Source organism: Trichosurus vulpecula, chromosome 3 (assembly GCF_011100635.1).
Source record: "Trichosurus vulpecula isolate mTriVul1 chromosome 3, mTriVul1.pri, whole genome shotgun sequence".
In the NCBI taxonomy this organism is placed as follows: domain Eukaryota; kingdom Metazoa; phylum Chordata; class Mammalia; order Diprotodontia; family Phalangeridae; genus Trichosurus; species Trichosurus vulpecula.
The window spans coordinates 296855153-296927241 of NC_050575.1; positions in this window are offsets into that span (position 1 = coordinate 296855153).

Sequence of the window (72089 nt, forward strand, 5' to 3'; positions counted from 1 at the left end):
TGAGTTCTAATCGAGCCTTAGACACCAGGTCTGTGACCCTGGGCAAGTCACTCAATCCTATTTGCCTCAGTTTCCTCATCTGTAAAATGACCTGGAGAAGGAAATGGCAAAGTACAGTGCCTTTGTCAAAGGAAGAGTGTCTTTGTCACTCCAGTGTCTTTGTCAAAAAAACCCTAAATGGGCTCAGGAAGAGTTAGACACAACTGAAACAACTGAACAATAACGTGGAATATTACTTAGGCAACCAACATCTTTCTAAGCAGGAGTTCCTTGGGTAGGCCCAATAGTTACCCTCAGTTAAGTCCACACTTGAACCAGGAATGAAAATGATCAGATGGACTGTGAGGTGCCCTCCAACTTTAGGGCTATGATAAATTAACCATACCTGTATTAGCCATGATATATTCACCAAGAAGATCCATTATCATTTCATTAATTAAATGCTAGTATATTACAGGTGCATTAGCTAACTGAACGGGCAAAAGTGGGGATACACAATGTCTCAACTCTGACTCTATGCCTTCTACTCAACTTGTGCCCTAATTCAAAGGAGTCTTTGGGCTAGACCTCTCTGTAAGTATAGCATGGGTTCAAGAACTTAGGTGAAAATGTCCGAAATCAACAGAAGGAGATAGTTGTTGAAGATAACGATTTTATGCAGAAGCATCTAGGTGGTGCAGTAGAAAGAGAATTAGATTTGGAGTCAGGAAGACCTGAGTTCAAATCTAGCCTGAAACATTTACTAGCTGTGTGACCCAGGCAAGCCATGTAACCTCTGACTGCCTTATTTTCCTAATCTGTAAAGTGGGGATAATAAGAACATCTACCTTCCAGGGTTGTTGTGGGCTCAAATGAGATAATATTTATACAACAACCAAGCAGAGTGCCTGGCACATAATATGTTCTTAATAAATGCTTTTTTCCTTCCTTTGAACCTCTGTGACCAGCATAGGGGGTGCAACTTAACATCTCTCTTGGAAACAAACATATAATAAATGATCTGTCCATGCTCATGGCCCAGAGAATGGTATGAATCTCTTCTTGGTATCACTTGAATTTTCTTCAATTAGGTCTGTGTCTTCTGCTCATTTAATAAATAAATTTGCCAATATGGCACCAATTTCTCTGTAGGAGGTCAACCAGAAAATTCTAATGTCCATGTAGATACAGCTGGTCTACCTGCTCCTCGGTAAAGATGCCCAGGAAATTCTGATACTCAGTGGGAACTCTTTCCATCTGTTACTTAAAAGGGACTACACTAACTGGGGGTACCTATTGTGCCTATCCAAGGAACTCCTGCTTAGGAAGATGTTGGTTTGCCTAAGTAACATTCCATGTTGTTGTTGTTCAGTTGTTTCAGTTGTGGTTAACTCTTTTTGACCCCATTTAGGGCTTTCTTGGTAAAGACACTAGAGTGGTTTGTCACTTCCTTCTCCAGCTCATTTTACAGATGAGGAAACTGAGGCAAACAGGATTGAGTGACTTGTCCAGGGTCACACACCTAGTATCTGAGACTGGATTTGGACTCATGAAGATGAGTCTTCCTGACTCCAGGCCTGGAACTCTATCCACTGTGCCACCTAGCTGTCCAAAGTAGCATTGCATACCTGGTTTTTATTGCATGAACCATAAGACCCCAAATACTGCCTCTATTACATTCATGTCTGCAACCTCCAGTATCACTTACTCTTTATAACTCTCTGCCAACTATGTCATGTCAGGGACGTAATCTTATGTATCTCTAGTCCTCCTTACTGAGGGTGATTGTTATGGGATAAGATTATGCATACAGAATTGAGAAGGGGCTTTGGAGACCACATAGTCCAATCTCATTTTACAGACAAGGAAGCCCAAAGGTGGTCCAAAGACCTTAAATGATCCATCTGAGGTTATACCAATAGGAAGCCCCAGAGCCAGGATTCAGACCAAGATCCTATGACTCTAAATCTATCACTCTTTCTACTCTACAAGCCTAGTACATTAGAGAGGCACTTCTCACTGCCAAACGTGGATCCAGAACATATGGCTACTTACCAGATGCTACCAAGTCAATCGTCTCTCGAGCCCTCCCCTCTTCTAGACAGCGTCCACAATTCAACTCAACCTCAGCTGTTACCACAGTAGAAGAGCTACTCTTTTTATGGGTTTCTCTTAGGCAAGAAATTCTCAGATCATCTTGGTTAATTTCATTCCCTTTGCTTTAGTAAAAGCCTTCCATAGAGGGATGCTTATTTACATTGTAGATCTCAACGGGAAGGAGCTTTAGTTTGTGTCTGTCTTCACTAAAGAAACAAAGACCATGGTGGCCTCAGAACTTTCACAGTTTGGACAACTGTGGACTCTTAACTATCTCTCATTACATGCCCTTCAACTGCATCATTATTAGATTCCTGAACTCGAACCTGCCCCCTTCCTCCATCATACAAAGGATTGGCAACCTAGATTTGGAATTCAGATAACTGAGCTGAATGGCAAAACCACAGAATTCCAGAATTTAAAAGTCAGAAAAGACCTCAGGGACCATTTAGTCCAGCCCGTATATAAAAGAAAGCCCCACTCTGTTAATCTGACTAGTGATAGCCTCTGCCTGTGACTTCCAAGGAATGCAATCCCTCCACTTGTCGAGGTAGTAGATTCCCTTTTCCAATAGATCCAATCATTGGGAAGTTTTTCCTAACAACGAACCTAAAAATTGACTTCATTTCAACTTCTGCCCATGGCCCCTGGTTCTGTCCTCTGGGACAAAACAGAACAAGCATAATCCTTCCACTACATGCAATCTATTACTCCACAGTAAACTATTACTCTGGCTGAGTCTGCAGGACTGAAATAGCTTTTTGGTTAATTGATCCTTTAACTCTTCCTTTTATCTCTTCCCAAATATTTACATGGCTATTGCTTCTTTCCAAGCTAGAATTGCCCATAACTACCAAAACTTATTGATAAGAGCATTTTGTAGCTGCACCCCTCATTCTAATCCCAATATTTTGGCCAAGGTAATACACTTTTGGCAGGAGCACCTGAACACTGCTAACCACTTGACCTTAAAGTACCTATGGCTACCGCCAAAGGAGCCTTCCCTTTTCATTTAGGGGAACTGTCCAATCAAGAGTAGATCCTCCCAATTTCTATTCCAGAAGGCTACTTCATGAAGGGATGAAGATGTGTCAGAAAATTAATTAATGCTGGCCCAGAAAGGTTAGTGTCTGTCCTTGCTACTGGGTGATACAGTGAAAAGAATGTTAATTAGAGCCAGAGCACCTGGGTTTGAATCTTGGCAGTCCTTTGCTAACTGTATGACCTTAGGCAAGTCACCTCACTTCATAGGGATCAGTTTCCTCAATGAAGGTTTTAGATTAGATGGACTATGAGATCCCTTCCCATTCTAATCTAAATCTATTATTCAACATGTGTGAAGTTGGTTGGTATTATAATAGAATGATTAGTTGGAAATGGGGCTGCAATCATTTGTAATTCTGGGATGGGATGGTCATAGTTCCACAAATGGACTGATTCTGTTGCTATTAAAGCTATCTGAGCTTTGAAACACATGTAGCTGTTCCCTGAGATTATACACAATTTATGATGTCCCAGAAGTCATCAGGCAAAGTCTGAAAGAGGGGCACTAGGGGCAGTTAGGTGGTTCAGTGAGTAGAGCACTGGCCCTGGAGTCAGGAGGACCTGAGTTCAAATCTGGCCTCAGACACTTGACACATGTACTAGCTGTGTGACCTTGGGCAAGTCACTTAACCCCAATTGCCCTGCCAAAAAAGCAAAAAAGAGGGGCACTATTAGACATGCCACCCTATGCTGTGTCTGGAAGGGCTCATCATCATAAAATCTCCTCATTATATAAGACTGACTCTTAGCCAGTAGGAAGATACCAAGTATACACAGTATACAACATGTCCAAGGAGAAGAAAAGGAAAAACACACATGCACAAAGTTGTTCTCTAGATTCAGCATCCTAGGAGGGAAGCACAATGAAAAAGTTATATTGGGAAAATCTCCTGAGGGTCCTACAAATGTCTCCAAACTCATTTAAAACTAGCACCCAAATGTAAGAGAAATTACTAGAAAGGTCACCAATAGTAATTCATATAACTACCAAAGGGGCAATCCCTTGTATTCCCTACAGAAACCCCCCACTTCATGCTTCCCTTCTGTCCTATTACTACAACATAACACAATTCAGCTGTTTGGTATCTTGTCTTTATCCCTTGACTTGGCTCAGCTCTCATCCTTCCTGTCACTGCTGGCCAGGGTACTGCAGTAATGACACATAGGAGACCTTGTCTAGCTCCCATCTAAAAAAAAGCTAAGTAAGTCTTTGTCCCCATGTAGGTGCACTACTATATTGAAGCCTCACTTGAAAATAGCTGCCAGATGGCAGAAGAGACCTGAGATCAGTATATTCCCCACTGGTCCCTATTATTTTTTCTTAAATATTAATATAGCTAATTAAATGTAGAGGTGTGTTCCAGCACTAATCTACTGGTTCTCATTTTTCTTCTCCTCCCTCTTTCTTCCCCGCTTTGCCCTAGTGTGCATTGTCAAAGTGTCAAGTGAGGAACTCAGGAGAAAATGGTGAGATAACACCAAATTGGTATGCTGTACTAAGGCCCTGGACACAAGGGACTTCTTTTAATCCAGTCCATTAATCAATTTCTCTGTTGAAATTGAATTAACTGTCTTTCATCAGCATCACATCCCGGGACTTGAAAACACTAAGCAAAGACAGGAATGTAAATGAAGCAAGATGTCTATCTCCTCCTCCACGTGTGTGAGCCCACATTTCTCACTTTCCCTTTGTCCTATGTAAATAAAAAGTCAAAATAATGGCCTTACTCCCAGGTTTTATTTTATTTTATTTCATATGAGAAACCAGTAGATTTCTTCCACCATGGGCTAGAATAGTCATGGGCCAATGTTTAATATTTCCATGGTTTTTCACAGCTTGAGAAAGGCCCAGCTTTTCCTTAGACCCTCCTTTTAATGAAATATCTGAGATTAAACATCAGTCTTATAATTTTCTTCTTTTGTATTGACTTGACTAGCAAACCTTACCACCAGTAGATATCTCCTCCTCCCCCCTTCTATGCTGGCAGGGACTTTATTCAGTCTAACTTAAGAAATCTGAATTTTCTTCTTTTTTATCACTTTCTGATAGTCATGGGAGGTAGCAAGGTACTATGGCCTGTGTTTTAATTTTTAGCCCAGCTCTGTGACTTTGGGTGAATCTTAACCTCTCTGAGCTTCTGTTTCCCCATCTGCAACATGAATTCAGGTAATCCTTGCCTTTGGATCCACACATCTCTTTGGTTTTGGCAGCTTGTGAAACAAATAAAAATAAAAAATGACCCTTGGTCCTCAAACAACATCACTCAAATGGACTCTAGCTTAATGGAAAGGAAGCACCTGATTTCCGAAGTGGGAGTCCCAACAGAGTCAGTTGTCTGTGTGCCATCAGAGGAAAGATGAAAAAAAAACAAGTCCCTCTAATAATCTATTATCATGGTCATTGTCAATAACAGAGGAATCTTCAAATGGAGCCCTAACACTTCAGTCCTGGTATGGGGAAGTTTGAAATGTCACCTAGGAAGGTGAAGCCTGAAAGAGCTGCTGATCCACACTGCATCCACATAGTGGGCATCTAGACTGGATGGGACACAGTTCGAAAAGCATGAAGGAAACCCCTCCCTCCAGATAAAATAGAACATCAAATTATCATTTCACATGCCTATTTATGTATCTTTATCTAATTTTATTAGTATGGCCTACATGTATTGCATGTCATGCAATACACATATGTGCTTATGTACAGATTACCTCCTTATTCAATAAGTATTCACACCTACTATGTGCTAGGGAGTAAAAATACAAAGAGATAAAACAATCCTTGCCTTCAAGGAATTTACATCTGTGTGGAAGAACTTCAAGAAATACACTAAGTAAATTCAAAAATATACATTAAATAAACACAAAATAAATAGATAATAATAACTTGGGGAATCAAGAAAAGCTTCTTGTAGGAGGTGACACTTGAATTGAGCCTTAGATGGAGAGGGAGAGGATTCCAAGGATGGGGACAACCTGTCCAAAGGCACAAAGGAGCGGGACATGTTATCATACATGAAGAATTGTAAGTGGTCCAATTTGAATGCAATATCCAGCGAGCGAGGGAGAAGTAACACACAGTTAGCCTGTAAACTAGGCTAGAGGAGATCAAAGTTATCCCTGATGAAAATTCAAGAAGGAAACAGGTCTTTAACAGACCACATTTTTATAGGCACTCAAATGGCTAAAAGATAACTTTAAGAGATACTGTATTTATGGTTTGTTGATCTTAAAAAAATAAAGCATTTTATTCAGTAGACCAAAGTGCAGCCTTAAAAGATCCTTTCCAAAAAGAAGTCCCATATGTATACATTAAGATCATGTATGGTTCCTTGATAAATACAATCTCAGAGATAACTATTTGAAGACCCTCTAAGTATAAATGTTATGTGAGCCCTAAAACAGGGAAGTGTATGCTCATGAAAGGTGTTTGCCATGTCATTAGTGGAATGGTGCGTTGGTGTAGTGGATAGGGCACTGGACTTGGAGTCAGGACAGACTTGGGTTCAAATCCCACTTCAGAAATTTGGTAGCTATGTGACCTTGAGTGAGTCATTGTGCTTTGGTTGCCTCACCTATAAAATGTGTGCTTTGGATTTGATGGCTTATAAATTTCCTTCCAGTTCTAAATCTATGGTACTATGAAACATTGAAGGAAGTCCAAATGGAAGAGACTTTCCCATTGGTTGGTGAGGTCCTTCAGAAGTTCTTATTTGTATGGATGATAATATGTTTATTACGTATAGCTCCAGAATGCTACAGGACTTAGTGAGATTTCTTGTATCTCAAAAGAGATTAGCCAATAATCCATAAGAAAAAAAGAGGGATGAAGAATGACAGTTGTTAAGATTATGACATGCAGTTCATTGCATAAGAATACATATCTGGGACAGGCGATATAGATGAACAACATGTTGAGCCTGCTACTGACTGGTACAAAGTTGCTTCTCTCAAGTGCAAATGTTCTTCCAGTGATGCTGTTCATTTTCAAATCTCTGAATACCAAAATCTTTGAAGAATCAAAGTTGTGAGTGAGCCAGTGGATAAAGGTGAGATGCTTAGTAGGTACTCTAAGGCTAGAGTTGACCCCTGGGCAAGAAGTAGCCTAAGAGATGTTATCCAAGAAATGTATGATCAGACAAAAGGATAGATTGGTCATACACAAGGCATGGCTGAAGGATGGGCAGCCAGGGCCCTCCTCTGGCATTTACCAAATGCAAAAAAATAAAAATAAAACAACAGCAACAATAACAATGAAACTAGAGAAAAGCTTCAAGTAGATGAAGTGAATTCTTGATGGAGGATTTACAAAAGAATATAGGCAAGAATCATGCAGAATAAGAAAGCATGGAGGGGTGGAAGTATTCTCAATGGTGAAATTGTAGATTCATTGGAGTAGGTACTGCAATGGTTCTCCAGGAATATACTATAAAATTTTGGATGTCATGTAATTGAAGATTAACATTTATCAATCAACCAACCATTACTTATTTAGTTCTCACTATCTGCCAGGCACTGTGGAAAGACACAAAGAAAGGAAAAGACAGTCCCTGCCCTCAAGTGGCTCACAGTCTAAAGTGGGAGACAACATGTAAGACTGCAAGAGCAAGAGATATATAGTGTAAATGGGAAATAACCACAGAGGAAAGACGAGTAGTGGTAGGGAGTAGGAAAAGCCTTTTGCAAAAGTTGGGATTTAAGGGGGAGTTTTGATGGAAGCTGGAAAAGCCAAGAGGTGGAAGTGAGAAAGGATAGCATCCTAGGCATGGAAGACAGCCAGTGAAAAGGTACAGAGTGAAGAGATGGAGCAACATGTGCCAGGAATAGCAAGGAGGCCAGTGTTATGAGATAGCAGCATTTATTGAGAAGAATAAGGTGTGTTAAAATTGAACCAGTAAGGATGGGCCATGTTGTGAAGAATTTTAATTTTGTCAAAAGTATAAATTTTATTTAGCCAGCATTTGTAGTATGGTAAGCAGAGAATTCATAAAATAAAAAAAAATGTTGCTTGTTACTTGTGCACACTAATCTCAGAACTTGTCAGACCTTGGACTCACAACAAACTCAACAAAAACATCTATTCTTAAGAAGAAGGAAATTGTACATACATTAGCTTCTTGACTCTTCCATGATATTATCAATGTCAATGTTCCACGTGCAATGATTTCTCATGACAAAGAATATTATATCCATGGTTAAAAAATTATTAACCACTGACATACTGTCCTGTATTATTAATTTGGACTAGGAAAATCTTGAGAAGAACTTTGGAGGAAATTCTCAAAAAGGGACCGGCATATCATTGAGCAGAGCAGGGCAGAGCACCATACCATGGCTTTGACCTACACTTGTGAGCATGAGGGGAGTAGGTGAGGAGAAGTATTTCCTGTATTTCCAAAGGGGGAAGGTAAGAGAGGGACAGGATTGGTTCTGCCTAGGGGCTTAGTATATTGTGTTGAAGTTGGAGGACCTGTCATGATTGTGTGTCACAGAACGTGGTACCTCCCTGAGATGCACCAATGGAACTCTCCTGACTTTATTTCTTTTTTCTTTTTTTGGTGAGGCAATCAGGGTTGTGACTTGCTGAGGATCACACAGCTAGTAAGTGTCAAAGGTCTGAGGTTTGATTTGAACTCAGGTCCTCCTGACTCCAGGGCTGGTGCTCTAGTCACTGTACCACCTAGCTGCTGTGACTTTATTTCCTGAAGGCTGGAATGCTCATATTTTGGAGGGACATAGAATGAATGGGATGGGCCATTATGGGAGGGATGAAGGAAGAGAGAATGGAAAACAGAAATGGCTTAAATCTGATGGTATCTCAGGGGGATTTCATCTGGTTTTAATTTTAACTTTTTTTGGTTAGGGACAAAGACAACAGGGATAAAAAATGTCACTGTGGCTGGATTCTGGATTGCTCTCCCTCCTCTCCTCCCCCAATCTTCTATGTGCAAAGTCCTTGTTTAAAAATTGTAGGTAGCTGGCAGAGTTTCTTTCTTTTGAACTCAATTGAGACAGATCTTTTTCAAAGCAGCTTGTAATACTTAGGTTCTTGGCGTTAGTGGGTCAGAGTAACTCTCCTGGCTGCTTGAAATAAAAAAGAAGGAGTAAGGCTGATTAAAGCCATCTTTATAAGCTGACATGGTGCCAACAGCTCCTTCAGGATGGTCTCTTCAGCCTTTTCTCTGAGCCCTAAGGATTTATATCATGGAGGCTGGCAGAAAAAAAATCTTGCAAAGAAATGTTTAGTATTTGGCTTTCAACTCAAAGATTTCTGGGAAAAATAAATAAACAACACAGTGCTTATATCTGGCTGAACTCTCTTTTAAACAATTATCCTCCTTCCACTGTGGAGAGGGATTTCTAACTTTGGCTCTGGTTCTACTTTCTATATGAACCCAGGCAAATAATTTTCCTTCTTTGGGCCTCAGTTTCCACTGTAGAACAATGAAAACGTTGTTATAGATGCTTTCTAAAATTCTTTACAGTGATATGCATGGCTTTGGAGGAGAGAAGGAGGCTGGTGACTTTGCATGGCCCTGCCTCACTTAAATCCAATTCATTTGCAAGTCAAGACATCACCTTCTTCATGTCATTGGTCCTCTTCGAGAACCAAGGACAAACAACAACAACCATCATGACCACAGTGATATGATGCTCTGACATTTGGGTCTAAGGGTTAAATGATAAGAATCTTCAAACACAGAAGTTCCCTGTGTCTTCCCCACAAACAGAATTACTTTGCCCCTTTATACGTTGTGCTTTCTTTAAAGCCACACTGATCTAATGCATAGAGTTAGTGGTCATATCCTTGGTGCAGTTTGAGAGGTGCCAAGAGGGTTTACCTTCCTCTAAATATTTTATCAGCTAGGTTGTCCCATTCCTAAAAAATTTTCCAAGATCAATTTATTCCTTTGGGTTAAGGCATTGCTATCTCTAGGAGTGCTGTGTGAAAATGTCAGTACCCCTATGGATGTAACAAAGGGAATTCTTTCAGCCTATTGCATAATATTTTAGTTCCGGCTCTCTAATGCACTTGTGTGAAATATTGTACATTAAAGTTATCTGTGCTTATGTCTTATCCCCTTTAATTATTAGATAGTAAGCTTCCAGAAGATAAGAAATCTGGGTAAACATTATATCTCTCACTCATTGTCAACACTGTGCACTGAACAGAGTGGGCATTTATAAAATGTTTACTGAATGTACTTTAAGTAATTGGAAGATTGGCCAATGAGGACCCAGGCATGCTTATTCTTGCTCTTCCACATGGCTTATCTACAGCAGGTACAACTGTTCCTCTGCCTGATTCCAATCCAACAATGGGAATCTTGCCTGTCTCCAGCCATGATGGAGTGGCTCATACTATGTGATGACCAAAAAAAATATCCTAATTGCTTAGGGAACTTGAAAGTCTGAAGACTCTGGAGGTGCTAGGCAATTACTGAGTTTGACTACAAAAGGGACAATCAGAGAGGTTTTTCTTTTTTCCTTTGTTGCAGTGAGTGAGTTGGAACTGCTGGGAAGCTAGTTTTTACAAAGTCCCACATTCTTTTATCAGCTCATAATATCTTATCCTTGCATCTTTCTCTGTACCTTACAAACTGTAACCCACTTTTTTGTCCTCACTGTGACCTTTTGGGCCTAGGCTTATGGAGAAGCTTCCCTACTATGACCGAACTGGACAAATCCACTTGTCCATTTTCTATTCTGACTTCTAGAACAACTCTCCCAACAGGCAAGCTAGACTGAAACTAGGTTCTCTACAGCTTCCGCATTAGATTTGATTCCATAGATTGGTTGTCCTAAAAAGATGAAATTACAGTGTTTATATTGCAATAAAAGTCCTTATATCCAGTCTGTTATTTGTTAAAATGTGTAATAGCCATCTCTAAGAACCATGCATTAGGGGAAAGAGGGAGCACACCTGGGTTATGAGTCCTCAAATGCAACAGAAACACTCAAGCTTGAGGTACTGAATCCCAGGAAATGGAGTGCAGATAAAAATACTTTAGGAGAGGCTGTTTGTTAGAAATTGACACAGGAAGGTCAGCTTTGCTTTGGAATGCATATGATTCCTTCTGTGGTGTCATGTCCACCTCCCTCCAAACAGCACAGTGTTTTTGTTTGAGGGTTACTGGATCTGACAGGTGACCAGTGCTCTCATGCTTCTCTCATCCCTGGTGTCCCTGAGCTGTTTCCAAGAGCTGCTTCCTTGGTCCCACTTATAAACCAGGCATTTACCTTCTCCTTCCCTACCCTCCTGGAACTTTTCCATAGTATTTCTTTCATTTAGCTTCTCTTTGGAAAAGTGAACTAAGAAATTGCTCTAAGAAGTCAAGATGATTTGTGAACAGCCTTTTGGAGGTAAAATAATGAGGAGTTGTTAGTGGAAGAGTGCTAAAAATGAGTCAAGGAGAACTATTCGGATGCTAGGAGTATTAAGGGCTTCATGTCCCATTGCATTGGCTGTTTTATTTTGAAGAGGTGTTCACATTTGTGTTTCCCCTTCTAAGGGTAGAAGTCATTCTGAGGCCACTTCTCCCACTTGCAGACATACTCAGAGGTTGACCTCCCCAGAGGATCACTTACTACTTTATATCCTAGAAAGGTTATGTTTTTTCTAGTAGTATCTTTAATGAGCCCCCATATGGTGTGCTCCCCATTATTAATTAGCCAATAGAACTCTATTAGCTTTTAGAGAGGATATTTACTAAGTTGATAGAGCAAGGATAGATAAATGAAGCATTTTAAGCACTTAGTATGTGCCAGTCACTGTGATAAATGATAGGAATAAAAATACAAGTAAGCAAAACAGTTCCTTCCTTACATTCTAGTGGAGCTAAATAACACATAAAGGGACACTGGAAAGCTGGAAGGGGGAGAAAATGTCCGCAAAAGTGGCGAAAGCTCTGAAGGCAAGGAGGAGGATGCGAGAGAGAATCTGGATGTGAGTGAGGAGAAGTATGGCAAGTATCTTTCCTAAAATGGTGGTCTCTGAGGAGGGAGCCAACAATGAAGAAGGGAGGGCCTTAAGGTGGAGATTTCAGAGGTGTCAATGAGGCAGGTGAGAAGCAGGAAAATTCCAGAAAGAATCCAGGTATGAATGAGGTGAGGCATGGCTAAGGTTCTTAAAATAGTGTTCTCAGGGAGGGAGGTTTCTCAGGGTGCCAAGCCATGCTGTCATTGATTCATTCATTGATTCATTCATTCATTTATCTACCCATTCATTTTTTACTAACATCTCTTATGTCTTCTTTTTCAATTTCTTTCTGTTTGTCCAGCTAACAACTTAGTTAAGGCCCTCATCAGCTATCACCCAGATTATTTCCACAGCCTCCTAATCAATTCCTTCTTCACTCAGGCCATTTTAAACATTTCTATCAACGGATTTTCCTTAAGCACAGATATGACCATGTCAATCCTCTACTCAACAGACTCCAATGACTTCATATAGCCTATAGAATAAAACATATACTTTTGCATTTAGTGTGTTTTATATATGTATATATAACATGTATCTTGTAAAATTTTATAATATATAATTATATATTACAAAACTTTACAAGCTTTATTTATGCGAAAACTCATTTGCATTTACAAGTGTTAACAAGAAAGAGAAAAAAGCATGGAGCAGAAGAAAGGTATCATGGTAGTGTTTGGTGGGGAGGTAGGTTTTTAGTTCTGTTGGATTCAAGTATTTAGTGTTTTACAGTGACACAAAAATTTTTAAAAGGCCATCAGAGCTCATGTTTGTATTGATAGTCACAACCCCACTGAGAAAAAAAGAAGCACCAGAAGAAAAAAGAGACAAAGGTGGAGGAGGGAGAGAAAATCAAAAGGAGAGGCAACTGGTGGCACAGGGACCTGGAGTCAGGAAGACTTGAGTTCAAATCTGGCCTCAGATACTTACTATGTGACTCTGGGCAAGTCACTTCACAACACCTACTTCATAGAACTCTTGTGAGGATCGAATAAGATAGTATTTGTAAAGTGCTTAGCACAGTACATGGCACATAGTAGGAATTATTTTTATTTATTCTCTTCTTCCCTATCTCCTTTGCCCCTAGGTTGTGGCCCATACCTTCTGTACAACAAGCTTACTCCTAGGGACACCAATAGAGCAAAAGAATCTGCTCTACCATCAAAAGGTAGGTGGAAACATGTAGCCCCCTAAATTTTGGGACAAGAGAGATGCGTGCTTCTCCCATAGCCCAATAATCAACACTTGGGGACATCTTCCAGTTTCTTTGAATCTGGAGAAATAGGGTTAAAAAAAAACAATACATAGGAGCTGACTTTTCTCACTGCTCAAGTGTTCAAATGCACTGGGGTTTGGAGACGTGGGATGGAATTGATTCCAGACTTTCCAAAAACCCTTCAGAAATGATCCTGAAATTTGGAAACCTGGGAATCATGTTTTTCACTCTCCCTTCCTGTATTGATTTATCCAAGTAGGATTGTTACTGGAAATCCCAACTTTCACTGCTGGGCATAAAAGTATGTTAAGTATGAAAGGATCTTCCTCCCCCAGAACAAAAGGATAATTTGGATTCCCCTAGGCCCTAACACCCACCCATTTGACCTTTCTTTACTCCCCTTAGTTTAGTGGGGAAGCAACACAATCTAACTTTGCAAAACTATGGGAAATATAGCTGCTTCAGCAAAAAAAGAAAGAAAAGAAATAAAAGGAAAGAAAAGAAAAGAAAAAGACATGTAGGGGGAGGAGACTAGACCAGGCTATAGGTACATAGGGAGAGACAGAGGTTGGGCAACATCTCAGCACAGAGTGAGGAAAGGCAAGAACTATATACACAAAAGATCCTTCCCTTGGCCAACCAACCATAAGGAAAAGCAAAAGGGGAGGGGAAATAGAAAAGGTTACCAAAAAAAAAAAAAGCTTCAACAAATTCAGGCCAAACACCTTATGGACATTCTTCCCTGTTGGAAAGATGAAAGAGTTGATTATCTTTTCACTTGACCTCATTTCCCTTCTGCACTCTCCCAACTCACCCTGCCCCAACTTTTCCCTAACAGCATAGCTCAACTCTGTTGAGCAGCTTCCGAAGCAGATGAGGCCAATATGTCTGTGATAGGATGATGAGAGGAAGGTAGAGACATTGAACAAGGGGTGTCAGCTACTTACTAATGATGAGTTAGAATCAAAAGTCCTTAGATGGTCTCTGCCCTGGAGATGTGAAGAGAAAGGTATCCTAGTCTGAGGGACCCAGAAGAATCTATAACTATAGCTATATATAACATGTATACATACATATACACACACACATCTATGTATCTATATCTGTATCTCTCTATCTACCACATTGAGCTCTGGTACTTTTGGAAAAATCTACTGTGTTGGTAGTTGGATCAATTATGAGTTTTTCTCCTTTGCCCTTCTTAGCTCCCAAACGACTGGCAGCATGAGGTCCTGTGTTGCTGATAATGTTAGGAGAGGCCTCCTAGGATCATTGTGCCGATGGAATCTCCCAATGGACTTGAAATGATAGGTTCCACTTAAGGCAGGCATAGTTCTCCCTGTTTAGTTTTTAAAACCCTTCACAGCCTTATCCCAGCCTACTTTCCAGTTTCAAAAGATATCACTTCTTTTTTTCCTAATCTACAATTGAGCCAACCCGGCTTTTTGCTCTGTTCCTAACACATTATATTTGTTGTCCTGTCTCCAAGTCTTTGTAATAGTGGTCCCCTATACCATGAATGCATCCTTCCTTGCCTCTGCCTCATAAAATCCTTCCCTTCCTTCAAGACACAGATGTGAAGCCTTCCTTATCCCTTTAATTACTAGCGCCCTTCCTCTCAAACTAACCTATATTCAACTACTTTGCATTTATTTGAATTTATTATCTTTAAATTTATTCTGTTTATGCTTATAAGTTCTTGTTGTCTTCATGATAGAATGTAAACCCCTTTTGAGTAGGGATTGCTTTTTTCTTTGTGTTTTTTGTATCACCAGCATCTAGCAAAGTATCTGGCATATAGTAAGTGCTTAATAAATGCTTCTTGGGTGGTTGATTGCTGTACTTCCACATGGACCAAATCAAGTCAGAGTCCAAAACATCAGTAAATTATATGTAATTTAGACAAGGCAATTTGTAAAAATTAACTATTGTAGTCTTCACTAAAGTTCTCTCATGATTCCTCATTGGACTTGGAAATGACCCTGAGTTCTTAAAAACTATAATAGTGGAGTGTAAATTCTGACAGGTTCTACTACACTAGAATAACTTCAAGGATGTTAGAGAATAAAAATTGCAATGGCTCCCTGGTGACACATTGACTCTGAGAACTAAACTAGCTAAGTATGGACACATTCATCAACAATAGATTGGCCATAATGTGATGGAATTTTTTGGTTAACAACAGTTCCAGAAGGGTGTCTACTAAGATCCAACAACTCAATTCAAAGTTCTTACTATATTCAGAGCAGGGGGCTTGGTTGGAAAGAGAATGAATTCTAAATAGGACATGTTGAGTTTGTGATGCCTAGAGGATATCCAGTTGCAATTTACAGTAGGCAGTTGGTGATCAGGAGAGAGATTAGGGCTGGAGATAAAAAAATTGGAAGTCATTCATGTAGAGATGATAATTAAACGTATAAGACCAAATGAAGTCACTAAGAGTCACTGGGAGGGCTCAGGACAGAGTCCTAGGGTACATTTTTTACATTCAGGGTGGCACAGCACTGATTACACTGGGAGGAGTTCCCAGAAATATTGGAGGAGAACCACGAGAGAACAGTTTCACAAAAACGCAAGGAGGAGAAAGAAGCCAACTGAGTAAAGGCCATTAGATTTGACAATTAATAGGTTATTGGTAACCCTAGAGATAACAGATTGAGTTGAGTGATAGGTTTAGAAAGCAGATTGCATGGAAGTGAGGGGTAAGAAAATGGAAGGACTTCTTTGTGTGAATGCCTATTATGGGGGTAGGGTGGGGAAGAATGTGGGGAAGAGGCAACAAACTGTCACCTCCCTGGTGCAGTCCCTTATCACCCTGTGTCTAGACTATTGCAATGTTGTTGTTCAGTTGTTTCAGTAATGGCCAACTCTTTATGACTCCATTTGGGATTTTCTTGGCAAAAACACTGGAGTGGTTTGCCATTTCCTTCTCTAGCTTATTTTACAAATGAGGAATGGAGGGTTGAGTGACTTGCCCACGTCACATAGCTAGTAAGTGGATTTGAACTCAAGATGATGAGTCTTCCTGACTTCAGGCCGAGCACTTTATCCACTGGGCCACCTAGCTGCTCCTATTTGTACATAATTGTTTGTACGTTGTCTCCCCCATTAGATTGTGAGGTTATTGAGGGCAGGGACTGTCTTGCCTTTCTTTATGACTCTAGCATTTAGCACAGTGCCTGGACATAGCAGATGGTTGATAAATGTTTATTGACTAACTTACTATGTTTAGGATATTGGGTATTCAAATGCAAAAATGAAGTAGTCTTTACATTCAAGGACCTCACACTTTATGGGGGGGGGGAATTAATCAAATACTCAAATGGATTTGTCACTTCATCAACTCAGATGTTATCTCTAATGATAAGAATGGAAATCTATCCATGTCTGCCAATTCACTGCAGCTCTTGCCCATGCTGTCCCATAAAATTTCCATAGCCTATAAGTTTAAGAGAAGGGGTCCATCCAGTGTGCTCTAGGCCTTTCCCACTTTCTCCTGAAATTGGGAGGATATGGTATTCAGGGATGGACTCTGGTTGTCGTCCTCAACACATACTCATTTCCTCTTCTCTTAGTATCATACATGGCTTTTATGACATCCAGTATATAGAGTGCAAGTTGAGGACAGAATCCTGTGGATGGTAAGGTTCTCCTGACACCCCTTTCTGTGGGTAACATTGTTATGATTGCCTCAAATTCCAGAATATTGCAGAGCTTTTTGAAACAAGTCCAAGACCACCCCAAAGAGTTTGACTGATCATCTACACAGAAAAAAAAAACTAGTGGATAAAAAATGTCTAAGCTCAAATCACAATATACATTTGGATAGAAAACCCATAGAACTTCTCCATCAGTGTGTAGATTTGGGACAGACAGTAAAAATGGACAAGTTGAGCCCACAACTGAACAGGAGGGATAGAGTGGACTAGATTGCCTTTAAAAACTGCAAAACACTTTTAATGATCGTATGCTTCTCCAGCAAACAAAAGCTTTTCTTTTTGATATCAACATTCTATGGGCATTGCCCTATGACAGTGAGAAATAGAATATAACATTCTCCAATGGATTAAACATGATTATGACATACCCTTTGATATAGAAATATCGCTACTAGGTTTATATCCCAAAGAGATCATAGAAAAGGGAAAAGGACCTATATGTACAAAAATATTTATAGTGGCTTTTTTGTGGTAGCAAAGAATTAGAAGGTGAGGGGATGCCTATCAATTGGGGAATTGCTGAACAAGTTGTGGTATATGAATGTAATGGAATACTGTTGTTCCATAAGAAATAATGAGCAGGTGGACTTCAGAAAAACCTTGAATGACTTACACGAACTGATGATGAGTGAAGTGAGCAGAACCAGGAGAACATTGTACATAGTAATAGCAACATTGTGTGAAGATCAAGTATGACTGACTTAGCTCTTCTCAGCAATTCAATGGTCCAAGATAATTCCAAAAGACTCATGATGTAAAAATGCTATCTACATCCAGAGAAAGAACTGATGGAGTCTGAATGCAGATTGAAGCATACTATTTTCACTTGGTTTTTTCTGTGGCTTTCCCCTTTTGTTTTATTTCTTCTTTCACAATATGACTAATGTGGAAATATGTTTATGTGATTGCACATGTATAACCTATATCAGATTGCTTGCCATCGTGAGTAAGGGAGATGGGAGGGAAGGAGAAAAAAATTAAATTCAAAATCTTATAAAAATGAATGTTGAAAATTATCTTTATATGTAAATGGAAAAAATAAAATACTATTCACCAAAACAAATAAATAAATGAATGAATGAATGAATGAATGAATAAATAAATAAATGTTTGATGAAAAAATTAGTATGGCACACAGCACAAAGGAAAGGTACAAAAAAGGTATGGGGCGGCTGAAATATAGAGCCAGTTACAAACTACAAAGAAGTCCAGAAATAAAATATGTAATGGGTTAGGTGGTGGGCTAACATATCCACAAATGAGCATTATTCAAATTAATATGGGGGAAAGAGCATGAGTTTAGCCCAATCTTTCTCTGGAAGTCTGGCTGTGTAAAGGAGGATATATGTGGATAAAGAGATGGATAGATAAATAGATATGTATATATTTGTGTTTATCTCTCTACCTAGATATTATTTAAATTTATTATTTATATACATATCTCTCTATAGATAGTACAAGAGCTTGAGTGGATGGTTTGTTGTTGTTGTTCAGTCATTTAAGTGTATCTGATTCTTTGTCACCCCATTTGGGGTTTTCTTGGCAAAGATATTGGAATATCATTTCCTCCTCCAGCTCATTTTACAGGTAAGGAAAGTGAGGCAAACAGGGTTAAATGACTTGCCCAGGGTCACACAGCTAGTAAATGTCTAAGGATAGATTTGAACTCAGGTTTTCCTGACTCTAGGCCTGGCATTTTATCCATTGCCCCACTTAGCTGCCCTTGAGCAGATGGTAGGGTCAAGTGATGGCTTGTTAAGAATGGAAGAATCCTAGGCATATTTGTAGGCAAGCAGGAAAGGAATCAGTTGTTGGGGAGGAGAAAGATTAGATTGGGTAGGGTGGCTGAAGGAAGAGACTCCTAAAGGACTTGTGAGACAATGGGGATCAAGGTCAAGGCAGAAATGTAGCGACCAGAACTGATGAGAAGGACCGCCAGAGACTGAAGCACAAGATACAAGAACAGAGGGATAATGTTGGGAGGTTTTGAAGCAGATGGGAGAGAAGAGAAAGCTTATGGCAGATGGCCTTTATTTTTTTCATTAATATGGGAGATGAAGTGCTCCATTGAGAGTGAGAGTGATGAAGGTGGCCCAGGTTTGAGGATCATAGGACACCAGAGAAAGCCTGAAAAAGGGTCTTTGGAGAATGTAATAGAGAAATAATTAATGTTAATTTTGAAATGCTGATGGGCAATCCAGACAGTGGGTAGGCAAAATGATATTAGAATTCAGGAGAGAGAATACATTTGGAATATAGACCTTAAGAGTCAGCTACATGGAGATGATCATTGAAGCTGTAGGAATTCATGAGACGAGAGAGAGAGAGAGAGAGAGAGAGAGAGAGAGAGAGAGAGAGAGAGAGAGAGAGAAGAGCAGCAGGCTCAGGGTTAGCTGGCTTATGCTTTGTCATTGGAGTGAGGACCTACAGGGATAAAACCATGGAACTTTTGAAATATTGCAATGATTTCTAAACAGTTTACTATAGCTGGTACCTGCCATGTGATTTCCTCAGGAGAGTGAACAAATCTATTAACAATTAAAGTCCTGCAGTGATACTTCCAGCACCTGTGTGGTCAATCTAAGCACACAATAGCTTGAAGGTCAGAGATTCTGCATCTTCAGGTGCCGGGGTCATTTTAAGGTTAAATGCCAAGTCTGGCTCCCCCTTTGTCACAGAATTCTGCACCTCCTTCCTGAGACAGGACCCAGGGAGGATTTTTATCTGTTCTTTCAACAAACATTTACTGAATGTCTAATATGTGACAAGCCCTGTGAAAGGCATTGTGAAGGATAAAAGGATGAATAAGACATAGTCTTTTCCCTCTAAAATTTATGATCTCATAGGAGAGATGATATATAACACAAATAAAAAAATGTAGAAATGTCAGAAATGGAAGGGACTTTAAGGATCATTTAGTGCAAACCCCCAACTTTATAAAGTAGGAAAACTACAGAGAGCTAAGATGTTTTCCTGAAAGTCACAGAGCTAGATAGGGATGTGCTAGAAACCAGGTCTTCTCACTCAGTCTTGTTCTCTCTATCCAGTATTGCACCATGCTTTTATAAGAGCTCAGTAGAAAAATAGGCTGTTGACAGTTGAGGTAATCAGGGAAGATTTCATGGAGGAAATGGCATTTAGATTAGACCTGGATGAATGGGTAGAATTGTAATAGGCAGAAACAGGGCAAGGCATTCCAGGTGAAGGGAACAATACAAGCAAAGATACAGGAGTATGAATATTAATAATCATGAATCCTTGATCAACCCTCAGTCCATCTTCCCAGCTCCTACTCTGGAGATGCTGTATACTGTTAGGAGTCATGCCATCATTAGGACTGGGTCTGCACAGCTTCATGGGCCATTATCTCTCCTGCTGCCCAGAAATGCTTTTATTAACCTCTTTTATCTGGATTCTGCCCTCACCAGTCTAGTGATGCCATTCTACCAAAGGTCTCCAGTAGTCTCAATTGCTAAATCCAATGGCTTTTTCTCCTTGAACTTTCTGTAACATTTGAGACTGCTGACTATACAGCTCTTTTGGATTTACTTTTCCCCTTGGTTTTCCAATGCTTAGCACAGTGCTCGTTATATAGTAGGCACTTAATAAATGTTTATTGTATTGTATTATTATATCGATTTCTGTGACACTACTCTCTCCAGGTTTACTTTCTGCCTGTTAGATTGTAAGCTCCTGGAAGGCATGGACTCTCTCTCTCTCTCTCTCTCTCTCTCTCTCTCTCTCTCTTTCTTGCTTGCTTCGTCTTTCTTTCTTTCTTTCTTTCTTTTTCTTTCTTTCTTTCTTCCTTTCTTTCTCCTCCTCCTCCTCCTCCTCCTCCTCCTCCTCCTCCTCCTCCTCCTCCTCCTCCTCCTCCTCCTCCTCCTCCTCCTCCTCCTCCTCCTCCTCCTCCTTCTTCTTCTTCTTCTTCTTCTTCTTCTTCTTCTTCTTCTTCTTCTTCTTCTTCTTCTTCTTCTTCTTCTTCTTCTTCTTCTTCTTCTTCTTCCTGTTTCCCCAGAACTTAGCATAATGCCTGTTATACAGTAGACACTTAATAGATATTTATTATATTGTATTGATTTCTGTGATACTACTCTCTCCAAGTTCACTTTCTACCTGTTAGATTGTTAGCTCCTTGAGGGCAAAGACTGTCTTTCTTTTGTTGTATTTATATCCCCAGCACTTAGCACAGTACCCAGAACATAGTAGGCACTTAGTAAATGCTTATTGACTATTATTGACTACCCATTTGACTACTCCTCATCGATCTCCTTCACCATCCTTTTCCTGCCTCAAAGGTGGGGTTAAAACCAAAGGCTCTTCCTTAGCCCACTCCTCTTCTACTGCTTTCTCTCCCTTGGCAAACCCATCTGCTCCCATAGTTTCAATGATCACATTCCAATTTATTTTGAGGAAGAATAGCCTGTATTCATTGCTCTACGTCTTCTCCTCCCTCCTCATTCTCATCAATATGAATCATTTGAATCACCTGGGATTGAATTCTCAGCATTCTCTTTCACTTTTGTCTCTTTCTCATCCTCCACAACAAATTAGTTGGTAAATCATGCCAAATATACCTCCATAACATCTCTCACATCCATCCTCTTCTCTCCACTCACATGAACACCATCTTACTTCAATAATTATGACCTGGTCTCCTTTCCTCCAGGTTCTCTTTCCTTAACCTGACTTCATTCATGCTGCCAGTCATTTTTGTAACTTCATATTAATCTGGAATCTTGGAGGCTCCTTTGGACCTTTTTGCATTTCCACCATCTGAATATCTCTTTGCTTAGCTCTGGAGTTGAAAGCCCCTCCTTGCTCAGATGGCATATACCAGATTTTAGTGGCTCAAATTGGCCTGGCTGCAGCAATCATCCGAGACACAGATTTCTCTAGGGTTATGTACTGTGTGTTTTTTGTTATCTCTCTAATGTCTTCTTCATCACATCTTGGTAGGTTTGAGCCATTTGCATTCATAACTACTTTGGGAAACGGGTCATTGTACTTGCTATAAATGACCTCATTCTTCAAATATTCCTGTCAAGCAATTACATCATTTCTTCTCCAACATGCCCCAGAAAACTCTTTATCCTCAAAAAATTCACAACTTAGAAATGCCCCCAACTCTTGTGGTCCCTCTCTCTGATTGGATAGCTCCTCCCAGAACCATCATTTAAGAAAAGTGCCCTGGCCAGCTATTTCTTTCTTTCTTACTAGGCTGCATTCTAGATTTTTTCATCATGCATCAGCTTCCTTTGGTGTGTGATCATCCCCCATTAGAATGTCAGCTCCTTGAGGACAAGGATTGTTTTTTTTTTCTTGTACTTATATTTCCAGAGCTTAGGCACAGTGCCTGACATATAGTAATCAGTTGGCAATCATATTTAATGTGATCATATTTAATTTTTCCTCTCTATTCTATATATAGTGGATTTTTATGATGGTTTCTCATTCAAAGATCTGATCACATCCCGCTCAGAAAATGTCAATGGCTTCCTATTGCTTATGGATTAAAGGACAAATCCTTTAGCCTAGCATGGAAGGTCCTTAGAAATCTGATTCCAACCTAGTTTTCCAGCCTAATTTCACACTACTTTCCTTCATGGACTCTATATTTCATACGAACTAGATTACTAGCTGTACTCTAAATATGGGCAGTTAGGTGGCACAGTGTATTGAGTGCCAGGCCTAGAGTCAGGAAGACTCATCTTCCTGAATTTAAGTCTGGCCTCAGACACTTCTTAGCTGTGTGGCCCTGGACAAATTACTAAACCCTGTATGCCTCAGTTTCCTCATCTATAAAATGAGGTAGAAAAAGAAATTGCAAACCACTCCAGTATTTTTGCCAAGAAAATCCCAAATGGGGTCAGGAAGGGTTGGACACAACTGAAAAATCACTGAACAAAAAATCAAATTTGACATGCTGTCTCTGGACATTTACTTGTTTTCCCTAATGCTTGGAATACACTCCCTCCTCATATTACCACTTCGGAATTTTTCTTTTCCTTCATTGCTCAGGTGATGTGCCAACTCTTCACAAAGCCTTCCCTAGCACCACTAACTGAAAGTAAACACTTCAGTCTTTCTTAAGCATTTGGGTAGATTTTTGTTTTGTGCACTGACCTTCCCCACCATCACTCCTCACCTTATATTACACTTACATACATCAGGTCTCCCTAGGAGAATGTAAACTTCTTAAGTCATGGATTAGGACTTTAAAAAAATCCACAGGCAATTTGATGTATTGGAAAGAGTTCTGGCTTTGGAGTCAGCAGATCTGAGATCAGTGCTGGCTTTGCTCTGCACTAATTGTGTGACCTTGGGGACTTAAGTCCTCTTTTTGAGCCTCAGTCTTCTCATCTACAAAAGTATAGGTGGGTGGGTTGTCCTAGATGACCTCAGAGCCCTCTCCTGGCTCTGTGAACTCCCCACGATCCACTAGTGCCTTGCATATAAAAGCTTTGTAATGAATGCTTGGTTCATGTCTTTTCTGGGGGTCAGGACCTGTGATTTCATTGTTGGAGGAAATTTCAGTGGCATAGGAAATTCCCTTCCAAGTGAAAGTCTACAGTGATTAACTTTTTCCTATAACTTGTTCTTGTATATACATATCACATTTGCATATATATGTATATTCATGCACATGCACACATATGCATTACATATATTTATACATACATGTATGTATATATATGTATATATGTATTTATATGTATACATATACATATGTATATGAAAATCTACAGGGAGAGCCGGAGAGTCACTTCCTAAATTTTCAGTGTATTTATACCTCAGAAATGACTATATATCCAAGCTTAACTTGTTGTTCTAGTGATTGTCTAGACTTACGAAGGTGATGGAAAAATGTTAATTATATATACATATATATATTCACACATATGTATACACATATTTATTGTATATATGAAATATACATAAGCCTTATAACATACACACGTCTAAAATGTGTACATATCTATGTGTATATGTACAAATAAATATACATGTGTGTGTGTTGTGTGTGTGCATGTGCATGTGTGGGGTTATGTATGTGTGATGGCTGGTCCATGCAGATGGCCCCTGCTCTGTAACTTACAGTGACTGAGGCCAGCTCTCCATCCACTCTGCCTCTTCCCCTGTTTAATTACAATATTTCTTGGGGGCACTTGGAGTTTAAGTGTTTTGCCCACAGTCACACAGCTAGCATGTTTCAGAAACAGGATTTGAAACCAGGTCTTCCTGACTTTAACCTCGATGCTCTACTCCACAGCTTCTGGCTCTCACCAGATAGATAACTGATATTTATGGGCTTTTGAGGTTTACAAGGGGAAGCTTGGTGGGTATAGCTGGTAGAGTGCTGGGCCTGGAGTCAGGAAGACTCATCTTCCTGAGTTCAAATCCAGCCTCAGACACCTACTAGCTGTGTGACCCCGGGCAAGTCACTTGACCCTGTTTGCCTCAGTTTCCTCATCTGTAAAATGACCTGGAGAAGGAAATGGCAACCACCCCAGTATCTCTGCCAAGAAAACTTCAAGTGGGGTTACTGAGAGTCTGACACAACTGAAAATGACTAAAGAACAACAAGGGCTTACAAAGTCTTTTACATCCATTATCTCATCTGATCCCCACAACAACCTGAGATGGTGCCAGGATCATTATCATCCCCTCCACCCTTTTTTGTTCCTTACAGACAGGAAGCTTGAAATATGGGTAAGTTCTATGACTTGCCCAAGGCCACAGAGTAAGGGGTAGAGTTCAGAGCAGAAGCTGTGTGTAGCAGATGGCTGAGATCTGTTTGGCTCCAATGAAGGCTTTACGTAGAGGAGCTCAATGTGAGAGAAAGGGTAATGGGAGAAGAGGGTTGAAAGGTCAATTCCTGACAGATTGTGGAGGGATCCAGGCAGGGCTTCTGAAAGCAGCTTGAGGTCCCCTACCCAAGGAAAGCTGGAGAGCCAATTGTTAAATTTTCAGTGTGAGCATTTATACTTAAGAAATCACTACAGATTGGACTTATTGTTTTGGTAATTGTCTGGACCTAAGAAAGTGGTGGGGACAAGTTTTAATAATGAAGATTAAACTTGAAAAGTATATCTTCTGTACTATTTTTTTTGAGAGTCACTTGTTAAACATTTATCATACCAAATCCCTGAATCCAGGCTATTTTGAGGCTCAGAAGTTCTGAGTGCTCTTAGCAGACAATGGGGGAGCCATCGAAGATTTCTGAATAGGAGAATGACATGACCTGTGGAGGGAAGGAAAGAGGTGACAACCCACTCAATGGGACCCAGTGATCAACCAACTAAACAGTATATGGGGAAGGGAGGGGACCCTTATAGTCATTCCTCTTATCTCCGGCCACCCGCTTGTCTTCTGATGGCAAATACTGGCAGCTGTGTTACCTTCCAGATGTAAAATGTCCCACCCGCCCTCCCTCCAGACCCCTTCCATCCAGCCTGTGCCTGATTCTTTATCACTGCTGCATTAAGAGATTCTGTTGTGTTCAGCCCCACTCAATTGACTGCAGCTTTCACAAGCAATTGCTTTCATCTCAAATTTGAAGAACCCACTTTGGTAACAATTTTTATTCCAGCTGTGCGTTTTCAAAGCTATTAACTGCACTTTGTCCACAAAATGGGGCCAAGCCCTTACTCAGGGGTCAAATGGTCCTCCTTGGCAAGTCCTGGTGCTGAAAGCCATTGCAACAACAGAGAAATAGCTTCTGCTGGGAAAGAAGAATTTGACTCAAAGCTCTGTGGTGGGAATCGGCTGACCTCCAGATGGAGGGGGAGGAAAAACATCTGGGGGCTGCATAACCTCCATGACCTCAGAGGTCTCTCTGTAGGTGGCCCAGCTGGATAGGGACAGACTGCAAGCCTTTGCAAGACAAGTTTCTGTCTCTAGGCCTGGAAGAGCACAGTTCTCAGAGGCCAAAAACATTCCTTCTGCTGATAGAAGTTGCTAGAATAAATAGCTCAATGCCGAGGTGTTTCACATGACTGTTTACTGTGGTTAAGAAAGCAGGGACTGGGCTTGAACAAAGATGGTATAGGTTGAGGGTGGGTGGACATGGTCCAGTGGAAAGAACATGGGCTCTATCTCCTATGCTTACTACCTGTGTGTCTGACCTTGGGCAGGCCACTTACCTCCCTTTGGCCTCAGTTTCCTTATAAATATGATAAAATGATGGAGTTGAACTTGATGGCCACTAGGGTCCCTTCCAGCTCGAATTCTAGGATCCTATGACCCTGAAAAAATATGAAGTGGGCAAAGTTTTGTTTTTTCTGCCCTCAGCTTTACTTTTCTTTAAACTTTCTCTTCCAGCTTTTCCTTCACCCAGCCCTTCAGACAGATATCCAGCATCATCATGTCTTCTCTCTTTCCTCATTCTTAAACCATAGGTGTTTAGAAAGTGTTTGGCATTTACCCTTCTAGGAGATTGTTCAGGGGAGTTCCAGTTAGCTTGATAAGCTCTGAGTCCTGAGCTTTTATCACATCCCATCTATTGAAGATTAATTGATTTGCTTGGAATATTGTGAATAAATTGGTTGGCTCAGGCTGTTGTTGGCTAGGACTATAAAAAGGAAGTTGGTCGCGCAGTTAGCCTTTTTCCTACTTTTTTGTTTTTGGTTAGAGCTAAGATGAACAGAGATAAATGTAGTCTTGCGTCACACAACAGAAAAGCCTTGCATGTGCTCAGGCTCTTTCTCCCTGCCAAGACTCCATGATGGCTGTCTTGAGATGGAGACACATTGCAGTTGCTTATGTTCTAACACATGTGGCCAGATAGGCAAGTTCCTGACTCCTGAGGTCCTGGCCCAAGCTGTGGAGAGTTAGTGAGTCAGTCAATAAACATTTAGTAAGCACCTACTATTTGCCAGGCACTGTGCTAAATGCTGAGAATGCAAACAAAGGCAAAAAACAGTCCCTGCCCTCACAATCTAATGGGGGAAGACAACAAATAAAAAGTATCTGAAAAAGGGGGGGGGCGGTACCTGGCATGGACACATGATGATGAAGATCAGGCAAACAGCTGGATGAACTGTGATGAGACAGTTGCTGCAGAAGCTCTCTTTAAATTGAGGGTCTAGGAGGAGCTCTCTGCTGTCTGCCCTCTACCCTTTCCAATCATAGAGAAAGAGGACCTCACCCCAGGGGCAAGGTGTACTGCGGAGCTGTGAGTTTCAGGGTTGCTATCATCTTGCAGGATGATGAGATTGTGATGAAGTCCAGGAGTATAGCCAGGTGAGATAGCTTTGACCTGAGAGATGTTGGCCCTAGAGAGAGGAAGAACAGAGTCAAATAGTGGGATTTCTTAAACCCCAGCATGCAGGATAGCATCGTGTGATTTTCTATGCAGTGTCAGACTTGGAAAGAAGGGAATATCCAAGGGAAATGAAAATGACATGGTGTCCCTAAGAGTTGTGTTGGGCCCTGGGTGGGGAGAGAGGAGAAGGGGGACAATGGAACTCATTTACAAGAAAGGATAATTATATCCATTGTTTCTGGGCTACGGTGAGTCCTTTATGTGTTTCCTACATTTTCTGTGGAGGTGAAATAAGGGCTGTCCTATACTTAATATTCATATTTACCTTATTTGCTTATATAGGATCTGGGGTTATTTTTTTTTACCTATATCCTTGGAGACCTAGGCTTCGGTTATAATTGGAAGTACCTGAAGAAACTCTAGGTGGGGGCAAATTCAAGCCAAAGAAAGTGATTTGGCAGTGGGTGGATATTCCACTAGTATAAGAACCTGAACTGAGTAAGCCTAGAACTCTGAGTGCTAGATCTCAGAAGATAAATAACTCTTTTATTCTTTCAGTTTCCAACTTCCAAATATCTATCATGTTTGTACTTGTAGCTGTATCTTCCACCTTTACAAATTATAACCCCTTGCATTGGTAACTAAGGTGGGACTCTCTTACTGTTTTAGAATGATAAATCAATTAAGTCTCTTTGATTGAGCCTTATTAGGTACAAAGCCCCAGGCCAAAACTCCTAACTACTAGGTGCTAAGCCTATGCGGTCATGAAGCCCTCAGGGCCCTAAGGAGAGTGGCTAAGACCAGAGCCAATAGTATGCACCTAAGTTCTGGTCACTCAGATGACTTTTGACGACTTCCAAAAACTGTATAGAAAGAGAGAACAGGGCTATTTGCTTGAGGCCCTCACTCCTGGAGGAGTGTTGGCACAGGACTCTGGGCAGCGGCTCTTAGAGCCTCCTGGCTCACCCAGATGTTCACAGTTTCTTGGTAACTATGAATTGTATTTGGTCTGTTTATAATGTATGTTTGTAATTTGTTTGTATTTGCTCTGAAGTTCAGGGTGCTGGCTTTTTGCCCTGAACTAAGTGAATGATATTTGTATGTTGGATTGAAATAAGATTGTTAACCCCTTAACATTGCTTTCCTTAGTAAAGCAGATCAAAAGAACCTGTGCTGGCAGCATTCTTGTTGTTGGGCTTGTGTTGGTTTTTCACCCCCACAGCAGCTGCTAGCCAGATTGTTGCAACACCCCTAGAAGACTTAGTGGATGGTTTTTATTAGTTTTTAAAAACTAAAAATCATGATCAGGTGGCCAGTATTCTGGCGAGGAGCCCCTCCAAGCTCTGTTTAGTTGATTCTTAAAAGATTTAGTTCTTGGTAGGGCTTGTTTATACCTTAGTATGAACTTAAGTTGGTGTCTACCTCTCCTAAGGGCAGCTAGCTACATGTCAAGACTTATCTCTGACAATGGAATAAAAAGCTTTGTTAAATTCCTTTAACAGATTAATGCCTTTAACGCATGGGAGCAAAGTATCATGAAAGGCAAAGAGTATTCCCTTGGCCCCATAATCACAATACTCCCCAGTAGACCAGTCTTGTATTTGAAAGCCAATTTTTGACTTTTATATAGACATAGAATAACAGATCTGGAAGAGACTTCAGAAACTACGTACCCATTATTTGGTTTACAGATGAGGAAAGTGAGGAAAATGGGGAAGTGAATTCATTGTTCACAGCTAATAAGTTTTTGAGATCCCATTAGCACTTAAGCCTCTCATTCCCCATTCATGGCTCCTTGAATTCTGTCATAGTGCTTGTGGTAGAATATTCATTCCAGTCTTATGGTTGGCAAACTTTTCAGTCTGTTCTTCAATAAAGCAAGAGATTAAAAACTTAACTTCTATAAAACGAGCCTCTGAAAGAAGGTAGAATTTCATGGAGACTGACAAGACTGCTCTCTGGGAGCTAACGACCTGAGGTGTCAGAGCACAGTCTATGCAGCTAGTCTCTCTTTGATTTCCTTCATGGCCTCATTCACAATAGATGGAAGGAGGAAGAAAGAGAACTATCTCAGTGCTGTCTTCTCAAATGCCATTTGCTGAGATTCATTCCCAAGGTTCTTTCCAACTTTGAGATTTTGTGTACGTCTCTTTGTTTGTGTGACCTCGACCTGGGTAGTGGCCGCGGGAATGGAGAGGGAAGGAAGAAACTGTGAGACAGGAAAGGATAAATGTACAGAGAGGGGAGTGGAAAATAACCCCTAGCCTGTGAGCCCGTGAGGCTGGGGAGCTAGTGGCATGTTGGTGATATTATGGAAACTAAGATTTGCTGTTTATTAGGGGGCAGAAGGTGAAATGAGAGTGAAGTTTTTGAGTAGGACGAGACATCTAACCAGATAGATCAAGTAGGCTAGTGTTCCTCAGTGTACTAGTCCACTTTGGCATATCTCAGTGAAGTTTTGGTTATACTATATATCTTTCACTGTTTGTATTTCCTCAGCCCCTTGGACACATTTCAACTGATGGGATGAAGGACAGAGGAGAGAAGTGGTGGTGTCATGGAGGAGAGATAGTTGATGTATGGAGTAAGGTAGGGAGCAGCCCATGGATGACTTAACAAGCACATTCCTTCCCTTCTTTCCTCTTACCTTTATGGAGGCTGACAAGTTCATAGGTGTATCCTGGATTTTAAGAAATAAGTGACTAGAGGAATACTGACCATTGTTCACATTCATACAGGGATTTAGGGGTATGGTGGAGAAATCACTGGCTCCAGACCCAGACATCCTATGCTTGTGTCCCAACTCTGATCCTTTCTTCTGACTTGTGTGGCCTTGGGAAAGTCATTTAACATCTCTGAACCTCAGTTTCCCTATCTGATAAATGAGAAGGTTGGACTAGATGACTCCTAAGGTACTGTCCAGCTCCAATTGTATGATCCTATGTAAAATGAGAGAGTTGGGCTCTTTGAACTTCCTTCTGGATCTAAATTCTATGGTCCTCTGATTGACAAAGCACTTTCCTTTTAACAGTCCAGTGAAATAGGTAATATAAATATTCTCATTCTTATTTTATAGATGAAGAACCTGAGGATCAGGGAGGTTTCATGATCGTCAAAGGTCCCAGAGTTAGCGCTGAAGCCAGCACTGATTCAGAGTTCATCACTCAGGATAGCACTGGTATAGACAGGAAAAGTAGGATTGAATCCTGCCTTGGATGCTTACTGGGCTCTGCCTGGTGAGCATTTAACTTACAGAGGCCTGACCTCAAGCCCAGTAAACTACTTTCCAGCCTTCTTAATTGCATACCATTGAGGAAGCATCAAGTGGAGGTAATGAAGAGTGTCCCTACCTTGTTTTGGGGCAGGTATACTAGTCTCCTTCCTGACACTGACATTCCATATGTGACCTCCTATGCCAGGAATTCTCTCTCCCTTCACCTCCATCTCCTGGCTTCCATGACTTCTTTCTAGTACCAGATACAATACCGCTTTATTCCCAAAGCCTTTCCCAATCCCCCTTCATGCCATTGCTTTCCCTTTCAGATTATCTCCCATTTATCCTGTATATCTATTGTTCGTATGAAGTTCCTGTGCTTTCTCCTCCATTAGGTCGTGAGCTTTTCTGGGTCAGGTTGTTTTTTTCCTTTCTTTGAACTCCCAGCTCTTAGCACATGGGCAGTGCTAGATGGCACATTCATTACCTGCTGTGTGATCCTGGGCAAGTCATTTAATTTCTCAAAGCCCATTTCCTTATTTGTCAAATGAGTTTAATAAATATATTATATATAATAATAACATTATACATTAATGTATAATAATAAACATATAAATATAATAGAAATTATATAATTTATTATATAATATTTATTTTTATATATTTATATATTACAATTGTATACAAATATATAATATAAATTATATATGAAATATAATATAAATTATATAATATAATTATATAATATAAATAAATTAAAATATAAATTAATATATAATGATAAATATTAGGGTTGTGAGAAAAGATTTCTTTGCAATCTTAAAATACTACATAATTGTAAGTCATTATTTCCATTCCACAATAGAGCCAACTCTTCATAGTCTCACATCACAGATATAGAGCTGGAAGGGACCTCAAAGGTCATCTAGTCCAACCTCCTAATTTTATAGATGAAGAAATCAAAATCCAGAAATCCGAAGTGACTTGACAAGGTAACACAGTTCATAAATGGCAGAGGCGAGATTCGAACCTGGGTCCTCCAAATGTTGTGCTCATACAACTACGTGTATCTATGCTCTAATAATAGTCAACTGGTTGATTGGGACTAGAGAGTGTGTGAGCACCAGAGTTAGGGAAGTAGAAAAGTTTGGTTATGAAGGACAGTCACTCAGGAAACCAGGCATCTACCTTACTTTACATCTACCTGGAGTAATTCCTCCCTTGAGCATCCACCATTCCAAAAGCCAGTTGGCTTCTTTGCTTCTCTCCACCCTTCCCTTCTTTGCTTTTCAATGCTCATTGTGAGGAGCCAAGAACAGGAGCTCCCTCCAGCCACAAGGGAGAGCTGCCTAGGCTCCTTAATGACTTTCTCTTGCCTTGCTTCTGTTCAGAGCAGTACTAAGACAGCAGGGACCTGGACTCTGAAAGCAAAAGCTCCCAACAGTGGATTTTATTTTTTGCAAGTAAATTAATTGAACAGCCCTGTGTAAAGGGGAGAGAAAAAAAACCAGAGAGAAGGAGTGAGCTAGAGAACCAGGCAGTCAATAGAGAAAGATTCCCTTGAAGAAAGAGGTAGAAAGTTGAAAGTGTGTGAAATTATCCAATAATAAAAATAAAGTAAACCCTAAAGCCCCAGGCTGCATCACCAAGCACTGCCCCTGGCCCCTGGCCCCTGGACAAGTGGGGTAGGTCTATTGGAAACTCCTGCCAAGTGAGGGAACCCATTGCTGAGGGTAGAGAGCATTTATCTCCTGAATTCACCCCTACTGAGCCTTGAGAAGACTTTGAGCTGGGCTGTAGTGACAACAAGACCACCTGAGATTCCTCTCACATAGTCCCCCTGAAGGTGTTTGTTGCTCCACACACACAGTCTCGTTCTTCTCTATGTACATCTCCCAGATTGGGCAAGATACCATATCTCCACTCTAAGTGAAATGCGTCTACACCTACATCTGTACCTATAAAAATGAGGAACTGAGAAAATCATAGAAGCTCACAATTGGAAAGGATTAAGAAATCACCAAATACAATCCATATGTGAAGGCTCATTGCTGGCAATACAGGTGCCATAATTAGAATAAAGGGACAATAATTGGACAGGCTGATCCTTCCTGAGTACAATGCCTCCTCATATTCAGCATGTTTAAGGGAAGGCCATGTGACGTAACTTGAGATGCCTCAGGGAGTATGAAGGGTGAGACAAGGAAACGGTACTAGGGTAGCTCTATCTCCCCTTCAAGCCAGGACTGGGAATAACAACTCAAATACAGTGCTGAGAAAGGCCAGGGAAAGGACACAGCCAAGGCTATCATCCCTCAGCAATATGCTTAACAAATGGTTACTCGAAGATCTACTACAATGGAAATTTGTTGTTCACTCGTGTCCAACCTTTTGTGACCCCATTTGGGATTTTCTTGGCAAAAATACTAGAGTGGTTTCCCATGTCCTTTTCCAGCTCATTTTACAGATGAGGAAACTGAGGCAATCAGGGTCAAGTGACTTGCCTTGGATCACACAGCTACTGTCTGAGGCCAGATTTCAACTCAGGAGATTAGTCTTTCTGACTCTAGGCCATGCACTCTATCCATTGCAACAGGTAGCTGCCAACAGCAACAACAACACAAGATGCTCTTTGAGAGCCATTGTGGGCAAATAATTTCTCTGGAGTCCCAAGGTGCATTGAAACTAGCTTGTACTGGCTGACAAAAGCCAATTGTTAAACAATGTGCGCATTCACACCTCAGAAAGTAATAAGCAATATAAATCTGCTCTTAATTTTTGTTTTGTAGATTTTCTAGACTTTAGAAAGTGATAGATAAAATGTTAATAATGTAGATTAAACATAAAAGTGTATCTTGTACAATTTTTTGAGAGACAGTTATTAAATACTTATCAGCACTTTCTTGCTGTAACCAATTTGATGATAAGTAGCCCTAAATTTAGCTAGGCTGATCCTTGAATCACAGGGATACAGTCACTGGGTCATATTTAAACCTTTTCAACAAGGTTGGACCTGCCAGATCTTGAATTCCACTGGCACAGCCTTCAAGGACCCAGGGTCATGTCTGTGTCCGCATAAGGCCTTGGAGAGGGACTTAAGCGGAGCTTATCCGCATCCCTTCCAAAGCTTGGTGATCAGAACTGGATGCAGTCCCTCAGTTCTGATCTTGGCCACGCAGAATACTGTGGATCTATTGTTCCCAGATAGTTGATATTAATTAATGCAGTCTATGATATCATTACTTTTCCTGTCCACCACTTCAGCTTATTGAGTTATGATAATAATTCATGTTTCCTAAAACACTAAGATTTATACAGTGCTTTCCTCACAATACTCCTGGGAAATATTTGATGCAAATATTAACTCTACTTCATAGATAAGGAAAATGGAGCTTAGAGAGACTAAGTGATTTCCTCAGGTCACATAACTTGTTTGAATCAGAACTGAGACTTGATCCCAAGTCTTATGACTCCAAGACAGGCCTTCTTTCCATTACAATAGTCAACTAAAACCTCAAGTCATTTTAAAATGAATTGTAGTCTAATTCCATCTATTTAGTCCTCATATGAGAAACTTTAAAAAAAGCCCTCAAGTATAGGGTTTATATATAGATAAGATATATATGCTATTGTAGATATATTATTATACACAACACACATAATTAATATTATAATAAGTATATTAATATAGAACATTTAATTGTATACAATGTATCATATGACACATAAATAGTACTATAGGATATATATTTAAAATTATATATTAGCATATGTAACCTAATACATAATTACATATCCTAAATATATCTTAAAATTATATATTAGCATCTGTATGCTAATATGTAATTATAAGTATCTCCTTAATATATCCTTTTATATATGTTATATATTCAATTGAATTCAATAAACACTTATTGTCTATTATGTTCCAGGCATTGTTCTAAGCACTGGGGATACAAATAAGAAAAAGAAAGACAGTATCTGCCCCCAAAGAGTTTATAATCCAATGGAGAAGACAGCATAAAAAAGGAAGGTGAAAGGGGTGAGAAGTGGGAGAACCACAGAGGGTAACTGGTTTGGGGGCATGTTGTTTTGTTGAGTGAAAGCCATGTAGCACTGCTGGTGGAAAATTCATTCATATAGAGACACATACATATATTGCATATAAGTCATGGAATTAAAATGTATATCCATGAAATATGTGTGTGTACACATGTACATACATTATATATACGTATATGTACATATATAGAGTATGTGTGTGTGTGTGTATACACACATCTCCCCACACTTATGAGTAAAAAAGAATAGGATATGTATGTGTATACGTGTGTGCACACACATATACACATACACATATATAAAGTCCAAGTTTTGGGTACTTGCCCTGGAATGATGAATGAGTCTATGGCAGATTTTTCACTGTCTCTAGGTTCTTGGGATTGGGAATTCATCAACAATTGGGATTTGTGAGTATGGGGGTGCATGATGGTGAAGATGTTTTTCCTGGGACCGTAGCTTCTAAGGCTGGCCAATAATCTATCTAAAATTTCCTCGGACTAAATTGCTGAAGGAATGTATTTTTTTCGTTTTCCATAAATTTTATTTATTTTATTCTGACATTCCCATAACATAGAATAGAAAAAAGATGATCACACATAGAACTGCAAATCTATTATGCATAATTTGCTATTCCTTTTAAACACATAACAAAGTTATCATGTAACTTTTTTTTTCCTTTTCTTTCCTCCCATTAGACTCAAATATGTGTGGATATTTGTATATTCAAATATAGATGTAAAATCATCCTATACACACTTTTAAATTTATCAGTGCTTTCTCTGGATGCAGATAGCGTCTTCCTTCATAGGTCCTTTGTGGTTAACTTGGGTATTTACAATAGTCAGAATGACTTAGTTGCTCAAAGTTGTTCTCGAAACAATATTGCTGTGACTGTACATGACATTCTCTTGGTTCTGCTCATTTTTCTCTTCACCCACATCGTAGGTTATCAGGGTGAAATAAGTGTCCTTCGATTGAATGGAAGAAGTACTTGAAAGAGTAAACAAAGAAGAAAAGGGATGTGAAGAGGCAGAAAGGAATTCTTCTTAGGGTCAGGAGGCTGGAAGGCGGGAGAATGGGATATGGAAAGAATGGAAGAAGCACAGATGGCTGTTGTAGTTATATGAGAGGCATCAGCTTTGTCTACATGGGGTGTAGCTAGAGCACCTTCGCAAGCCCATTTCTTGTCTTCCAAGGATCGTGATATGGATGTACTCTCTCACTCAATGAACTTCAGTAGCTCCCATCACCTCTAGAATCAAATATAAACTCCTCTGTTTGGTATTTAAAATTATTTATAATCTGGCCCTTTTCTATCTTTCCATTCTTATTAAAAACCCCTTTACATATGCTATGGTCGTGACAAATTGTTCTTACTGTTCCTCATACAAGGGCAGCTGGGTGGTTCAGCAGTTAGAGCACTGGGCCTGGAGTTAGGAAGACCTGCCTCAAATCCAGCCTCAAACACTTATCATCTGTGTGACCTTGAGCCAGTCACTTAACCTCTCTTTGCCTCAGTTTCCTCTGAAAATGGAAGTAGTAATAGCACCTACCTCTCAAAGTTATGATGAGGCTCAAATGAGATGATATGTGTAAAGCTCTTGGCACATAGCAAATGCTGCATAAATGTTAGCTATTATTATTTGTATTATCCTACATGAAATTCCATTTCCCATTTCTGTCTTTGCCCTAGCTATCCTCCTTTCCTGGAATGCATACTCTCCCCACTCCTGCCTCCTAGAATCCCTCATTTCCTTCAAAGCCTAACACAAATACCATTTCCTACTTTGCCTTTCCTGATCTCCCAAGTTATTAGTACCTCCTCTCATGGCTTAATTCCCCACCCTTACCCCAACCATGGATATATCGTAAGCCACTGGAGGGCAGGGATTATATCCCTTGTGTCTTTGTAACTCCATCACAGCTCCTGGCACATAGTAGGCATTTAATAAAGGGAAGAGGATTCAGGAGTTGCAGCATGCTGAGATGGTTATCTGTTAGCCTGATAGATCCCCCTTAATTCTAGTCCCTTCTCCCTGTTGATTACCTCCAATTTATCCTGTATATTTCGTGTTTGTTCATAGTTATCTGCATGCTGTTTCTTCCACTAGACTGTGAGCTCCCTGAAAACATGGGCTGTCCTAATGTTTTCAGCCATGTTATCAAATGCCTTGAATGAGGATGGACATGGCATCAAGGTCAGCTACCACACTGATGGTAAATTCTTCAACTTGAAAAGGCTGCAAGCCAAGATCAAAGTGGAGGGAGTGTTGGCGCATGATTTTCTGTTTGCAGATGATTGTGCACTCAACGCAGCCTCTGAAGCTGAGGTGCACCAAAGTATGGATCGATTCTCTGCTGCTTGTGCTACTTTTGGCCTAACAATTAACACCAAGAAAATGCAGATGCTCCATCAGCCAGCACCACATGATCCATTGGTCACAGCAAATGGAGAAGTTTTGAACACTGTGGATAAGTTCACTCACCTTTCCAGGGATATACACATTGATAATGAGGTTGACACACCCATTGCCAGAACTGGCTCAGTGTTTGGGAGGCTCTGAAGGAAAGTATGGAAGAGAAGAGGTATTAGATTGCCTACCAGACTGAAGGTCTACAGAGCTGTTGTGCTGACCTCATTATTGTATGGCTGTGAAACCAGTGCCATGCCAGGAAACTGAATCACTTCCATTTGAATTGTCTTAGGAAGATTCTGAAGATCATCTGGCAGGATAAAGTATCAGACACTGACGTCCTTTCTCGAACTATACTGCCAAGCATTTAAATCCTACTACAGAGAACACAACTCTGGTGAGCTGGCCACATTGTTCAAATGCCAAACGTACACTTTCCAAAAAGATTATTTTATGGAGAATGCTTACATGATTGTCAGAAAAAGCTATGTGAGGACACTCTCAAGGTCTCTCTTAAGAACTTTGGAATTGATTGTGTGACATGGAAGAGATTGGCACAGGGCCACTCAGCATGGTGTGCCCACATCAGAGAAGGTGCTATGCTCCATGAACAAAGCAGAATAGAAATAGTTCAAAGGAAACGCAGGATGCGCAAGTTTGGAGTATCCACCCCAAATGTTCACACAGACTATTTGTGCCAGACTTGTGGTAGAGCATTCCAAGCTCATACTGGTCTGATCAGCCATAGTTGGGTCACACTGTAACTTGACTCTAACATAGTGATGCCATTTTGCTCCTCTTTGAGAATGAAGGACAACAACCAACCATTATTATCCCCATTTTACCTTTAAGGAACTGAGGCAGAAAAAAGTTAAATGACTTGCCCAGGGTTACACAGTTAGTAAGTGTCTGAGGCTAAATTTGAATTCAACTTTTCCAGGCCCAGACCTCTATCTACCCATTGCATGACGTGGATGCCTCTAACAACTTGATAATTTAGTGACCAACATAAAAGTATAGTGTTTTTAAGGCATTTATATAGGATGCAGTGAAGAACTTTCTGAGATGGCCAAAAATAGGACAAACAATATCACCAGAGGCAACCTAGGATGTATTGCTAAGGAATATGAAATTTGGTCAAAAGCTGGAGACTCTGGGAGCACACAGGTGGAGTCCTAGTCATTACTACTGATTAAAGAGAAGAGAACCACAGATTTGGGAAGTGAATACATGCCTAAGAAGATAATGCAAGAGAATGAAATTTAGATTTCTGGACCATGGTTTAAAATGCAGCATTTGGCCACAGATGGAATACATCTACTAAGAGACAGTGATGTATGCTTGCAGTCTAATCAAGAAGATTTTACATTCAAAATGGAGGAGGGAGGGGGCAGAAAACTGACTACAGAGATCTGATAGGCCTAGCATCATCAGGCTAACAGTCCCTTTCTTCTGCTAGTCTTCCTCAGATAACATTGTTTAACCTCCTCTTTGTCTATTGGACTAGCAAAAGAAAACTCCAGGGATTTGCAAGAGACACCATCCAAGCAGACAGTCATGACAGGCCCAGCATCTACCTGATATAGCTTCTTTTCTTCTACCTAAAAGATGAAAAAGCTTCTCTGGGACCTTTTTTGACCCCAGTTTGCTTGGTAGAGATTCCCAGTCCTTTAGAGGAACAAAGGTCTCAGTCACGTGGCATCTGGGCCTCTCCAACTTGGTGGGTGTCTAAGACCACAGGACTTATCATGTCCTGAGGACCTACTGACCATACACATTTCCTTAGGGAGATGAGTGGGCCATGTCCAAAGAATCTAAGTGCCACTGTATTCTTGTTTTCATATTCTTGCTGTGGAAAGGAAACTTCCATTTATAAAAGTTCAAGGGTTAGTGAATGCCTCATTTAATCCCCAAACTGAAACTGAACTAAGAGTCCCTATGTTAGGTAACTTTACTTCTACTTTTCAGTTTCCCTTTATGCATTGTCTTCTACATTTGTATATAAGCTCCTTGAAAGCAGAGGCTGTCTTTCTTCCTTCTTGTATTTGTATTCCTAGGGCTTAGTACAGTGCCTGGCATATAGTGAACGCTGGTGACCATTGACTAAGTGGTATTAGAACACCTCCAACAGGAGTCAACAATAAAATTCATAACCTCAGACATCTATATACAGATGTACAAAGTATCATTAATAAATAGCATGAATTAGAAGGCATATTCGATCTTGTAGATATCACTGAGACTCGGCAGAATGGGACTGGAAAATGGCTCAGGGAGATTATAGCTTATTTGAACTGAGCAAACTAGATAAAAGAAATGGGTAGAGTACCTTTTTATGTTAAGAATACATCCTTATGTGACAGAACGTAGCAATCCAAGGTGAGAAACACGGTAGAGAGCCAAGGGTCAAGAGGGTCAAGATTAATCAATCAATCAATAAAAATTTTTAAGTGCTTACTATGTGCCAGGCACCATACTAAACACTGGGGATACAAAAAGAGGCAAAAGACAGTCCTTGCCCTCAAGGAGTTTATAATCTAATGTATCTGTGAAGGAACAAAGCTAAAGATCATTTCAGTTTTCAGAGGAAAAAAAGGAAAAAAAAAGTGTGTGCAGTATACAAACTAAAGACCAATCAGCTTTACTTCTATTGTTTGCAAAATCCCATACCAAGAGGATGGTTTGTGAGTACTTAGAAGGCAAATTAGACTGATAGATCCATGTGATGCTGTAGACATAGTTTGCAACATGGATTGAGCTTCAGTAAAGCATTTGTCAGAGTTTCTTGTGTTCTCCTCATGGACAAGGTTGAGTGATATGTAATAGAAGATAGTACAGTGAAATGTATGTGGAACTGAATAAATGGACACAGTCAAAGAGTAGCCAGTAACAGGTTGAGGTCAATTTGCAGAGAGGTCTCTACTGAAGTGCCCAAGAAATCTGTGCTTGTGCCTATATTTTTCAACATTTCTTTATTCAACATTTATTGGTGATTCAGATAAAGGCATAGATGGTGTGCATGCCAAACATATAGATCACGTGAAACTTGGAGGGATAGTCAGCATATTGATTGACTGTTTGGATCCAAAGAGATTCTAACAGTTTAAAATCATGGGCTTAATCAAATAGAAAATTTAACAGAAAAAAATTCGAACCTGAGTTAAAACAACAACGTAGTTTCACAAATACAGGATAGGGGAGATAACTTGAAAATAGTTCTTGTAAAAATGTCCTTGGAGTTTTAGTTGACTGTAAATGGGATGTGAGTCACTTTGATTATGAAGCTTTGGGCAAGAAACTGACGACCTTTAGGGCACAGGTCATATTTTCATCATTGCTGCTGATTGAAGGCAAAGGTTTCACAAGAAAACACCCTACCTGGGCAGGGAACAACTGGTGAGGAGGAAGAGATTTGAATTTCTGGATCATGCCTTAAAATACAGGAATCAGATGAGCTTTCGGTCAAGGTTAAGGCAGATCAGGGCTGGTAAGAATGTGTCTGCCTATAGTCTTGCAAATCTCATCAAAATGTCTTTTATCTAAGAAGGAAAGAGGAAGGGAAAAACATGTTATGTGTATCTACCAAACTAGATACCATAGGGAATAGCTACAATATAGGAAGAAAATCAGAGTAAAGACATGAAGAATATCACAGGGAAGAAAATGCAAGGAAGGAATGAATAATGAATCCCCTGACCTTTAGATGTCTGTGCAATTTCCCAAAGTATGGGTAACAAACAGGGGGAACTGGAAAGTCTAATTTAAGGTGGCAAATTTGGCTTCTAAGGTATTACTGAAATTTGGTGGGATGGGACCTCTAACTAGTATATAACTTGGGACAAGTAAAACTTACTCAAAAGAAACAGGAAAATTAAAAGTGATATCCTAGCAATGGAAGGAGAGAGAAGAATGGTATTGTATATTAAGAAGATATAATTTTGTGAGAAAATCCAGGAGTTAGGGGCTTGGGGTGGTTGAGATGAAGAATGATGAAGAATGTGGAAGATCAACAGTAGTAAAAATTGAAGATACATAGTCATATTTTGTTGATAAGATTTTCTGTATACTATAGATGATTTCAACTGAAAGAGAAAATAGATTAAAGCAGAGACTCTTAATTTTTTATGTGCTTAGCACAGGACTTTTCACAAAGTATTTAAGAAACACTTTTTTCATTCATTCAATCAAAGGATAGAAAAACTGGGGTCAATGAAAACATGACAACAAATGATGGAGAGAAGATAGTGCTATTCAATTGTAATGTTGCTTCTGCTTTTTTCTGACAAAGAGAATGATCTTTAGAATGGATTAGAAAGAACGAAAATGTCTAATAGGGAATTGAAACTCAAGATAAGGAATGAGATAGTTTAAGAGAGCACTCTAGCTGCCTCTAATGAGTTCTATTCTCCAGGCCAAGAAGGACTACATCCTAAGATATTAATAGAGCTGTCAGACGTGATTGCTGAGGTTTTGTCAGAGATGCTTGAAAGATGGAGATGGGAGAGATGGATCTGGAGAAAGCAAAAGTCCTGACTTTCAGAAAAGAAAAGAGCATGGAGCTTGTGAATTATAGGTCAATGATCTTGACACTGATACCTGGCCAAATTCTAGTACATTCTTGAAGCAATTAAGAGAGAATTAGTATCCAGTATTAGCCGGTACTATCAAGACCTGTTGTATTCTGCCCTTGCCAGAGCACATCTAGAGAATTGTATTTACTTATGGTCACTAGGTTTTAGGAAGGGAATTAATAAGTTGGAGAGAGTTTAGTGGAGGGTGACCAGGATGGTGAAGATTTATGTGTACATATCCATATCCATATCCATATGCATATGTATATACATATATGTGTGTGTGTATATGTATATACAGTTATAAATACATACACATATATAGTTATATATACATATATATATATATATATATATAGTTATATTTATATATGAGGATCAAGTGGAGGAATTGAAGGTCATTAGGCCTTCCAAAATTTTATAGGATCACAGATTTAGATTTGGAAGGGACCTCAGGGGTCATCTAGTCCAATCACCTTATTTTATAGATGATAAAACTGAGGCCCAAAGCGGTAAGTTGACTTACCCAAGGCTATAGAGTTAATAAATGGAAGAGCTGAGATTTGAACCCAGGTCCTATCTTTCCAAACCCAGCTTGTTTTCCATTGCTCCATGCTGCTATCATGTGGAAGAGAGAATAGATTTACCATGTAGTTATTCCTTCCATATTGCTGGGGTCAAAGGTACGGTGCCTTGGGGAACTGGAAAATCTGTGTAGAATGTTTTGCCCCTTCATACCATAAAGTAAGTCTCAATTATTGTGGTACTAAAAGATGAAATATGTTAACATTATATAATGCTATCCATGTATTTTATGCATTTCTGAATTTCAAAACTTTTCTGTCATCTGCTGGACTTCATGTGTTGTCTGTGGCTTCTGCAAAACTCCCTCCAAATTCCCATTTAATGTCTTATGCCAGCCCATGATAAGGTGAAATTGTGATGGGGAAAGTTGCAATATGGAAGGGATAACTGTATATATAACTCCAGAAGATAGTAAAATGGTGAACCAAATGGTGAAAGAAGAAAATGCTACCTCAGGATCATTTGAAGGAACTGGAAATGTTCACCCTGGAGAAGAGAGGATGGGACATCTTTTGTCAAGTATTTGAAGGGCTGTCATGTAAAAGGGGGATCACACTTGCTCTGCTTGACCCCAGAGGACAGAACTAGCAGCAATGGATGGAAGTGGCAAAAAGACAGATTTAGTCTTGAGATAAGGAAAAACATCTTAGCAGAGCTTTACAAAAGTGGGATGGGAGGTCTTCATGCTGAAGTTGGAAATCACTGGTTAGTCCTTCCTTGGAATGGATTCTTGATCTGGTATAACAGTAGCAGCAGTAACAACAAGAATATCTAACATTTATTATTGCACTTACCGTGTGCCAGGTACTAAGTGCTCTACAATTATTATCTAATTTAATCCTCACAACAACCCTGAGAGGTAGGTGGTATTATCATCCCCATTTTACAGATAAGAAAACTGAGGTAAAGAGAAGTTAAGTGACTTGCTCAGGGTCATGCAATGAATAAGTGCCTGAGACTGGATTTGAACTTAGGTCTATATATAACTCTGCATTGTACCACCCAACTGTTTCTTTAATGTTTCTTTTATAGACAGTATATATATGGTATGGGCTAGGCTAAATTATCTCTAAGATCCTTTGCAACTCTCGCATGCCATGATCCTATGATATTTTTTCTAAAGTATATCAATATAAGCAAGTTACAGGCTCTTTGTATGTTGGAGAACCCCAACATGTAAAGACATTCATGTGAAGAAGAGTATGAAGAAAGTATGAAAAGATTGGAGTAAGGTACCGAGAAGAATGTTAAGTGCATGAAGGATCATGAATAAGGTACTTTATTACTCACAGGTATGCAGTTGGATGGCTCCCAGGCTTATGGTTCCACGGGCACCCAAGAAGTAGCTCAGGCGTATTATGGCTTGCATACCTGATCAAGTGCCTCTGGGTCTCTGCCTTTATACCCGTTATAGTTGCTGGGACTGAGTGGGAGGTGCACTTTCGGGGCAGTTAATCAGTAGATGGCCTAGACCTCAACTTACTAACCACAAGGACATTGTGATTAGGAAATATTGCTAACCATGCGTGTCTGGATTAATGAAATTTTCTAAGCTGAGAGCTTTGCTTTCATTGCCTAAATGAAGTTGACCAAACCAATATTGAAACTTTCCAGTACATAGGCCAGTCAATTAGCTGTCAAACTTGGAGTCACTTCTGTCAGCTGGAGTCTAACACTAGGCCAGTTCTCATCCAAAGCCTCTCCTTAGAGACAGATTGTTCTGGGGTTCTCAGTTGTTTGGCTCTCACTCCAGTTCTTTTCTAGTCTCCCATTTCTTTAGTCTGGAGTTCCTTTCCATCATTCTGAAGAGTCTCCATTTCTGAGCTAGAATTTTCTTCTTCTCTAATTGACACTCTTTTCTCATTCACACTCACTCTCCTATTGTCTCTTGTCCCCTTGCCTCCTGCCCTCAACACCTGGCTCCCTCCTCCCAGGTAGGTTTCCTATTCTGTGCTATAATTAGAACATCAAGCTGTTTAAAGTGCATTCTAGGGCGGAAGCATTTCACTTAGACCTGCCACGTCCTGGTTATCTCAGCTTCCCAGGAATCTTTTTTTTTAAATTAGCTTCTACAGTCTATTATTAATAATAATCCTCTTACATTTGTGTAGAAGGTGTACACAGGCATTGTCTTGGATCCTTATTACCCACTGATAAGGACTTTGCTCTAAGGTGGGAAATTCCCTGTTTTAGCCTGAGTCTGCAACACTGACAGTACATTGAAGATGGCTGACTGATTGAATGATTCATGGCTAGTTCATTACATCTGGGCTACACTCTAGTTCTTAGCTTTCAAAGGGAAAGCCAAGCCGTAGGCTTGGATGAAGATGGAAAGGAGAGAAACAAGGAGCCGTGAGGTTAGAAAAAGAAAAGCTAGGCAGATATGAGTGAACTCAGTTCCATAGAGGGATGCCTGCCCAATCACCTGGTCCTTCCAGTGGACTATGTGTACAGGGAATTTGGTCCTCTGGGGAGCCATCCAATATGGTAGAGATGGCATTGACCAATCATCAAAGAATTCCTGGGTCAAGTTTGGAGCTTCAGGTACATCAGCCAGCAGCCATAGTGGAGTGATGGAAGATGACTTAAAACAAGGGGAAACTAGAGCTGAAGAGCAGATAGAAACAGAATCGTAGTGCAAAGTGGCAAACAAGCACCATGTAGAAATACACACTTGACTCAGAGTGAGGAAGACTTGAGTTTGAATCTCACTTTCAGCACTTATTAGTTATGCAACTGTAGGTAAGTCACTCAAATCTTCACTGAGACTCAATATCTTTACCTGTAAGATGGGGATAAAAATGCCTGTAGAGTTGTTGGGAGGATAAAATCAGATACATGTAAAGTATTTTCAAAGGATTTAAAGTACTAAAAAAATTAGCTATTCATATATACTCCAAGTTATGGGAACTGTGTAAGTCTAGGAAAAGGTGATAACTCTCAGGAACAATGAGTAATTTTCCCTCAAGTGGTGTTAGAAGCCCAGAGCAGTATTCTAACCTTCTCAGATGGCACCTAGCTTTAATCACTGAATGGGTGTTGCCTCAATCAAACCGAAACCTGGGAAAGACCTTAGCTCAAAAAGGTGTTGGTCTCCCACTGCATCCAGGGCCATCTACAATCGTCCTGATCAGTATCTTGCCACTGGACCTAGATGGCACCAGAGGAGCAAGTGAGGCTGGTCACTTTGCACAACACTCCCTCCCTCAGATTCAATTTACTTGCAAAGTCATGGCATCACCTTCCTGATGTCAGGGTCCTCTTCGAGAATGAAGGGCAGACAGCAACAATAATGGAAGTATGTCTTTTCAGGTAAGCGGGGCTCACTGGAGAAGGAAGGGGAGTGACCCTGGGATATTTAATGTATAGTTTTTCATTTAATAAACTTATTCAAAATTTAATGTTTGTTCACCTTAGTGATTGCTTGGGAGCTGAGGGTTCTTTTCTCCTTTTCGTTAGATAACTTATTTATATGAGAAGACTCTAAGATCAAACTTGGTCTGCCGAAACCAGAGCTTACGTTCTGAGCCATGGGTTACATTTGTACAGCACTTTAAAAAGTGCTTTAAAAAGTGCTTAGATAGCCGCTTATTTGATCCTCATAATACCACTGTAAGGCAGGCAGGGGCAAGTATTATCCCTATTTTACAGGTGAAGAAACACAAAAAGGCTCAGTGACATGCCGCCATATTCTCTGTCCATCAGACCATGTTAGAGTATGGTCAATTGGTAATGATAACGTTGCTGTTGTTGCTGTTCAGTTGTGTCTGGCTCTTTGTGACCCCATTTCGGGTTTTCTTGGCAAAGATACTGAAGCAGTCTGCCATTTCCTTCTCCAGCTTATTTTACAGATGAGGAACTGAGGCAAACGGGGTTAAGTGACTTGCCCAGGATCACATAGCTAGGAAGCGTCTGAGGACAGATTTGAAGCCAGGAAGATAAGTCTCCCTGACTCTAGGCCAGGTGCTTTGTCTACTCTGCCATGATGATGACGATGATGATGATGATGATGATGATGAAGATATCATATATATTATCACTTACCATGTGCCAGGCACTGTGCTAAGCACTTAATAATTATAATCTCATTTGATCTTCACAACAACCTTGGGAGGTAGTTACTCTTATTATCCCCATTTTACAGATGAGGCAAACAGAGGTTAAGTGACTTGTCCAGAGTCATGTGGTTAGTAAATGTCTGAGGCTGGATTTTAAGTCAGGTCTCCCTGACATCAGGCACCACCTAGCTGCCCTAAAAGAGAGTTTTGTAACTAAAAGAATTTCACAAACCATGCACCAATCACTGAGAAACTCAGAGCAGTATGACAGGAGGTGGGGTTTACCAATTCTAAAGTTGCTTCCCTTCTCTGGGTCTCATTTTCTTCCTCTGCAAAAGAAGTAGTTGGATTATAAGACCACAAGGTCCTTCCCAGCTCTAGCAATCTATATTCTATGGTCATGACAAGGCATATTATGCTTCCATTTATCAAAGAATTATAGATGGTCAGAGCTAGGAGGGTCCTTAAAGGCCATTTGGTCTGACTTCCTCCTTTCATAGAGGGATTAATTGAGGCCCAAGAAGGTAAAATAATTCAGGGAGCAGAACTAGACTAGAACCCAGGTCTCTTGACCTTTGGTCCTGTGCTTTTTTCATTTAAATGATAGATAGACACCAGGATCACTCTCTGTACAGCATTTTCTGTATTCTTAAAGAACTCGTTCAAGCTATGTATAATCATTTGGAGCCTCTGGATATCCATGCAGGAGACAGGCCCAGGAAATGATGAGGTCTTTTCACAGAGCCTATCTTCATTTCCCTTCCCAGTCCTCACCTCCCATCAGATGATTCCTATTGGTAACACAGTCCTATGCAGGCACTGAAAATAGTTTGAGGTTGATGTGTTACCCCCAAAGTAGGTCACAGGCTGTGCTGATCTTTTTCCCCTTGGGTTGAAGCCCAGGATGGGGTCAGAAGTGTTTTGCTTAAAAGCTAATGTCAGTAAACAGGATATGGGTTGTAAGACTGAAGAGTTGGAGATACGAAGTAGTGCCTGGAGTGGAAACTGAGTAAAAACTAGCTAAATAGAATCAGAACTAGCAAGAGCTAGCTAGTTTAGGTTAAAACCATTGGTAACTAGACCTAAGGTAATGAACTTGGCCAAAAGTTATCACAGTCTGCAATTTTCTCTGAATTTATCCCTATCTGATGGTGCCCACTACCACCACTGCTGTAGCCAGGGCTGTCCTTATTCTTTATTGCAGGATGGGTGGTTGTATATCAGTTTGCCAATACTAATGGGGATGGCAGCTATGGTGTATTGTTTAATACACCACACCTCCTCATGTTGGGTACCTGTCGATAGGACATAGCTGCAGGGATTCTGGGAGCAGAGCAGAGAGTGCCTGGTCCAGTGGCATAGAGAGCTCTTCAAGATGACACTGGGGAATAGAGAAATGAGTCTTGGCTACCAAGAATGGTGCTATGGGTGATAAAAATGACCTGGGTTTGAATGAATGGGTCAGCTTTTTGGCTTGAAACAGGGGTGGGGATGGGGGACAGAGTTGGGGTGCTAAAGCCTGATCTATAGATAGCTAAGACCACTTAGGTCTCCTGACTTGTTGTCTGGCCATGCAGAAGTCACTTTCACAACTCAGACCTCTGTAAAAATGGGTACAACCATTCCAACCTTACTGAGAGCCCTCAATACTATGGAGAATAGGAGGATCATACCTTTTTAGCAGGTTTATGGACATCTCTAAATAATCAGAAGATGGCAGAATCATCAGAAGCCTCCCTGCTTTTTCCTCTGTTCTGGAGCCGAACAAGAACAGAACCACTCTCCTTGAACCAGCCGACTGCTGTCAATCCCCCCTTTCTCCTTGCTGTCCTCCATTTTCAGATCACTTGGCCTGCATTTTGTCCTTGGATTCCAAGATGGCCCCTTTTGGGCTGGGCCCTGTTGAGTGACAAGCTGTCAGAACAGCCTGGGCCTCAGTAGTTTTGCTGTATGATTTAAGGGGAAAAAAACATTTTTTTTGACTGGGGAAATTAGATGGAGGTGATTGCAGCTAAAGTGGTTTTTATTGAAGGTTTTGGAAAACGTAAATGTCATCAGTCTTGTCAAAGCCAGACACAGGAGAAAATAACAGGGCTAACGGCAGCTCCAGATACCTACTGGGACTGCATAGACTTAGAATTAGCATTCCTATTTGTTATTAGGATTTCCACCCCCTCCTCCACTTGTGGGATATGGGGAATGGTGGGGAAGAGAGGTATGGCGAGCAGCAGGGACTTAGGTAAAACATGTGGAAGCCAAGCAGTGTTCTTTATTTTTTCTTCTTGCAGAGTTTTGGCATCATCCTTCTTCCTCCCAGGTGATCTGACTTAGAAAGGAATGAAATTCTAAAGAATCAGACTTATTAAAAGACCAGTGCTAAAGACAAGAGCCTGGACTGGGAGGGAGGAGGCTTGAGCTCTAATTCCACTGATGCTACTGACTCACCGAGAGATTGGAAAAAAAAAAACCCTTGGCATTCAGGCCTCAACTTTCCACTCTATCAAAAAACAAGAACTGATTCCTCTATAATTCAATTCAATAAACATTTATGAAGTGCCAACTCCGTGCCAGGAAAGGTTCTAGGCAATGGGAATAGAGATAAGAGAAAAAGACAGTTCCTTCCCTCGAGGAGTTTGCAATCTATTTGGGGAAGACAACACAGAAAAGGAAGCTGGAAGGAGGTGAGGAGGGAGGGATGTCAGGGGCACCAGGTGCTAAAAGTCTGTTGTTCCATGGAGTTGAAACCAAGAAGAGTTGCAGATGGAACATAGAGATTTGCAGAGTACTGTTCTGGGTACTGGGAGAAATATAATGAGTGCTATATTAAGTCCTGATATCTTTCTTCATGAATCATGGGGGATGGAGGATAAGACACAAATGCAAATAACTTTAAAACAAAGTTTAGAAAACATAGCAACTGCATTCCATAGGTGCACAGCAAAGAATGAAAGGAGGCCTAGGAGTTGAGAGGCAAAGAGTGGATAAAGAGCTGGTCTTGAAGCCAAGAAGGACTGGATTCAAGTCCCAACTTTCCCATGTACCTCTAGGCAAGTCATTCAACCTTGTAGTGCCCTAAGCAACTCTTTGAGCTCACACAAGTCACAAAGAAGGTGCCAATCTACATTGGTGGAGAGAGTTCTCTCACCTGGGAGTTCCCTTTAATCAGTGTAATCACAGGTCCAGTCCCTCACCTAATTCCTACCCCTTTTTTTGAACCAGACTTGTGATTTCATTGGTGTAGAACTAGATCCTTGGATGTGGCCTTTTGACTGAGTCCAAGCTTTATAGAACAAGTCCTTGTATTTAGGGTATTTGTTCTGTGAAGTTTGTATTCAGTCAAAGGGTCACACTTGAGGACCTAGAGGACCACATGTGGTTTTGAGGCCACAGGTTCCCCACCCCTCATATAGGGAGGAAAAGACCTCCACCAAAGCACATCATCATCGGATCTGCATCTTGTAGTCTTAAGGAAGGTGGAGAATCTGAAACAGTTTGATGGAGGAAGCTCTAACAGTGCAAGCAAATACAAGGGAGTATTTTAGCGTGGTATGGCTGGTAAGGAAAGACAGAGAATTACAGAAGCTAAAGGGGCAGTGAAGAGGCTCAGTGGATAGGGTGCTTGGCCTGGAGTCAGGAAGACCGGAATTCAAATCTGGCCTCAGACATTTATTAGCTGTGTGACCCTGAGCAAGTCACTTAACCCTGTTTGCCTCAGTTTCCTCATTTACAAAATGAGCTGGAGAAGGAAATGGCAAGCCACTCCAGTATTTTTGCCAAGAAAACCCCAAATGGGGTCACAGAGGGTCGGATACAACTGAAAATGACTGAGTAACAACAATGAAAGCCAGAACCATAGACTGCTGCCAAACCAGATAGGGCCTTAAAGGCCAGCCAGAGGAATCTGTACATTATCTGGTTCACAATAAGGAGCTAAAGACTAGTTGTGAACAAAGGAGAGGCAACATCAGGTCTATAAGCATAAGGGAGAGAAATCTGGAAAAGGTTGGAAGGGTAAATTGTTTAAGGAAGAAGATGGATCAGGAAGATACTTTTTGGGAAGCTAATGCAACAAGATTTTAGATGGGTATTAATGAAAGTCTCTGTGATGATGGTGGGAGTGGGATTAATTGCTGATAATTATATAGTGCTTTAATGTTTGTAAAAAAAATCTTTAAGTTGGATAAAAGAGGAACAAGGATTTGCTAAGTGCCTACTATGCATGCTATGCATTTGAGAAATGTTACCTCACTTAATCTTCACAACCACCCTGGGAGGTGGGTGCTATAATTACGGGCATTTTGCAGTTGAAGAAAGTGAAGCAAAGTGTTAAGTGACTTGCCCAGGGTCACAGAGCTAGTATGTCTGAGTTGAATTTTAAACTCAGTTCTTCCTGAGTCTAAAGTCATTGAGATCTCAGATACATCTGGTAATGAGTTTAAAATTTGCAAAGCACTTTACATAATTTCCTTCAAGTCTCCCAAACACCTGAGGTAGGTATGAGGTAGCATTAATTAGTGAAAATGAGAGGTGGGATTTGAATGTCATTCTTTTTGCCTTTTAGGCCAGTGCTCCGGATGTTACATTATTTCAACTATCTCCACAGAAAGGGGAAAAGAAAAGATGCAAGGGATGTTTCAGAGGTAGAATCAATTGACTTTGGTAATTGACTATATTAAAGGGCAGCTAGGTGGCACAGCAGATGGAACACCAGGTCTGGAGTCAGGAAGACCTGAGTTCAAATCCAGCTTTAGATTCTTACTAGCTTTGTGACCCTGAGCAATTCATTTCACCCTGTTTGCCTCAGTTTCCTCATTTGTAAAATGAGCTGGAGAAGGAAATGGCAAACCACTCTAGTATCTTTGGCAAGAAAACCCCAAATAGGGTCACAGAGAATTGGACATGGCTGAAATGAGTGAACAACAGCCAATTAATTAGATATATAGTGCAAAAGGAAAGGGAAGAGTCAAAGACAGGACCAAGGTTTTGAACTTAGTTGAGTGGTGCTATAGTGGACAAAAATAATAAGGTCACGTGGAGCTCAGTTTGGACATGTTGTGTCTAGAGTGCCAATGGGAGAGATGGCCTGAGCACCCACTCTGAGGAACATGAAGAAATGTAAGAATTGGTTCTTCTCCTCAGGGAGCCTAAGATGGAGAAATGAGGCCAAACTGCATAATGATAGTAAAGAAATGACACAAAATGGTACCTCACTGGGGCTCTGACAGTAGCAGGGCAGGTCAGACCTGATGGACCAACTTAGGATGTGAAAGGGCAAGGCATGTGGGATGCAGGTACCATTAGCCAAGGAACCAAATCACCTAAGGAGGAATAGGCAGATATTCAGCAGGGACAGTGGTCCAGACAAGGCAGGCAGACTACATCAGAGATGGACAGCAGCAGATCCAGGGGACTTGTTACAGGACAGATGAAGATTTAGGCCAGGAAATTCATTCCACTTAGAAGACTGGGTTACCAGGCAGAGTTTCATTCATAAGGAAATTACTATGGAGCCTGATTCCAGGAAAACTGGGGTAGCCAGGTCAATAGGAGGCATGCTGAGTACGGGCAGCACCAGAGACTGAAGTGGGGCTGACTTTATAGGTGGGATAGATATCCAGGGGATAGAGCAGGGGTTCCTAACTTTATATATATATATATATATAGGTCCTATATAATTGGCAGTTTGGTGAAGCTTATGGAATAATGCTTTAAAATGCATAAAATAAAATATATAGGATTACAAAGCAAACGATATTGAAATATAGTTGCAAGTGCTTGCATTTATACTGTTGCTTTAAGGCTTACAAAATACTTTATCTACGTTAGTCTCAGTTGAACTTCACAATAACCCTAGGAAGTATTATTCCCATTTCCAGATAAGGAAACTGAGGCAGAGCATTTAGTAATTTGTGACCACACAGCTAATAAGTTCCCAAGACAGGATTGGGGTTCAGGTCTTTCAGACTCCCAATCCAGTTCTCTAGCCATGGAGCCATTTACCTACTACCTAACAAACAAATCTGTTGAGCCCATGTCAAGAACCCTTAGAGAGGGACTCAGAGGAGTGGAAACAAACAGCAGCACAAGATGATAGTTAGAGTAGCCCCATGCCAGTGTATATGTGGTTATCTAGTCGTGTCTGGCTCTTCATGACCCCTATTTGGGGTTTTACTGGCAAGGATACTGGGGTGGTTTGCCATTTCCTTCACCAGCTCATTTTACAGATGAGAAAACAGAGGCAAACAGGGTGAAGTGACTTCCCCGAGGTCACGCAGCTAGTAGTGTCTGAGGTTGCATTTGAACTCAGGTCTTTCTGACTCCAGCCCTCTCACCCTATCCATTGTGCCACCTGGCTGCCTCAGTTAGGTAGCTCAGTGGCAAAGTTGGCTGTTTCTTTAAGGGTACCTGGACATTTGTCCCCTGCGTGAGGTGTCCTGATTTTTTATTCTTTTTCAGAGGCAGGGAAGGGGCAGTCAAGACCTTCAGGGCAAGTTCATTCCCTAAAGAAATTTGCCCACCCCCATCTACTTAATGAAGATAAAAATCCCCTTAAAATCCTCATTGGCATGTGGCTCCTCTGACCCTCAAGTGGTTTTTGGATTAAATACAGTCCATCACATACCAGTTCCTATTTTCAACATTTCTCTTAGTTCCCTGGAAAGAGCTCCCTCCCCAGTCCACAGGTTTAAACGCCTGATTCTGAATCCAAGTATGTATTCCACAGAAATCCCATAGCCCTGCCTCTCTCTAGCAAGAAAAAGAACATTCTCTTTTCATTCTTCCTTCCTTAATCTCCCCTTTTCCCCTCCCTCCTTTTTTTTGCCTTAAGGAAGACTAAGTTTGAGGTTGGTAGTCTCTGGGTTTTAAGGTTTAGCTCAGCTGCTTCCTCTTCCCCAGGGGGGCAGGGATGGAGTGGGGGGAGGACCCATTTAAGCCCTTTCTTTCCAAAGTCTAGCCTTGAGGGCCAAACTGCGATGAGACCCTAGACCCTAGGGCTGGGTTGGGGGCTCAGAGTTTATTGTCCTCCTAAAGCCAGCATCTGCTTCCCCTAACCTTCCAGATATATTTTCCAGCCACTGGCATAGTTGACAAACAGGGATTTGTGGCAGAGCTGGTCCTATCTGGGCTCTTTAAAAAACAGCCACAAAAGGGCAGAACAAAACAAAACAAAAAACCCTTTGGGGTCTGAGTGGGCTTTAAGGAACTTTCCAGCCCCAATTTGGGATACACAACCTGCAGGAACAGCACTCGATGACTTTGAGTGGTGCAGGCATTAGAGTAAGGGAAAGAGAGGCCATCTCTGGGTCTGCTGCTCATCCCATGCCCCATACTCTCTTGCCTTTTGTCCTCTTCTCACCCTCACCCTGGTGCCAGATCTATAGGCTGGCGCCTCACTTGTCCCCACAACCATTTATTCTCTTGGTTCTGCCACCACATTTTCAGTCATAGATTTAGAACTAGAAGGAATGTTAGAGGTGAATAAGTCATTTTACAGATGGGGAAATTGAGACCTAGAGAGACTAACTGATTTGCCCAGGTCACATAGCTAGTCCTCAGGGTCTGAGGCAGGATCGGAACTCCCACTCCAACATAGTATATACTACACAACCTAGTTGCCACCCTGCAACTTCCCCAATTGTTACCATCTTTGTGATGGGGTGATGGGACCTGGACCCTGAATTTTCCCATACATTTCAGCAACCCAGTCTTTGCATACTCACATCTTGATTGTTTACTCTCCCAATTCATTATTAAAAAAACCTTGAAAATTAAAAAAACTAATAAAACTTGCCATAACAAGACATATAAACAAGAAAAAGAAAACAGCTAAGCCCCTCAAAAGTACGCAGTGGACAATATCCCTCCAGCCCAATTCTGAGTCACTTTGCGCCCATCCTCCCCAGCCATTTACATCCTCCTATTACTGAGTCATTTGTTCCAACTCTACTCCCAAGTCTCACGCGCTCCAGTCTCTTATTCTCCAATTCCCTAGCTCACTTACCTCACTCTCCAGTTACTCACTCTCCACTTCCCAGGTCATTTACCTCCCTCCTCCCTTCCCTAGTCATTTACTACCCCATTCAGTCTGTAATCACTTATTTCCCTGACTCCCCAGGCGCTCGGTCCTCAATCTGTTCCCCCACTAAGTCATCTACTCTTCTTCCCTCCATATTTATTCCCTCCCCTTCTCTCCCCTTCCAAGTCATTTATCCATCAGTCATTTACTCCCCCTACTTTCTGTCATTTAGTCTCTAATAATTTACTGGGAGAGGCAATTTGGAAGGTTCCAAATCCTGCCTCTAGGCAAGACCCATGACCCTGGGCAAGTCACAAGCTCCTAGTCCCTTATACAACTCCCTGAGGAACTTAATAGACCCTGGACACTTTCTGACCTGTGGTGGGGAGAGTTCCCACATTAGGAACGAGATTCTTGAAATATTTGCATTTATTCTTTCAGCAGATGACTCCTGAAATTCATCCTATTTCCTTTTCTCTAATTCTTCTGACTCTCTATTCATTTGCTCATTACGCTCCCCAGTAATTTTCTCTATTCCCCATTTACTCCTTTTCTCCCCAATCATTTACTCTCACTCTCCTTCCCCACATCCCTCAAGCCATTTATCCCTCCCTCAGCTTTTCAATTCCTGTCTCTAGTCATTTACTTCCAGGACTCAATTTAATTGGACAAAGCTACTGCTTTGATTGGTGATCGCCTCTTCCAGATTGATATTTTAGTAAAAACCCCGGCCATTCTATGCTGCTTTTGCTCTTGCCTCTCAGGTGATCTCCTCTAGTTGCCCGTCTGATCAGTGCCCTTACAAACCCATACATAAGAAGAATCTCTACTATGACATACCCCCAAAGTGGCCATCCAGCCTCTGCCAGAAGACCCCCAAGGAGAGGGAACCCACTGTCTCCATAGAGCGAAATCCACTTTTTGACAGCTCTCTTTATGGAGTTTTTCCTGACATAGAGCTTAAATTCACAAGTTTGCAGCTTTTATACATTGCTCCTCATTCTCCTTCCTTAGGATCAAATGAAGTATGCCTCCTCCACTGACTCTAACCCTAAATTCATGCCTTGAGGCTGCAGGTTCCCCAGTGAAGTTTGGATTCAGTCAAAGGGCAGCACTTGAGGACCTAGAGGGCCACATGTGGCCTCGAGGCTGCAGGTTCCCCATCCCTGGTCTAGCCCCTCTTAAACATCACATTCCTTCAAATTCTTGAGGATTGGTATTATTTCCCTCCCCATCTTCTCTTCTCTGGGTTCAACATGCCCAGTTCCTTCAATTGGGTCTAAGTCCTATGACTTTGGAGGAGAGGGTGGGGCTGATGACTTCATACAACTTTGCCTCACTTAAATCCAATGTCAAGACATAAGTGTCCTGATGTCATTGGTCCTCTTCAAGAATGAAGATGGAACAACAAAAACATATACGTGGACTTAATGGCCTTCATCATCCTGGACACTTTTCAGTTTATCAGTGTCTACTTCCCCTATTACCCTTCTCCTCCCATCCTCATGTACCCCAGTTCTTCACTAACTTTATTGCTTCCCAATCCTCTTTGTTGAACTCTGAGCTCCATTTAGAGTACTCTTCTTGGGCTTCCCATGTCTGTTAACATGGAGACTTAGATGCTTCCTTGGATAGTGGGATTTGATCATTTTAGAGTAGAAAAAGACATTTTTCCCCATGAAAAAGCCTATTATTTCATGCCTAAGGGGGGAAATTTCCATGACCCAATGATGTTGGAGTCATCACGTTAACATTTTCCTCTCTTGGCTCTTCCCTGTGCTTGTGCAGTTCCTTCTCTTGCAACTCTTCATTGTTCCTGAGACTCAATGATAGCTTGATGCTGCAGGCTGGAAGGGGAGAGGACCTGGCTGGAGAGGACAAGTTCCCTAATTAGCAAATAGATTTTGGTTATTGAATTCATTATTGCTGATTAATTGAATCCAGGGAATGAGGAGGGAAACCATGGTTTAATTGCACAATTAAAAAAAAATTGAAAAATCTTGGCTGACAGAAAGAGGAAACTCCTGAAGTTGCAAAATGAAATAGAAACCCAGAAGACAGATATGGGTATCTTCACTAATACTTTACTATTTTAACAACAGTTTATGTTAGATTTTATACCTCACCCTGAACCTTAAATTGGTCTAAAAATTCACTACCAAGTGCTACACTTTTCTTTCTGGGCTTAAGACCTGGTGATTTACTATCTCACTGTCTTCCCCCTCCCCTCTTATCCAATCAAAATAGGTTTCTCTCTTTCAATCAATTTAATCAAAAAGCATTTATTAAGTGCCATCTGTGTACTGTAGACAGTACTAAGAAATGGGAAAATAAAGATAAAAATGGAATATTCATTGCTTTTCAAGGTGATTACATACCATTAGGGGAGGGATATGCATAGAAACAATTCTAAATGTATACAAAAGAAAAACAAGGTAAAAAAAAGTTGGGGGAGGAAGAAGGTACTGGCAGCTGGGCATTCAGGAAATACTTCATGTAGAATGTGGCATTTGAGCAGAGTTTTGAAGGAAATAAAGGATTCCAAGAGGGGAGTGTGAAGATTGATTTAATTCCAGGGACAGAGGACAACCAGTTCAAAGGCCTGGAGATGGGAGATGAGTACCATGTGTGAGTAACAGCAGCAATGTCAGTTTGACTATCATAGAGTGTGGGAAGGATAGTAAAGTATAAGGGAATTGGAAAAGTAGGCCGAAGGCAGGAGATGAAGAACTTTAAAAGCAAGACTGAGGGACTTATATATGTAATCCTGGCAGCATTGGGAACCATTGGATTTTATTGATTAAAGGTGTGATAGTCAGATCTGCATTTTAGGAAAATCCAGCTAAGCTCTCTCTCCAGCTTTGGACAAGCCTAAGATGCATATGCATTGTCTAAACAACCATTCTGGCTTTGCTCTCCAGTTTCCTATCTGGGAGTTTAAACTTTGTAAAATGACTGAAGTTGAGAGAGGATTCTGAGAAGATGGCAGAGTAGATCAGAAAATTTCAAGCTCTCAAGACTTTCAGAGTTAAAATTGCACCTTATGGAGAATAATGTGTGGGTGGAGACAAAGAAGAATAGGGGTACAACTGGGGTCTTTCTGGGACAATTTGAGAAGATCTGAAGAAAAATCCCAGTATGAGGTTTGGTCCAATGAAGAGTAAACACCTCCAGGCTAGATTCCATTTTAACAACAAGCCACAAGCCCCTTAAACAACAAGCACACATCCTAGGATTAATTGGTTTGAGAGGCTGCCTCTGCCCCAGACACAGGAACTTTTCACCCCCGATGGTGAGAGGAATTGGGTGTTTGAGCCCAGGAAGATTGAAGGAACCTCTGCTGATGAGGAGCACCAGACCCAGCTGTACTGCCAAGAGAGGTAGGGGAGAGAAGGAACCACCACAGGCCCGGTGAGTGCAGAAGCAGTGGGGCAGAAAGCCCCTGGCTGTGGGTACTTACAGGAGGTTGGAGGTTTGACTTTGTTTCCAGGCTAGAGGGGAGAACTGAAGATTTGGGGCAAGAAGCACCATTTCCCCAGGGCCAAAGGTGATTACAAAAATCAAGCTATTACCACAAAAAAAATGCACAGGCAAAGGAGAAAGAATCCAACCATAGAAACCTATTATGAGAATAGAGATGACCAGGGTTCATCTTCAGAGGAGGATATTGAAGGAAAGAAACCCCCAAAGAGTAATGTCAAATGGTCACCTGCCCAAAAAGAATTCATAGAAGATCTTTAAAAAGATTTTAAAAATCAAATGACAGAGATGGAAGAAAAGCTAAAAAAAAATCCAAGAAAAACAACGTTATAAAAGGAAAGTTAGCCAATTAGAAAAGGAGATCCAAAATCTTTTTTTAAAACATTTTTAGATTTTTAATTTTTAGTTTACAACTCAGTTCCACAAGTTTTTGAGTTTCAAATTTTTTCCCCTCCCTCCTCTCCCCCTTTCCCCCACTCCTTGCCTCCTCCATGGCATGGAATCCAATACATGTTCTACATATACCTTCACATTAAACTTATTTATGCAATAGTCAAATTGTAAAGAATTACAAGCAATGGAATGAATCATGAGAAAGAAGAAACAAAACCAAAAAAGAAGAGAGAAAAAAAAGAGAGAGAAAATATTGCGCTTCAATCTGCACTCAGACTCCATAATTTTTTCTCTGGATATAGATAGCTCTTTCCATCATGAGTCCTTTGGAGTTGTCTTTGAAACTTGTATTGCTGAGAAGAGTCAAGACTATCAAAGTTAGTCATCACAGAAGCAATATGTCTGTGGTTGTGTACAATGTTCTCTTGGTTCTGCTCCCCTCACTCAGCATTGTATCATGTAGGTCTTTCCAGGTTATTATGAAGTCCATATGTTCCCCATTTCTTATAGTACAATAGTATTCCATCACATTCATATACCACAACTTGTTCAGCCATTCCCCAATTGATGGGCATTCGCTTGATTTCCAATTCTTTGCTACTACAAAAAGAGCTGCTATAAATATTTTTGTTCATACGAGTCCCTTTCCCACTTGTGTCATCTCTTTGGGACACAGCCCTAGAAGTGGTATTGCTGGGTCAAAGGGTATGCTCATTTTTTAGTCCTTTGGACATAGTTCCAAATTGCTCTCCAGAATGGCTGGATCCATTCACAACCCAACCAATGATGTATCAGTGTTCCAATTTTCCTACATCCTCTCCAGCACTTAGGAGATCCAGAATCTTAAGGAGGAAAATGACACCTTGAAAATTAGAATTGGGTAAAGTGCAGCCAGCAAAATTATAAGAGATCAAGAAATAATTAAACAAAACATGAATGATGAAAAAAATAGAAAAGAAAGTGAAACATCTTACAAGAAAAACAACAGATTTGGAGAATAGAACAAGAAGAGACAATATAAAAATAATCGGACTAACTGAAATTTATGACCAAAAAAATAATCTTGATGTAATAATATGAGAAATAATTAAAGAAAATTGTCCTGAAACATTAGAACAAGGCGGGGAAGTAGAAATAGAAAAAATCCATCCATCACCTATGAGGAAAACGCATAGAAATATCATAGTCAAATTCCAAAACCCCAGCTTGAAGATAAAATATTAAAAGCATCAAGAATAAAACAATTTAAATATGAGGGTGCCACAATCAGAATTACACAAGACCTAGCAGCAGAGATATTAAAGGACCACAGGTCTTCGAACACAACATTTCAAAGAGCAAAAGACGTGGGGCTCTGGCCAAAAATATCATCCCCTGTAAATTTAAGTATTATCTTGAAAGAAAAAAAAATGGACATTGGATAAACTCTCAGACTTTCAAGACTTTGTTAAAAAAAATCTTGAACTTAATAGAAGATTTGACATACAAGAACCAAGAGAAACATAAAGTATATACCAAAGAGTAATTATAAGGGATTCATGAGGACAGACTGTTTACCTTTTACGTAATATAAAATTTATGTCTAAAATTCTTATTAATAACTCAAGCTCACAAGAAAGATTGGGGTAATCCTGATTATGATTTGAATTTAAAAAATAAAACCATTTAGGAACAGCTAAGAAGAGTAACTATTTTACACAAATGGGGTAAAAGAAGAAAAAAGGATACATAGAAATTAGATGGGGAGGAGGGCTGGCAGTTCTGGTAACCTACTTTCATCGGGAATGGGTTTAAGAGGAAACAATACATACATATATAGAAGAGTATAAAAGTCTTCTAAATTTAGGAGAAATAAAATGGTAAGGGCATAAAGAGAGGAGAGAGGACAAGAGAGGGATCTTTAGAGGGGAGAATGAGGGAATAGGTAAAAGGGGGATATAGAAGGGTGTTTAGATTAATGGGAATGGGAGGATAGGGAAGGGATCCTTGGAGTGGGGAAGGCAAGTAATAGGAGGGCAAGGTAGTTGGTAGAGGAGGGGGGTAGGCAAGTTATAGGAGGGCAAGGTAGCAGGTAGAAGTAAAGCAGAGGAGGCAGGAGGGATAGGAAACAAGAGATATGTACAAACATAAAAACAAAGATCAGGAGTAGAGTATATTTGGGAAACCACATGTCTATATACAAACGTATATATGTATAAGTGTATGTATATATCTGTATGTGTATGTACATATTGAGAAACATATCTAAACTGTATTGTAGCCTTCTGGGGGCTGGGGGAGGGGAAAAAGAACAAAGTTAAAAAGTGCACAGCAGAGAACAAAAGAAAACATAAGAAAGCAAAGAAAATATGGACAATTCTCAACACAAGGTGTATTATTTATCATACAGGCTTTCTTGAAATGAAAATTTATTGTTACGTATTTTGAATCCTCTCTTATGTTCTGCTATGCACATGACATGATTTTTTCTTTCTTACTTTATATTTAAGTTTTAATATTTAAGTTTATGATATGTTTTTGTTCCTTTTCTCTATTCTGTATTTGTGTTCTGGTAAAATAAATTTTTAAAAAAGTGGAAAAAAACCAACAATAAAAAAATGACTGAAGTTGAAACAATCATCTCCATAGACTGGTGCATTTTGAATTCCATATATCAAAACAAAACAACTTTTCTTTTTAGAAGCTAACTCCATTAAAGAAATTTCAAAGTGGCTATATCTCTGTATAGAATAAAACAATTCAGCAGAAATTTAGTGAAAATTCAATGGTTTCATCAGAGCACCCAAGGAGGTCTTCATTGGATCAGGTGCATATTCTCGATCTTGATTCTTGAATTACAAAAAATTATTTATTGAGTGCCAAGAAATGTAAAGCGCATTCTCTGACCTTATAGAAAAAGAACAATTAGATAACAATAAATGTGAAACAATTAAAGAGCAATGCATGTATTTGCTTGATGCTAGGATGGGTGGTTTAGACAGAAAGAGCTGTAGAGTTTTAAAAAGAGAGACGTGAACAGATTTCATTCTGCCATTTTTGAGATTTTACCCAGTACTGCTTTTCTCACTCTTTTATTGACTATGAGGGCTACTCCATTTCTTCAAAGGGATTCTTGCCCACAGCAGTATACACAATGACTGTCTGAATTAAAAGTCACCCATTCCTGTCTGTCTAAGTTAACTGACACCCAAGTTGTCAATGTTTAATCTTTCTGTCTTTGGTTTGACCACATCCAACTTAGCTTTGGTTTATAGATATTACATTTTAGGTTCCTATGCAATATTGACCTTTACAGCATTGGCCTTTCCTTTTGTCACCAGGTGCATTCTCAGCCGAACTTCCTTTTGGCTTTGGTCCAGCTGCTCCATTAGTACTGGATCTACTTGTAGTTATCCTCTACTCTTTCCCAGTGGCATGTTGGACACCTTTGGACTTGAGGGGCTCATCTTCTGGTATCATATCTTTTATCATTTTAATACTGTCTGTGGGGTTTTCACGGCAAAGAAACTGGAATAGTTTTCCATTTCCTTCTCTGGTGGATCATCTTTGTCAGAACTCTCCACCATGACCTGTCTGTCCTGTGTAACCCTGCATAGCATAGCTCATAGTTTCATTGAGCTACACAAGCCCCTCCTCCATGCCAAGGACAAGGCAGTGATCCATGAGGGGATATTACTCCTCCTTTTACAGAGATCTTGCCTCCTACTTCACCAAGAAAAGGGTGGCCATTTTCCATGAATTCTCTTCTGTTTGTACTTCTATATCTTAATTTCCCTCTATATCCTCTTTTTCTTTCTTCTGTTCCAATTTCTGAGAAGAGGTGGTTTTTATTCTCACCAAGTTTCACCACTTTTCCTGGGCTCTTAATCCCATCCTATTCCATTCCTTTTATAGCTTGCCTTTTCCATCATTCCTATATCCCACTCTCTCTTCAGGCCCCTTCCATCTCCCTTTATCCACTGGTTCCCCTTCTATGGACTTGAAATGGGTACTCATTTTCACTTGAGAAACTTTTACTTCACACAGCCAAACTCTTAAATTCTCCTCTGGTACCTCTCTTCCCTTTTCCTGCAAAACTCTTATAAAAGACATCTACTGGCAGTAGTCAATGTTAGGGGGATTGTGGGAAGGCAGGCACACTAATACACTTTAGTCCAGCTTTCATATGATCCAACCATTCCAGAAAGCAATTCAGAATTGTGCTAAGAAAGTGATTAAAATGTCCACATCCTTGACCCAGATGCTCCATTGCTTAACACATACTTCAGGGAGCTCAAAGACAGGAAGGTACAGACTACAACAAAATATTTATAAAGATACCTTTTGTAACAGAAAAAAAAAAACTAGAAACAAGGTAGATACCGATTGATTTGGAAATGCCTAAGTAAATCATGCTACATTAATGAAATAGAATACTATTGCACCAAAGGAAATAATGAATGTGAAGAATGCCAGGGGGCACAGGAAGACTTATATGAACTGATGCACAGTGAAATAAATATAATCTGGAAAACAATGTACACAATTACAACAACTTAAGTGAAAAACAACAAAAATCAAAACTGAATTCTATGTAATTATAATAACCAATCTCAACCCCAAAGAAGACATGAGAAAATGCACCCTCCTCTCTTCTTTAAAGAGGAATGTGTATGCATATATTGATGGATTCAAACTATGGGTGACTTAGTTTTAATAAATTGGTTTCCATCTTCCCTCCTTTTTTATTCTTTAATGAGGGGTGATTCTGTATGTAGAAGTGGAGGAATATATTTAGAAAGGAAAGTGTTGTCAAACAAAATATGACAATAATCATTAAAAACATTATATTCTCTGCTTGTTGTTTACAGTTCATCTCCCACTCAATTCTCAGTCCCTTGAAATCTGGCTTCTTAACCCACCAATTGACTCAAACTTCTCTCTCCAAAATTGCCAACAATCTTTTAACTACCAAGTCTCATAGTGTTTCTCAGCCCTCGTCCTTTTTGACTTCACTTTGGTTCTGGGTCTTGCTGACCACCCTATCATCTTCGATGCTCCCTTCTTTTATAGCTTTGGTCACACTGCTCTCTCCTCTTTCTTTGGTCTGACTGCTTCTTCTCAGTCATCTTCATTGAAAAATCATCCACTTTCTCCTGAGTAGGTAGAGACATATTCCAGGGCTCATCACAATTATGTCACTGAGTCTAAAGAATCTCCTCAGCTTTCATGGCCTTAGTATCCCCAGCTCTACTTACTCTTCCCTCATCTCTTTCCTTAGCTCTAATTCCACATCACCACTTGCCTACTGGACCTCTCCACCTGGATGTCCTATAGTTACTCAGTCATCAAGGATTCATTAAGCACTTACTCTGTGCCAGGAACTTTGCTAATCTATATAAAGAAGAGCAAAAACATGGGAGCTGATGAGATCACCAATTGAACCATAGCATTTCTAATTCAACCTGTCCAAAATAGAATTTTTTTAATCTCTCCTGCCTAAAGCCAACCTTCTTCCTAATTTCCCTATTTCTATCAAAGGCACCACCATCCTTCCAAATACCCTATCATCTCAGTTTGGGGTCATAAGATCATAGGATGCTTGATTTCAGACCGGAAGGGATTTTAGATGTTACAAACTCCTCATTTTACAGATAAGAAAAAAATGATAGCCTGTGGCCCAGTTCTCACCTCCTCAGGCCCTCACCATCCCTCACATGGCATATACAATCAGTTACCAATTCCATCACTTCCACCTTCACAACATCTAGTTTACCCATCTTCTCTCCACTCAAAGCTGATACCCCAATTCCAGCCCTCATCACCTCTCATCTATTCTATAGAAATACCCAATGATCCCCCCATTTGCAGCACATCCCCTTTCTTATTCTTCCTCCACACAGCTGTATGGTTTATATTCCAAAAGTACAGTTCTGACCATGTCAATCTCATGCCAAAGGCTAACTTTTGCCTCTTGTATAAACTACAAACTGCTCTGTTTGGCATTGAATGGCCTTGACAATCTGGCTCTGGCCTAGCTCGTTCCAACATCATTCCACCTGACACTCCCTGTGTTCCAAACTGGCCCACTTGCTACTGCTTCTACATCTTATTCCATCTCCCATTATTACACCCTTCCAAAAGCTGTCCCTCATGTCTGGAATTCTGTCCCTAGTCATTGTCATCTCTTTGGATACCTAACCCCCTTCAAGGTGTCACTCTATTTAAAACTTCTCTTGAACTAGCTGTTAGTATTCTCCTCCTATACGCCTGCCAATTTGCTTTGTGTTTGCTTTGTAAATAATTTACATTTTCTTATCTGTAGCCTCTCAATAAAATAGATGCTTCTTGAAGACAAGAGTGATTTCATTTTTTTTCTTGATATGCCCAGCACCTAGCACTGTGCTTTTATAAGTACCTCTTCCCTCTCAGCAGAGGACCTTACCTCAAACTTTCTTGGGAAATATCGGTGGCATTTGCTGTGAGCTTACTCTTCTCCCTTACTCTAAATTGAAACCCCCCTTGTCATCATCATTCTCTATTCTCTCCTCCTTTGCCTCAGTCTAGATGCCAGGTAGTTGGCTCATTGGACAGAGTGCTGGGTCTGGAAGTAGGAAGGCTTGAGTTTAGATTGGCCTTCTACACTGACTAGCTGTGTGAATCTGGGCGGGTCACTTAACTTCTGTCTCAGTTTCTGTATCTGTAAAAGAAAATAAAAATCTGTAATAATAGCGCCTACCTGTACCGTTGTGGATGAAATGAGATAATATTTGGAAACCAAATACTATGATTATCTTCCTGTTGTTGTTTTGCTTTATTGTTCTTCACAGATACTGCAGTTTTTACAAATTGAATGTTTGTAGCAACCTTGCATCGAGCAAATCTATTGGCATCATTTTTTCAACAGCATGTGCTCACATCATGTCTCTGTGTTACACTTTGGTGATTCTCACAACATTTCAAACTTTTTCATTATTATTATGGCTACTATGGTGATCTATGATTGGTGATCTTTGACGTTACTATTACAATTGTTTGGGGGAGCTCGTATAAGTCGGAGAACTTAATTGAGAAATGTTGTGTGTGCTCTGACTGCTCTGCTGACCTGCTGTTCCTGATCCTACCTCTCTCCCTCTCCTTGGGCCTCCCTATTTCCTGAGGCACAACACTATTGAAATTAGGCCAATTAATAACCCTACAGTGGCCTCTAAGCATTCAAGTGAAAGGAAGAGTCAATTAATGAGGCAAACTTCTTTATTGCCTTATTTTAAGAAATTGCAACAGCCATGCTAACCTTCAGCAACCACTGTCCTGATCAGTCAGCAGCCATCAGCATCGAGGCAAGACCCTCCACCAGCAAAAAGATTACTACTCGCAGAAAGCTCTGTTCTGTGAGTTAGCATTTTTAGCAACAAAGTATTTTTTAATTAAAGTAGGCACATTTTTTAAAACATAATACTGTTGCACACTTAATAGACTACAATACAGTGTGAGCATAACTTTTATATGCACTGGGAAGTCAAAAAGATTCATGTGACTAGAAATAAAGCTGTGGTCTGGAATAGAACCTGCAATATCTCAGGTATGTTTGTATAAAGGTTAACTATTAACTCAGGCTCGGGTGAAAACTCATCACTTCTCACCAAGACCAATCCCTCTACTTGTACCCTTGATCCCATTTCCTCCTGTATTCTTCAGTAGATTGTGCCTGCATTCATCATTTCCCTCTAATCTTCAGTTTCTCACTATCTACTGACCCCTTTCCTATTGCTTATAGATATGTCTACGTCTCCATCCTTCTTAAGAAATATTCACTTGACCTTACCATCCCATCAAGCTAGACTCCCAGAGCTCCTTCTTTTCATAATCAAATTCCTAGAAAAAGCCTTCAATATTCATGGCTTCTTCTTCTCCTTTTACTTCTTATAATCTCATTTCAGACTTTATCAGTCCAAACTGCTCTCTCCAAAGTTACCAATCACCTCTTAATTGATAAATTGGATAACCTTTTCTCAGTCCTAATTATTCTTGATAGTTCCATAGCATCTTGGACTATTAACTCTTCAATCTTCCTGGATATTCTGTGGGTTCCCTGACATTGCTCTCTCCTTGTTCCCATCCTACCTGTGTATCCCAGTCTTCTTCAGTGTCTTTTTTCTAGGTCATCATCCTATCTTGCCCCTAATATGTGTATACTTCAAAGCTTTATCCTGGGCCCTCTTTTTTCTCTCTCTCTGTGTATACATGTATGTGTGTGAATATACATACATATATGTATATATGTATGTATATATATATGTAAATAGATAGATAGATAGATAGATAGATAGATAGATAGATAGATAGATAGATAGATAATTCTAAACTAATCAGGAAGAAGAAGCCCCTTGGCCTAACAAATATTTCCTTCTCTGAGTAAACTCACAAAAATGCCTCTTCCTGTGTCAACAAAGTCAGATAGAGTTGACTAAGAGCATTTTTCCTCTATTTGTGGCCATTAAGGGTGAGACCCTTAACCAGAGACACTACCTTGAATAATGGAACTTTTTCTTATCTTAGTATTTTATGGACATATACTATGTTATGGCACCTTAATGGTAAATTAAACACAGAGACCCTGGGTTGCAATTACAACTGACACTTTATCAACTCTCTTTTCTTATTGGGTTTGCAACCTGTTCAGTTAAGAAAATTCCTTTCTCATACCACGGTTGAACATATGTGGAAATCAGAAATTTGAGTGACACAGTCACGCTGAGTTGGGATGGTTCTAAAATATATTTAAGCCTTCTCATCCTTTTGTTCAGACAGTCAAAACTTACATTTTGGCTCCATGTATGTACATGTTCACTAGCTTCGACCAGCTTTAAGGGAATAAACAATATGAATTTACATGCCACCTAACTTGTTTGACTCTTTTAACTAAACTTTCGACAATATATATGTATGTATGTATACACATATTTATGTGTATATCAATATATATGTGTATTTATAATATATGTTTATATATAAATACTATGTTTATATACAGATACACACTCTCTATCTTTTCTATCAGTGATCTTTTTAACTACTATGGGCTAAATTTTCATCTATGTTTATATAATTCCCAAGTTTACATATCTAGCCCTAGTGTCTCCTGAGCTTCAGTCTCACATTTCCAACTTCCTAATGAATATCTTCCATTCGATGTCTTACACATAATCTCAATTTTAACACGTCTAAAATAAAATTTACTTTTCATTCAACCCAATCACTTTTGTGACTTCCCCATATTTGTTGAGGTTACTAATGTTCTTCTGGACTTCTAGATTCACATAGAATCATCCATGACTTCCCTTTCCTTCACTACCCCACCCCACATACATTTAGATGTTGTCTTATTTATTCTACATCCTTGACCTTTTTCACCCTCATGGACTCCACCATGGGATTTAAAAACTTCCCTGCCTTACGTCTCTCCTCTCTCCATCCATCCTCCACATAGCTACCAAACTGATATTGCTAAGGCCCGTGAGATCATGTTATTGTTGTAGTTAAGTCATTTTCTGACTATTAAGTCATCTGTCTGACCCTCTGTGACCCCATTTGGGGTCTTCTTGGTAGAGATACTGGAGTGGTTCATCATTTCCTTCTTCAATTCATTTTACAGATAAGGAAACTGAGGCAAATGAGGTTAAGTGACTTAACCAGGGTCACACAGCTAGTAAGTATCTAAGGCCAGATTGAACTCATGAAGATGAGTCTTCTTGATTCCAAGCCCAGTGCTCTACCCTCTGTGCCACTTAGCTGCCCAATCATGTCATTACCCTACTCAAAAAGCTCCAGCAACTCTTCTGATTGACATTCACTTCCCATTATAATTTGACTCCAGTATATTTTTTCCAGGCTTATATGACCCATTTTTCCTTTTCACACATACAATACAGAAACAAAAATGGACTTTCTTGTTCACACACAACATTTCATTTCCCATCTGCATGCCTTTGATGGGGCTGTCCTTCAAGCAGGAATGTTCACCTTTCTTCAACTCAGCTATTCAATCAACAAACATTGATAAAAGTAAGTGCTTATTAGGAGCTAGGCGCTATGTCAAATGGTGGAGATACAAATGAAGTAGGTGGTCTCAGGTGACCATCCCAATTTCCACTCAATCTGATTACTAGAGACTCCAGAACATTGCTACTACATCCCTTTAGCACTCCATGTGTACTCCTGAGGGTGAAGGGGTTGTCTTTCTAGCCCCATTGGTTCAAGCCCTCATTCTGGTATGCTTCCAGCCACAATTATGGGTTGATTGTCAATTTAGATAGTCAGCTGTACATAGTTTTTAGAAAGGCAAATTTAATAAGGTGGTGCAGTAGGAAAAATTGGCAATAAATGTTCCTCCAAAAGTCTGTAACACATTCTCCCATAAGCATATATGTATAAACTTGGGCTCAAAGGGCAGCTAGGTGGTGCAGTGAATAGAGTACCAGCCCTGAAGTCAGGAGGACCAGAGTTCAAATCCAGCCTCAGAGAGTTGACATTTTATTAGCTGTGTGACCCTGGGCAAGTGACTTAACCCTGATTGCCTCACCCCCCCCCCCCAAAAAAAAGTGGTCTCAGATTTAGGGAACACATGTGACAAAAGGTTAATTCATAGTTCTGGGTTTCTGGAATTTCCTTTCTCCCCCTCATGGGGGAGCTTTACAAAGAAATCTTATCTATTCTTCTGATCTGCTTCCTCTCTTGTCATCTTTAGAGGCCTGGCCATACATATGTCTGCTTCATGTGTAAATTGTCTTTGATTAATAGAATGTAAACTCCTTGAGGACAGAGATTCTTGTTGGTGGTGGGGTTTTTTCCTTTGGGTAGCCAACACCTCGAACCATACCTGGTGCTGGTAGGTGCCTAACACATACTTGCTGATTGGTTGAGAGACCCTTATATGCTTATTGAATTGAACCAATCAGTCAACTAGATTTCTTAAGTGCCTTCTATGTGCCAGGCACTGCGTTGAGCATTGGGTATATAAAGAAAGGGGGAAAAACACAACAGTTCCTTCACTCAAGGAACTCACATCCTAATGGAGCAGACAACATGCAAATAGCTGTGTCCAAATAGGATAAAGACAAGATAAATTGGAGATAATCTTAGAGGGAAATCTAAGATGAAATGCTTGCTCGCCAACCCTGGGTAGCCTCATTACTTAGGTCTAGGGAAGTCCTAGGGGAGGAAACTCCCTCTACCAATGTAGGTCAGCACCTTCTTGCCAATTTATAGTTGTTGCAGAGGGTTTGGGCTCGGCTTAGATGATTAGAACATTCTCGTCCCTAGAGAAGCTTCAGAGTGAGATGGCATGAGAGAAGCATGCTGTGAGGAGCCTGGCAGCAGTTTGGGAAATATAGGTGCACAAAGAGGCCAAGAGTGTTGTGAATAATTAATTATCAAGAGTATGTGCCAGTCAGAGGGAACTATTATTGGATTATAATTAATTTGATTTATAATAATTATTTGAATGGTATTTAATAATAGTTAAGTATCATATATTTAAATGTTATAAGATTTTGAAGAAGCCCTCCATCAACACTGAGAAAGTCTCCTCTAGGTGATTTATGAAAGCATGTGGACAAAGATTGCACAGGGTAGGAAAGCATGGACAGGCTGTGATCTGCAATGTTGGGGGGAGCACCCACATCAGTGACAGTGTAGATCCATTGAAATAGTGAAGTAAGTAATAATTTCATCCTTCAAAAGATAGGGGAAGCAACAAGGGGAACTGGTAGGCTGGACTTGATTTTGTTCAACAAAGACCACTACTTACTGAAAGAGAAATGCTGGGAACATTGGGGACAAATAACCACTCCATCATAGAGGTCATGATAGAAAGGTAAGCCAGGGGTCATTTGATATGTGCCTTAGATTTTAAAAGGATAACATTTCAAGCAGGTTCCCCACCCCTGGTTCAGAGAAAATTATTGGCAAAATACAACAGGCCTAATATATTGAAAGAGAAGTCTGTTGAAGAGGGAAGGAGAATTTTCTAGTATGAAATTCTACATACATAAGTATAAATAATTCTGAAGAGAGAGAGAGCTCCCTAAAGGCACCATTAGGCCTACTTGGGTAATCCATGCTATCTTTGCCATACAGAATAAGATGGAAAGGTATGTGCTAACCTATAGTAAAGTGTGGTATATTTGGAACAGGTTGCCCCGGCCTCAAGGAGTAGTAATGGCTGGATTAACATCAACATAGAGTGGTCTTTAGTAGAAGGTCTGTAGTGTTGTCCTTGATCAGATCTCATTCAAGAATTTTACCAGTTACTTGGATGAAGCTAGAAAAGCATGTTCATCCAATGTGCCGCTGACATCTAGGAGGTATAGAGGTCAGAGTACTGGGTGTGAATCAGAAAGACCTAAGTTCAAATCCAGCCTAAGATACTCACTAGATATATGACCCTGAGCAGATCACTTAAGCTCTGTCTTCCTCAGTTTCCTCATTTATAAAATGGGGATAACAATAGCACCTCTCTCCCAGGTTATTGTAAGGATAAAATGAGATGATATTTTTAAAACTGCTTTGCAAATTTTAAATTGCTATATAATTTTCAGCTATTATTATTATTGTTGTGCTTTGTTATTGGGTTGTGTCTGATTCTTTGTGACCCTATTTGGGGTTTTCCTGGCAAAGATAATGGGGTGATTTGCCATTTTCTTTTCCAGCTCACTTTCCAGATGAAGAAACTGAGGCAAACAGGGTTAGGTGACTTTCCCAGGCTCACACAGCTAGTAAGTGTCTGAGGCTGGATTTGAACTCAGGAAGTCTTCGTGACTCTGGGTTGGCTCTCTATTCACTGCTCCACCTAGCTGCCCCAAGTATTATTAGTGGGTGATAATAATTATAATAATAGTAACAATGATAACATGTTAGTGTGCAGAGCCAGAATCCACAAAGATCTCCAAACAAACTGAATCAAATAAGAAGAAATGTAGTTGGCTTAACTCTAAGACTGATTTGGGTCATAAACAAGGAAAGATTGCAAGTATAGGACAAAGCACAGCTACGTAATAGTTCTCATGAAAAGCATCTGGCATTTTTAATGCGCTGCAAGTTCAACAGGAGACAATAGTATAACCTGGCAACCACAAAAGCTACACCTCTCCTTGACTTCATTTAGGAGGATGCAGTATTCACACCGAGGAAGCTCCTAGTTCTGCTCCATTTTTCCCTGGCCACATCTCTATGGTGATGTTCAGCTCTGTGCCCTCTATTTTTGGGAGGGACCCAGATGATGTAGAGCAGAGCCAGAAGAGTGAGAGCAGAATGATGAAAGGATTGGAGCACATGCCACATGAGGACGGTATGAAGGAACTGTCTTAGGATGCAAGACCAATATTTAAGCTTGTCTGTCAATATGGAAGAAGAATTAGAATTTTTATGGTTGACTTCAGAGTGCAGAACTAGGAGCAATGAATTAAAGTTGGAAGGGGGAAGCATTGGGTTGATGTAAGTAGGGATGATATGAGGAGAAAAAAAATTCTTCATAAATGGTATTGTCCAGAAGGAGAACGGGCCCAGGAGGGAGTGGATCCTCCCTCACTGGAAGGCTTCAAGTAGAGATTGGACATATGAAGAAAGAAACTATCTGCATCCAGAGAAAGAAGTGACAAACATAAGTATGTATAGAATAATTTTACATATATAATGTGTATATATGCATATATACACATACATACACATATGTATGCATATCTATATATATGTGTGTATATATACATGTGTATATATGTATATGTGTGTATGTACACCCATTTGTGTCTAATGGTGGCCATCTCTAGGCTGGGGTGGGAAGGAAGAAAAAAAGGGAAAAAAATTTAAAAAAGATATTTACATGGTAACTTTATTATATATTTAAAAGGAATAGCAAGCTGTACATAATAGATTTATAGTTTCATGTGCAATCATCTTTTCATTATATTATGGAAATGTTTGTTTTAGTCCATAAATGAAAACTAAAATAATTTTTTTAAAA